General features: G+C 47.3%; 4 protein-coding genes across 7 annotated transcripts; all 4 read left to right on the forward strand.

Moving 5' to 3' along the window:
• Positions 1 to 516: 516 nt before the first annotated feature.
• LAG3 (lymphocyte activating 3) lies at positions 517 to 8,173 on the forward strand. The gene is made up of 8 exons (XM_013958091.2): positions 517 to 604; positions 783 to 954; positions 1,133 to 1,362; positions 1,637 to 1,894; positions 2,089 to 2,382; positions 2,728 to 3,018; positions 3,278 to 3,393; positions 8,063 to 8,173. The coding sequence occupies exons 1-8, from the start codon at positions 550 to 552 to the stop codon at positions 8,171 to 8,173; spliced, it is 1,527 nt and encodes a 508-aa protein (XP_013813545.1). The 5' UTR covers positions 517 to 549.
• Positions 8,174 to 17,123: 8,950 nt separating this feature from the next.
• Positions 17,124 to 30,902, forward strand: CD4 (CD4 molecule). Its single transcript, XM_067289832.1, has 10 exons — positions 17,124 to 17,178; positions 24,504 to 24,629; positions 26,915 to 27,070; positions 27,162 to 27,308; positions 27,559 to 27,834; positions 28,306 to 28,668; positions 28,780 to 29,022; positions 29,113 to 29,231; positions 29,473 to 29,540; positions 30,802 to 30,902. Exons 1-10 carry the CDS (start codon positions 17,169 to 17,171, stop codon positions 30,812 to 30,814), a joined length of 1,521 nt encoding a protein of 506 aa, XP_067145933.1. The 5' UTR covers positions 17,124 to 17,168; the 3' UTR covers positions 30,815 to 30,902.
• A 12,339-nt stretch (positions 30,903 to 43,241) lies between these two features.
• Positions 43,242 to 47,273, forward strand: GPR162 (G protein-coupled receptor 162). Its single transcript, XM_013958158.2, has 4 exons — positions 43,242 to 44,481; positions 45,309 to 45,498; positions 46,074 to 46,225; positions 46,394 to 47,273. Exons 1-4 carry the CDS (start codon positions 43,642 to 43,644, stop codon positions 46,919 to 46,921), a joined length of 1,710 nt encoding a protein of 569 aa, XP_013813612.1. The 5' UTR covers positions 43,242 to 43,641; the 3' UTR covers positions 46,922 to 47,273.
• Positions 47,274 to 48,881: 1,608 nt separating this feature from the next.
• Positions 48,882 to 60,682, forward strand: P3H3 (prolyl 3-hydroxylase 3). 4 transcript variants are annotated; one of them, XM_067303040.1, is made up of 15 exons: positions 48,882 to 49,335; positions 49,813 to 49,965; positions 50,334 to 50,538; positions 50,666 to 50,797; positions 51,786 to 51,919; positions 52,209 to 52,298; positions 52,644 to 52,696; positions 52,906 to 52,964; positions 54,129 to 54,253; positions 54,376 to 54,471; positions 55,434 to 55,584; positions 55,759 to 55,876; positions 59,063 to 59,138; positions 59,554 to 59,694; positions 60,469 to 60,682. In XM_067303040.1, the coding sequence occupies exons 1-15, from the start codon at positions 48,916 to 48,918 to the stop codon at positions 60,520 to 60,522; spliced, it is 2,007 nt and encodes a 668-aa protein (XP_067159141.1). In that variant the 5' UTR covers positions 48,882 to 48,915; the 3' UTR covers positions 60,523 to 60,682. The 4 variants fall into 4 exon arrangements, with proteins under 4 accessions (XP_067159141.1, XP_067159134.1, XP_013813606.1 ...); XM_013958152.2 differs by lacking the exon at positions 60,469 to 60,682 and adding an exon at positions 60,004 to 60,440 and having other exon boundaries at positions 48,885 to 49,335; XM_067303033.1 differs by lacking the exons at positions 59,554 to 59,694; positions 60,469 to 60,682 and adding an exon at positions 60,004 to 60,440 and having other exon boundaries at positions 48,883 to 49,335.
• Positions 60,683 to 60,948: the final 266 nt, after the last annotated feature.

Consider the following 60,948-nt stretch of genomic DNA (forward strand, 5'->3'; position numbering starts at 1 on the left):
AAGACATTCTGAAAAGCCCTGAAACAATTAATTGAGAGAAGCTGTGAGAGATGGAAAAATCAAACCAAAAAAGGTAAGAGATGAAAGAAAAACATGAAGGGCACTTGCTGGGAAGTGTCTTTTACAGTTTTTCCACTGTCTATGTAGAAGCGAAACTTGTAAGAAAAACAACAGCCACCCAAAGAGTTTCCACTAAAAGATGCTTAGAACAGTGTCTCTGGCCCCTCCCTCCTCTCTCTCTTGCTGGCTTCAGCTCTATCTTCACGTGCCTCAGACTTACATTGGTTTCTTGGTCGTGACGCATCTACTTAGTGATGTGAGGAAATTAGCTGCCCACCTGCAATATAAGGGCATCTAGGGAAATACTTTGATCAGAAAGAGAGAGAGCACAAGAGCAAGCAAGCCCAGCAAGCCCCACTCAGTTCATCCACCCACACTAACATCTTGTTTGTCCATGCCTCATTTTTGCTCATATCTTAAAGCTTTGGACTTGATTAAGCATTGAACTGAGTGTGAAGACACTGCCCCTCATCTCTCCTGGATGCCACCATGACGCCGGTGTCCATGTTGCTGTTTCTTGCCTTCACTCTGCTGGTTTTCAATGGTAAGAGGGGTTGAACATATCAGGGAGGGCAGGGTAGCTCAATAAGCTGTATCTGGATGTTACTTTGTCCCTGACACATCTGTGTGATTCATTACCTTCTGTCCCCATTGTAGGTGGCCAGATATGGCCTTCTACTTTGTTAGTCTCATCCTTTGCTCAGTCCTCTGTCTTATTATAGCTGGCAACATCCTACCAGGAGGAGCAGAGGAAGAAAAGAGGGAGCAGAAAGTGTGGGCCAGAGTGGGGAGTTCAGCTGTGCTGCCTTGCTACCTGAGCCCTAAAAAGCTGAAGAACATCTGGAAACATCTATCTGACAAGACATCTGTGCTGTGGAAGCGGCATGGGGGAAGGTACGTCATGGCAAAGATGGTCCTGTGTCTTTGTGGGAACTGCGAAGGGGGTGGGAGACTCTCTGAGTTTCTTTCCTCCTTTCCCACATTACCTCCTTTCTGATCCCTAAAGTTCTCTCCCCATCCTTAATATCTTATTTGCTTCTGGCACATACCCACTCAACTGTCTCACTCCCAGTGCCCACCAGGAGCCACACATGGTGTTGGAGGTGGAGTACACAGGCCTCCGGAAGATGGCCCTGCCCATGAGGCCCCGGGTGTCAGTCCAGGACACTGCCTTACGCAATGGCAATTTCTCCCTGCGAATCGACCCAGTCAGGAGTGAGGATGCTGGCTGGTATGAGGCACAGGTGGCTTACAACAACAAGGAGGTCCAGAACTGCCAGGTGGAGCTGGGTGTGGTAACAGGTAGGAGAAGATGGATCTCAGAAGAGACCACAGAGAACCTTGAGTTTGCTACCGGGGAGTTTGTAAGGGTGGGGTGGGGACGCTGTGTTTGCCACAGCTGGTTAGCATATGAGAAGCAGCCCCCTGAATGCACACAGCTTCCTTTTTTCTGCTGTCAGAGCTCCGGAGAGAGGGCTGTCTGATGGACAAAGCTAGGACAGTAGGGGCACAGAGGGATGGTTTGGTGGTCAACCTGTGATGTTAGCCCTCCCCCTCCATTTTCTTTTTGTTGCAGTAACCCTCAGTCCTCCTGGCTTTGTGGTAGAAAATGAGCCACTGTTATTGAGCTGTAACTCTAGTCACCGGGCCAGCCTTGTGGAGACGCGCTGGTTTCACAATGGGCAACTGGTCCCTGCCTCTGGGACTCTCTGCTCCTTCCATGGGGCTCTCTCCATCCTCCGGCCATCCATGAGTGACTCGGGTCCCTGGCACTGCCAGCTCAGATACTCTGATAATGAGATCATTTCTGCCATGCACAACTTGCAAATTCTAGGTGAGTTCAGCCTCTGCATTGCCACTCCAGCATCCCCCAGTAGCTCCCTTTGGTGTGGCCACTGACTAACCCCAGCAGCTCCAGCTTCCCAGCTCCCACCCTTTCCCTGCCTCCCTGGCTAGCATCCCTCCTGTCTCACCTCCCTGCAGGGCTCTTTCCATTCACCATCTCACATTGTGCTCTCTCTCACTCAGGTTTTGATGGCCCAATCAACCCTATAGTCTATGCTGCAGCTGGCTCTGCAGCTGACCTACCATGCACCCTGAGCTACCTGCCCAGTGCCTTTGGGATCAACAGAGTGAAAGCCCACTGGAGCCGCCTTGCAGGAGGACACTTGGAAGCCTGGGGCTTCTCTGAGAATCGGAGTAGCAGAAGCTTTCCCCTTCATCTTTCTGTGGTGGGTTCAGGTGATGCAGGGCAGTACCGCTGTGCTGTCTCTGTTGGCAGCAAGACAATCAGCAGGGACGTGACCTTGGCAGTGGTTACAGGTGAGGAGAGAGACATGAAGGTGTATGGTCCCTCTGGGGTCCCTTGCTACTTGCAGATAAACCTCCCTGCACATCAGCCCAGTGAGTGTAGGTTGCTCCTGTTCATAGGTTCCCACCATAGGGCAAGAAAATAGATCCCTACTCAGGGCATTGCATTGCACTGGACTGTGTTGAAGGGAGGGGTTTTCCTGGGTGACTTGATTATTTTTTTGAGGACTGAGGAAGAAAAAGAAAATAAATTAGAGGAGGTAATGAAGGAGGGATGCCATAGAAAAAGGAGGGAGGAGGAGGAGATGTGGGATGGACTGTTGTTTTTCCTGAAGTTAGTTTTTTCCTTTGCTGCAGTCACCCCAAGCATCCAAGGACCAGTTTCTGAGGGGTCTCGCTTGCTGCTCATTTGTAGCGTCACACACCCCCGGGGACATGAATGCTTCCAGTGGAAGCACCTCAACTCATCTCCCACTAACAACAAGCTGGCTGTGGCCACTTCCCATAACCCAGAGGGCCACAGATCCCCAACAGGCCCTACCTTGGAAATACCCCGAGTATCACAGAAGGATATGGGCACATGGGAATGCAGTGTACATGGCCCAGAAGGCAGACTGGGAGCAGTGGAATATGGACTGCAGATCATAGGTACTGTCTCCCCTGTACCCTTCTTCTCACCCTGTTCAATTACCTGGTGCCCTCTCTTCTCTTAGTCTCATCCCATCCTTCTCATTTTTGACCATATAGATCCCATCTTATCACTGTCCTGACTTAACAGTCATCAATTCCTCCTTTTGCTCCTCTCAATTCCTTGCACCCTTTTCTAGTTTGCCTCTGTGCAATCCCAGCCTTGTTCCAGTACAAAATCAACCTTCCCCTCCTTCCTAACTGTAGTTCCTCCTCACAGGTGCCCAGGTCTCCAGCTCTTCCTCCATCTTCAGTGGGCAGGTTACTTTTGGGCTCACACTCACCCTCTTCCTCCTGCTTACAGTCTGTGTTCTGGCTCTGGCCCTACAGAAAAGGGTAAGTATGCATCAACCCATTTCTATCAGCTTTCCTGTACATCATCCCTTATTTGACCCTCTTTTGGGTACTTCTAGAGTCAGCTGTGTAGTGTCTTGGGGACATGGCAGCAGGAGGATGAATTGGGACACCTAGGAGGAATGGGGCCCAGGCACCCTGCTGAGGGTGTCATGCATATGATGTGAAAGTTTTATCCTGGGCATTGGCAGGTCTGGCTAACCCCAGGGTTTGACTGGTGCTGGGGAGCACATCAGAGGTTTCAGAGGAGGAGTAAGAATCCTTAGGGGACAATCACAGCCCAACCCTGAAGAATTTCTCATTTACCCTTACAGAGATCAAGCCATGCTTAAAGAGGAGGGGTTATTTCCAAGCTTTTGTAGATGTCCTCTCTCTTCGTCTTTATCTGGCTACTTTGATATAACAGAGGTTCCATTAAAAGGCCCAGGACCCTTCAAAACACTGCTTGTGCCAGGACCTCTTGCTTCCAGACCTCTCCATCTGTCTTTGCACATAAAGTTTTCAAGATCTCTCCCATGCTAAGCAGAGATTTTCCACTAGCTTCCCCACTACTTGCCCTGAGGGACATTGTTCCATTAAAGCTTCAGCATTTCTACAAAGAGTTTGAACTGGTCCTTTCCAGGAGTGTTGTGTTGCATTTCCTAGAATTCATTCGTGTCAGCATCTCTGCCACCTAGCTTTTCTGGAACCTGACCTTCTCCATCTAACTCAAGTAATTTGATGTTACATGCTCAGTTTGCCACACTGGTGCCAATTCCCTTCTCCAGACTACAAGAAAAAAAAATCAAAAAAGACTTTTAGAAGCCTGTGCCTCTAAATCTAATTATCACAGAAGACAATAGGATTTCAAATCCTAAACATTCAAGACCATTCTGAAAAAGAGCTGAGGTCTCCAAAGCAGGAATGTTTAAAACCAGGAATTTTGACGGGATGAATTTCTTTGCAAAAAATTCTTCTTCTAAGAAAATCTTGAGCTTTGGTCAATCCCTTCCCCATGTAGAAAAATACCTCACCATCAATGAAGCAATAAAGTGTTGTTGTCCAACAGCAACAACAATAAACACCCGATTTCCTAAGCCCCATATTGGAATATGAACTGTTTCTTGAGGAAAGAATAGTTCAAATGCTTGATATCTTCATTCTTTCCATGGCCCAGGCTCTGTACCTTGCTTTCATCTCCTATAACATGTCCCTATTAAGAAACTGCCATTTTGAGCCAAGGTCACACAAGAAGAAGGAAAACCAGTACATCCTACAGTGTGGGGTTTGGTCAGTGTCTCTGGCCCAGAGAAGGGAATGTGAGAACAAGGGGGCAGCCACATTATCGCTTGTCTGAGTTCCCTGGAAGCTTTCCCCTTCCAAAAGCATCTTTTAGGGGTCTCTCAAGGAAGCTCAGTTTTGCACAGAAGAAAACTCATCCCACTGCCTTTCTCACTGTCTCTACTTGGATGCACCCTGGATTCTGAAATGAATACTAGCTGGGCAGTGGCAGGGAGGATACAAAGCAGGTCATCAAAGCAGACCAAGGCAGCAGCCTTTTGCTCAGGCGGTCCTAATAGATGGAGGGAGAGGAGACGTGAGTGTCCATTACCCCTCTCTCTTGGCATTTAGCTGCTCCAGCATCCTCACTCATCTTTGCCGTCACCTCTATAAAAGATTAGGAAAACTTCCTCCTTATTCCTCTGGGGTAAATTTCTGAGGGAAGCAGTAAGGGCATCTTTCCCCACACTTCAAAACATCTCTTGCAGCTCTGCCAGGACCAGTATCAGTTGTTACCCACCACTCCCTAGACACTGACCTTCATGAGTGTCTGTTGTTGCTGGCTCAGTCCTCACACTTTAGTTGCCTGCTTCTGGCATCTTACTGTCCTTCATTTACTCAGCTTGTTCCAGTATCTTGTCTTCTGCCTTGCCTTTACTGTCACAGAAGAGCAAGCTAGGACTGATCCCTCCCCAGCATGCCACTGAAAAAAATTATGAAAATAAGTCATGCTCTTTCTCTGCAGTTTTCATGCTCTTTCTCTGCAGTTTTCATGCTCTTTCTCTGCAAATGACTTGTATGGCATATTTTTCCTTCAGTGTTTTCCTTTGCCAGCAAGGGACACCCTTCCTGAGTAGCTGTGATGTAGATGTCTTTTACTTAGTTTCTTGCAAAGGGCCCAAACTGAAAATCCCTATTACGCTCAGAGTAATGCTGTCCAGGACAGAAGTGGGGGGGGGGTGGGGGGGTGGCAGGGTTCCAGCTGACCACTACAGTTACCGGGTTAGTGGATCCAGGATGATCAAAGGTCTAGAAAACTTGCCCTAGTGAGAGAGCTCCATCTGTTGAACCTGCCATGAGATGAAGAGGAGAGACATGACAGCAGTAACGCAAATTCTCAGCAAATTCTAGTGGGTGGAAGTTGAAGATAAGCAGCATCAGGATAGAAGCAAGATGGGCCTTTTAACATTGGGGTTAACAACAGTATGACTTGTGACGGGTTCTTTGTCATTCAGTCCTTAAACAGCATTGATGGTAAAGGATAAGCTGAAGCAGAAGTCTGGGGTCTCTGGAGATCCCTGGGTGATTCTCTAAACTGTACAAGGCTGGCAGTTGGACCAGATGATCAGAACTGCTCTTCATGGCCTAAGGACTTGGAGAGGAACCCTGATGTGAGTGTAACTGTGAGCCCTCAGTTAGCAGGAAAGGGAATTCCTGGGTGTCCAGCTCTGTTAGCTGAAACAGCTCTAAACCAGCCAGGGTATTTACCCCCTCAAAGCATTTGTATATGCCATCCCGGCTTTTCTTTGCCAAGTAAGCAAAGCTTTTCTGTTACAGCACTGGCCCTCCATCCCCTGATTGTTTCTTACACCCTTCTCTGTGCAGTTTCCCTGTTGGGCTCATTCTTTGCCAGCGTGCAGTTGAGGTGCCTTGTGTAAAGGCATTAGCACCTCTCTCTCTGCTGGAAACATTTGCCTGGCATTCTCTAAGGTTACTTCTGCTTTTCTTGCATTAGATTAACACTGGCAGCTCACAGATACCCTTTGATCAGGTATTACCCACACAATAGGAATTCCTGTTCTATCTCCTGAACAAACCACCTTGCAGTTGGTACTCTTGCGTTTCATTCACTGTCATTCATCTTACTATTCCATTCCCTAAAATATCTGGTTCTTAGGTGATATTTTCATTCTCTTTCTTCTGAATGATGCTCCTCAACTTTGTGTCATGTACAGAACTCAGCACCTTCACACTTTCTGTGCCATTAATGAGTGGTCCCACAACTGATCACAGAATCACAGAATGGTTGAGGTTGGAAGGGACCTCTGGAGATCATCTAGTCCAACCCCCCTGCTCCAGCAGGGTCACCTAGAGCACATTGCACAGGATTGCATCCAGGCGTGTTTGGAATATCTCCAGAGAAGGAGACTCCACAACCTCTCTGGGCAACCTGTTCCAGTGCTCTGTCACCCTCACAGTAAAGAAGTTTTTCCTCATATTCAGGTGGAACTTCCTGTGTTTCAGTTTGTGCCCGTTGCCTCATGTCCTGTTGCTGGACACCACTGAAAAGAGTCTGACCCCATCCTCTTGACATCCTCCCTTCAGATATTTGTAGACATTGATAAGATCCCCTCTCAGTCTTCTCTTCTCCAGGCTAAACAGGCCCAGCTCTCTCAGCCTTTCCTCATAGGAGGGATCCTATGATCCAGTCCCCTAATCACTTTCATAGCCCTCCGCTGGACTCTCTCCAGTAGTTCCATGTCTCTCTTGTACTGGGGAGCCCAGAACTGGACACAGTACTCCAGATGTGGCCTCACCAGGGCTGAGTAGAGGGGGGAGGATCCCCTCCCTTGACCTGCTGGCAACACTCTTCCTAATGCACCCCAGGATACCATTGGCCTTCTTGACCACAAGGGCACATTGCTGGCTCATGCTTAACTTGTTGTCCACCAGGACTCCCAGATCCTTCTCCGCAGAGCTGCTTTCCAGCAGGTCAACCCCCAACCTGTACTGGTGCATGGGGTTATTCCTCCCTGATCCTTGAAGACCTGTGCTTATCACTTCTTTACAGCATGCCAGAAACCTGTCAGCACTACTCCAGTCCCTTCCTCTTAGTCAAGACTAGAGCTACCACACAGTTCTTCTACTAATCTTATCTTTCCAGTTGTATCAATTGTTAAAGCTGCACCGTATGCTTTATTGTTACTAGGAGCCATCAGATCTACCTCTTTTCCCTTGTCTAGAAATCCTCTTGTTAAAACAAGGTAGCAAGGTAGATCTATCTTTAATTGGTTCTTATCTCATTTCCCATTTACCTTCATGCTTTTATTTATTCTCTCTCTGAAAATGTATTCCAAAATCTGGCATACCGTTGAACCCAACTAATGGCCTAACCATTGCCTAGATTCTTCTTTGCTCTCTCTTAAATGTGTCCTGTATTTACTACTCCTGATGCCCATTACACATCAGAGAGGGTAGCATCAAGTCAGCCTTCCCCAGAGGAAGCCATATGTGTCAGGGAGCAGGAATGGAGTCCTTCCCTGGCTCCAGGAGGAAATGGGAACCTTGTGGTTTTGAGTAGTGGGACTGTCTTCTGTGGCAGGGGGAAGCCCTGACTAGGGCCAGTCTACATCCCTCCCTTGGCTGATGTTGCCCCTTTCCTCCCTTTCAGGCACGATCCCCTGCCTTCCCAGCGCTGGAAGGGATAGTTGCAGTCAATGTGCTGAGGAAGAAGGAGATGGAGGAGAAGCGGGAAGAACAGATCTGGCAGACTGAATGTTGATGGGAGCAAGGGACGCCAGGCCCAGTCTGCATGGGAGGATGAGACTCTGTGTACCATGCTGCAGAGAGATGGGCACCATGCAGACCTTTCAGGAGGGTCTAGGGGTGGCATGAACACAGCAGGATGCCATGGGAGCTTTGTACCTGCTGAGAGGCTGGAAGTTGCACACCAGGGCAAGATGAGAGTTGCAGCTGCAATAAGATAGCAGGCAGCACAAAAGCTTTGGAGCTATTGGAACCAGCAGCTATTGCCTGCTTGTTTCACTTCTCTCTCCTGCCCTTTGCCTCTCCTTCCTGCCTTCTCTCATAGCCTTTCCTTGGTGGGGCTTTTAAATGGGCGAGATGGCTGGAAACCAGCTCTCCTGTAGCCAGCTGGTGTTTTCTTCCCTGCTGCCCACTGTCCTCTCCCTCTCCCCACACTGGCCTGCTCTTGTACTCATTCAGTGGCAGAGGGGACCCCACAGAGGACTGTACATGTTGCACATTTTGAGTGGTTTATTTTATTAGAAATTCATTTTAGAGCCTCCAATAAATCAGTCAGTCAAAAAACCCTTTGGCCTCGGTGTGTGCTTGTGGAGGATCGTGCCTACTGATAGTATTGGGGGTATCTCTGTGTCTGTGTGAAGTGGCTTCTAAGAAATTCGCTGCCTTCTCTTTCTACTTTACTGAAGTTGACTGATAATTTCTGACATTGGGCAAGGGGAGGAAGGTGAAATTAAATGCCACCAGAGAAGAAAGAATTACAAACTCGGTCTCTCCTTTTTGTTCTGCTGCTGTGTCATTTTTTCCCCTGTCTGACTCTCCCTGCTCATTCATTCATTCCTTCTTGGTCCTCACCTTGTTTTCATTACAGATCTCCCATTGATGCCAGGGATCTCCACCACTCTCATCAGATGCTAAGGCTTTAAATGTAAGAGTGAGCCTGTCAGATCCCATCTCCCACCACCCTCAATGTATTAAGGTTTCATCTAGTTAGAGAATTCTCTTCATTTCCTTGCTAAATAGTTACAGAGGGCTGCTGTATCACTCCTGAACAGTCATGGTGTGCCATCTGAGAAGAAATTCTCACTAGTAGTCTCATGCATAGCTTCTGTTGCCTGGCCATATGGCTCACACTGGGGCGTGGCTTCTCAAGCAAGGAGGCATTGGTCCAAAAATTAAACTCCTAATATTTAGGAAGGGAACTTCCACAGCTTTTCATTATTTCAGCAGGCAAGTAAGCAGGTCTTCTCGCTGTACAGCCCTCATCTCACTGCAGGTACTGGAGCAGCACCCAAAAAGTCCCAGCTAACCCCCTCTGAGTAGCACATCTGTACCCCACAGCTGTTTAGCTATTGAGTCAGCCATATATTTTACTGAAAACAATATCCATTTCTCCACTGAGTTCCGGAGAAATGTATCAGAGGACCAAACTGTTTGTTTCAATTGTCCCACACAATTTCAGGCAGACACTGAAAATTTAGGTGGGATTGGCAGGAGGACAGAGACCAGAGAGGAAGAGAGGTCCAGCCTGGTACTAGGCATCTTCCTATAAAATGATACAGGTTGCCACAGTTTTTTCAGGCTGGAGTGATCAATCTAGTCCAGCTGCCTCTCTCTGCTACTGTCCTGATCTAGACGCTTCAGAGACAGAGAGAAGGAATTTCCCACTGGGGTTAGACTCCCTCAGAGCCTGACAACAGTTTGCTCTTTCTTCTCGTATGTAATGGGATGCTCTCCCTTCCTGTAGCTAATACTTTTAGGATTACCTATTACAAGCCTGGATGTTCACATAACTCAAATGTGTTCCTGATCTCTATTTTAATTCTGTTTTCTTGTACTCTGGCTTCCTCTGGCAATGAGTTCAAGGGTATGCTTACACATCGTGTGAAAACTGTTCCTCTTCCAGTTTTGAATTCAAAGCTTTTCACTTTCATCAGCTGATTTCTTTTCTCCTGTCACACAGGCCAGAAGAAGAGGCTCCCAATCTACCTTCTTGTGGCTGGTCATTATTTTACAACCTTTTATCACATCCCTTCTTTCTTATTGCCTATCCCCTCCCGACTCATTGCTTTTCAAATAAAAATCCCAGATTTGAGGGACTTTCTGCCTAACAGTTTATCCAGAGCCATTTCTATGTATTGGCAACTCTCCTTCAATCCTCTGCTCTGGAATAGCCCACAGCAGCCTGATGGGGGAACGCTGCTGATTTACACAAAGGCATAATAACATTCCCTGCGTTCTCTACTTCCACTCTGTCCTTCACAACTCCTGATGCCTTATTTGCTCTTCTGATTGTAGTTTCCCACTGAACAGCACTGAGTCCTTACCGAGCTGTTCACTGTGTCCTCTATGAAGTATCTGTCAAGATGCCTAGGGCTCTTCCCTGACCTGGTTCAGTTACAGTAAAATGAAGCCTGGAAGCATTTACACAGTTTACATTTTCCTTCCAGCTACATGATGTTGCAAACAGTGATGCTGAATTTCATTGGCCTTCCTGTTACCAAGGAGTTTTCTCAGATGTCTCCAAAGCTCTTGTCATTCTCCCATCTCCTGAGAAATTTAAATAACTTCATGTCATGTATAGATTTGGCCTTCTTGCTGCTTACCTGCTTGAACACTAGTAACTCATGTCTTAATGCAGATACTTTTGGTCCCCACTGCTGCCTCTGATGACAATTGACAGTTTAATCCTACTCCTTGCTTTCTACCTCTGAGCCACTTTCAGGCCCACAGCAGAGCTTTCTCACTCACACCGCTACAGGATCAGTCCATGCCCTGGTGAGCCCTGCAGCTCCAAGGGGGCAAGGAGAAGGTGAGAACTGTTCAAAGGTGTAAACCTCAAGCTGATCACGGAGTTATTTACTGTAACACAATTCACTCTTGCTTCATGACTCTTCACCAAGAACTGACACCTGGAGCCAGTTTGACCAGAGAGAGGCATACATATGGTTAGCGATACACAGTTACATTATAAAACCTAAATGTATGGCAGGCATCTCTACATTCATTATAATTTCTGTAGCAAATCCTGCAGCTGTTTTCTTTGAGAAGAGGGATTGTCCCCTCTATGATAAAGAGGACAATGGTGCCTGAGTTGTCTAAACTACGCCGGTTAGGGTGAGACCTTCTACAAAGGCTACAAGGCCTCACATATGGTTGTATTTGTGTGAAATATAAATTCTGCAAGCTCTGGAGTGGCTGAGAATGACATCTGAAGATTCACAGATATTGCAATCTTGTTTTTGTAACCAGCAGAGCACTCCATGCAGATGAACATTACTGACAAAATACAGCATTAACGAAAGTGATGAGCATGGCCATTGAGCTGTTTTGTCTGACAGACCTCAAGGAAAAACTGCTCTAAAGCCAACTGCCGCCAATGCAGGAAAAACTCTCTATGGCCAAAAGCAGCTTTAACTCTGCCTCACAATTGCTGCAGTTTAAAGGATGAACCAATGCAACATCAGGAAGCAGGAAAATTTTTCTGAACACCAAAGGATTCAAGATGGCACAAGGCGAGCCAGTACAGCTGAAGTGGAAGGACCAAGAGTCTATACAGTAAAGCAGCTCATCTGGAAATTTGTCCCAAGTGTAATCAATAAGCAGTATCAGCAAATAAAGTAAATGTCATGCTAGAGAAAGAGCCATGATGGATTTCCATAAGGATGCAGCTAAAGGTGCAAAAATCAGACAAGAAATGTTTTCAGTGGACCAGAGGCAGAAAGCTTGGGGGGGGGGGCAGGGAGGAAATCCTGTGGTTTCCCTTCTGGCAGAAGGGAGCAGATAAGGAGGGCAAAGAAAGTACTAAGCATGCACATGGTTCATGGACTCTGCCAAAAGGGATGGGAAGAGGATCTTTAATTCCAAACTAATCTTTTCTGATAAGAAAGAACAACATTATCAGAAAAACAATGATAACTAGGCCCAGATGTGCTGCATCCAAGATTTCTGAATGATTTCAAGTGAGAGGCTAAGGAAGTGCTAGGAAATAGTGTCATCTAATAAAGAAACAACTGGAAACAACAAATCTATTGTGTACATACTGCACAGCCATTCAAAAGTAATAAAAAATTAGAACCAGATCTAGAATGATCTAGGAAATTAAAGTACACTGAGCTTAGCAAATTGGTGGGAATAATATCAGCACCAATTCTGCAAAGAAAACCATGCCTCACTACTCTATTTGAACTTCTTCGACTCTTTGATTCAGCAGTGAATAAAAGCAAAACATCCAGGGTCGTTCATTTTAGCTTCCAAGTTTCATTTGAACCAGATTACTTAAAGAAACTATCTTGTCATAAGTACTATGTCCATGCCAAGGACTGAGATCCAAGGCACCTGGGATAGTCGTTACACAGCTGTTAAAACTATCATGTTCAGGAATGTCTACTCCTAGGTTTCTCTCTTGCTCACCTCCTGGTTCAATGCAAGTCACTCTTCAGCTCTCAAAACCTATCAAACTGTATCTGTGAAATGGTGTCACTGCCACCTGAGGAAGGGATGGGTTTCAGTGGGTCTTATGGTAAGAGGACACAGGACACTCTGTGCCAATGAAAAAAGGCAGAACGTGATGCACAAGGGTAACTTTGGGAAGGGCTTCTTATTTTTCATTTTTATTGAGGCTTTTCATGTTTCTGTTATGGACACTCTGTCTCTTCCTCTCTTGTCACCAGAGCATCATCCATCTTTTTTTTCCCCATGGAAGGCAGCCCAGGTTTTTGGACTGAGGAGTAGGCACCTAACAGAGTCCCTAACAAGCTAATAAGCTTTGTTGAGGCTGAACCAGGTTGGGGTCTGCCAGGGGCCCAAGCCCAGTCCCTCCTGTCAGGCACTCTGCAGCCCTTCCAATCTCATCCCAAACTGGGCACAAGCACCAGCCCCAGCCTGTCTCGCACCTGCCCTTGCGCACCGGGGCTGCTGCTGTGGCTTTCTGTTCCCCGCCCAAAAAGAACCTTCTTGCCTTGGCCTGGGTTTATGCTGCCATCTAGTGTCAAAACACTCGGGGATTTTTTTTTTTTGTTCCCTACTGAATTTGCTTTATCATATGCATTCATCTCTTTTTTTCTTTCTGCCTACACTGGTGACTCAGCTATCCAGTGATCACATCATACACCCAGTTACTTATCTCCCTTTGCTTTCAGCTAAGGAAGTTAAAGCAAAAATTCTCATAACTACTGCTCAAAAGTACAACCTTACACTGTTTGCTGTTGAATTGCATCCCACTTTAATACTCCAAGCTCAAGGCTAGCCAGTGCTTTCAGTGCAATATTGCAGACCCTCTCCACATCGATGAAACACTTCCAGTTTTGCATCATAATACATATTTCACCAGCTTCTCCCCCCTTTCTTTTGCCAAGGTCATTAATGAAAGTAATAAGCAAGATCAGTCCCATACAGGTCCTTAAGAACTCCATTGGCAACCTCCATCTTGCCTGTTATATTTAACATCAGTTTGGTTTCATTTAGGATCACTTTAGTCCTTCTCACTTTTGACAATGTGCTTATTCAGTTAATGACTTTTCAATCCTCCTTCTCTTGGTACTACTGAGCAGTCCCTAAAATCCCAGCACGTCTGGCTATTCTTTCCCCATCAGATTTCACAATGCCCACTAAAGTACAGGGACCACCTCCCTCATGAAAAGCATCTCCGGAGATTTCCTGATTTTCCCACTTTAATTAGTAAATGAACCTTCTTAGAGATTCCTCTCTTCCTTTTATAAGCTTCCTCAGAGAGACTCCAAGTGCCTACAGAGATCCACCAAGTGTAATCAAGAAGCCTTCCTCCTTTCTGAGGTATTTAACCTTGTTGGGGCAATCACAAGACTTCATTATCAGAGGGCTGTTTTTTTCCTAGTTCTCCATGTCTAGCAGCAGAAAGGGCTACAAAGATGATTAGGGGACTGGAACATCTCTCTTATGAGGAAAGACTGAGAGAGCTGGACCTTTTTAGCTTGGAGAAGAGAAGGCTGAGAGGAGATCTTATCAATGTGTACAAGTATCTGAAGGGAGGATGTCAAGAGGATGGGGCCAGACTCTTTTCAGTGGTGCCCAGCAACAAGACACGAGGCAACGGGCACAAACTGAAATACAGACAATTCCATCTGAACATGAGGAAATACTTTTTCACTGTGAGGGTGACAGAGCACTGGAACAGGTTGCCCAGAGAGGTTGTGGAGTCTCCTTCTCTGGAGGTATTCAAAAACCGCCTGGATGCAATCCTGTGCAATGTGCTCTAGCAGGGGGGTTGGACTAGATGATCTCCAGAGGTCCCTTCCAACCTCAGCGATTCTGTGATTCTGTGATTCTATGAAAAGCCCCTCAAAGCTCAACAGGTATCAGCTATTCTGTTGCAAAGAGAAAGCTCGTGGTCTTTGAAGCTGCTGACATTCAGGTGTTTGAAGGTAACTTTCATGCTATGTTCAGCACGCATCCCTCCCTCTCTCCCATACCACTGAGCAGTCATTAAGTTCCCAATACATCTGCGTATCTTTCACCCATCAAAGTTCACAGACATACTCCTAGCCTCCACTAAAATACAGGGGACTTGCCTTTCATGAAGACCCTTCTCTGGAGGTTTCTTGACTTTCCACTGGAGTCAATAAATGGTTCTTCTCAACATCTGAGTTTTGAGACCACTCTTTTCCCATTTTCACACTTCCTTGGAGAGACTGCATGCACCTATAGCCTGGGATCTCCACCTAGCATAACCTAGAAGCCTTCTCTCTCCACTGAGGTATACAAGAATCTGCTACTCTGATCCCAGTTTGGAAGAATATTGCCAATGATGGGAATAGAGTAAGAGGAGCTGATGCAAGGCAGGCAGGGCATCCGTCTGCAGAGGAGAAAACAGGGAAAGACGATGGCCACAGATTTGGCTGGGGGGAGTGGCATGTGGCACCCAGGCTCTACTTCTCATTCTGCCATAGGGTCAGAGTATGATGCTGGATCAGTGCCAGTTTCCCCATAGGTGCAGTGCAGGAACTGTCCCAGTGAGGTGAGAATGAGACTTACACAGAATTTAGAAACCAGTTAAGTATTTATGAGAAATGTTATATTCATAAGACAGACTGGCTGACAAATATTATTCATCCCTCCCAGATTCTGATGTTTAATTAATGCTTGCAAAGTGCTTTGAGATGTGTGAATGAAAGCGATGCAAACACTTCACTGCATGCTGTGACCCCAGTCCCAGAGCTACCTGCAAGCCAGACAAGGGCCATTCACCACAGAGCTGTAACGGCTCTGGGAGATGAGGCTCCATCTTGAATCCCTCCCCTGGATTGAAAATGGGTCCATGTAGGGCCAGACCTGCACCTTCATCACCTCAGACCCACGGCTCTTCTTCTCCTTACAGCTCTGCAGCAAGTTCAAATGCATTTTGGAAGCTTCACCCCTGCAGGGAATGTTATTACTGGTTGGTATTTGCAGTGACATGAACCAACTGTTTAAAAACAAGCCAGTGTTTCTGCATTACAGCGTACTGGGGAAACAAAATGCAACTCAGTATCATGCGAACTGAAGCATCAGCTCAATGCCCTGGAGTGCCTCTTTCCAGGCTCCAAGATGCCCAGTCTTACCATCACAACCTGACTTTCTCAGCTCTGTTTTTCCCAGGATAGCCTGGGTCTGCCAGCTAGGGCCCAGAAGGGACATTTTCATCCACAGGCATTTGAAAGCTGTTTGGAGATACTGATGTGATGTGTCAAGCTCTTGCAGGAAAGAATTGGGCTTTCTCAGACTCTGAATGTGGGCAAAATGGGTGCCCATGCCATCCCAGCCAGTCGCATAGGTCGGATCCAGCCACTGTGTGGACAGCTCCTGTCTCACACAAGCAAGTCTTTTGCTTTAATGGCACAGCTTCATATTTCTTCAGAAAATAAAACAAATGGACTAGTTGTTGCACTTGAGGCTTGGTTAGTGCTGTTCCTTTCACATCTTGTGGTACACTGTGAACATCAGTGTTGTGTCTATCTGGTTCTGTTCCTCCAAAGCCTGGTTCTGTCACTCTCCCCCATCCTCCAGACAAAGGGGCAAGTGACTGCATGGAGGGGAAGAGAGGGTGGCACAGAGATGAAATCTCAGCCGTGTCTGGGGCTCAGTGGGTTTCCGCTGTCTTGGCTGAGGCTGGGATTCAGAGAGAGACACAAAATGTGGGTGGAAAACCACAAAAGCCCCCTCCTCCACCCTACAGAGGAGGGAAACAGCTGAGATTCAGTAGTGGTATAAGTTACCTGAGAGATCTGATACAAAGAAAATATTCTCTCAGCTCACCCTCCATTGCAGTTGTACTCCACAGACAGGTGTCCCTACCATACCCTCAGGGATCCCTTCTTCTTCCTCTTACCTATGCCCTAATTTTGGTCTTTTCTAAACCATTAGGCCTGGTGATCAAAACCCAGCTGGACTGGTGAAGCAGCTTTGTTGTTACCCCAATGCAATCCCTAGGAGACTGGTCCATGGGCCACTCTTCAAAGGTGACTTCACTTAGCAGTGACACAGAAGACAGGCTGGAAAATGGAGGCTGGCTTTCTCTTAGAGATTATCAGAGGCTTGGGCTACATCCTGAAGGCCCTGAGACTGGTTCAACTAACATGCTAATTTGTCATCTTTCTTTGTCAGTAGAACAGAACAGGTTTGCAACCATTCACTTTAAAGTCTCAACCCCGTCACGGCCTCCCATGAGTTGCCATATGGCCAATAGACTCTCTCTATTTTATACACTCATTCTCCCCAAGTGCTGTGCTACCTTCCATTACGGTCTCCATTTCAGTTCACACACAGGTTTAAGTTCACACACATTTGGAAAATCACCATCTACACAGAGAAGTACACGGATGTCAGCAGAGTCTGGACTGACAGCAAGATCTTACTGGCGCTTTTGTTGGAGAGGAGGAGACATAAAGGCTGACATCTGTTGAGCAACTTTCATTCTTCTATTGTTTCAGTCGTAGCTGCATTCTATCATTTACAGCAGGTGACAAACACAAGGGACAGAAACACAGAGACAGAGAAGAATGAAAAGAGGTAAGGAAACTTTCTTTCTTTCTTTCTTTCATTGAAAAAATAAGAGTTTTGGGTTTTGTTTTTTTTAAAGTTGTAACTAATTTTACTATTCTGCGTAAGCCGCTGTTTCGGCCAGGACTATGGATGGATTGGTTTTGCCCCGCTTAAAGTTCTGACGTAAATGCATCTTGAACCTTTGAAATGCTGATAATCTTCTGGCTCTGCAGTTCTCCAAAGTCTTTTTTTTTTAAATCCAGAAGTGTTTTTCTCCCTGGATCTTTCCCTGAGAGGGGCAAAAAAAGGAGCTACAAAAAGTTCAATCTGTAGCGGAACCTGGGGATCTCATATATCTTTTAAACCCACGTATATTGATAGTTCTAAAAAATTTCCCCTACGAGGGCCTGTCTCCGGTAACCCTTCATCCCCAAGGGTTGCCCAAGCTTTTCTCTGCATGGTTGATGAGAGGCATGAAATGCACCAGGGAGCACCCCTCCACAAACTGCCACTTGCTATCACCTTTTCTATATGACCTCCAGAGAAGGGAATTTTGTTCTAAAAAAACCCTGAAAAATAATAAGATGCCAATCTCTAGCTAAGTAGGGAAGTCTACTTAAATGTGTATGTCTTAAGACTCGAGGGTTCTGTTCAGATAATCTAGGCTGACTGATTCACTGCGCAACACAGGCTGAAGATGCTGCTTCTAATCCACTAGCTCAAGGCTGAGTGAACAGAATTTCTAGTAGAAAGATAAATTATTTCAATTTAAGACACCAAAAAAGGGAATTGCCTTACCCATCCATGAGCTGCTGTGCTGTTGAAAACAGGAGTTTTGTTTCTGGGTTGAATTTTTCAACTTTCAGATGGTGAATCCTATTCAGCCTTTGACATCTGTCTCAAATATTCCTCTGCTTGGTAAAGAAAGCTTGAGCTTAAGTTACTGCTTAATTTTCTCTACTATAAACTAAATAGTCCTCTTAAATCCTTTGAGCAAATTATCCTCAAATCAATTCAAAAACCTTTTCTTTATCCTCCCCGGTGTTTCTAAAACATGGCTGCCAGAACTGTCTACAATGTAGTAGGATTTGTCTCATCTAAATCAATCAAAATCACCTTCACATTCCTATTCACTGTTCCTGGGCAGTGCATCCAAGGACTGTGTGCACACATTCTGCCACAGCCTTGTACCAGGACTGCATATTCATCAGAGCTAAGCCCCAGGGAAAAATTAAGGAACAGTATCTTGTGAATTCCCCAGGTGTACCTGGTATATTTTTGTTCTGAATGGGCTAGTATACACTGTTTTGCTATGCTGATGTTGTCAATATGTATATAGGCACTTTTCCAACCTGGACTGCAAATCAAATAAATTGAACGGTAAGACCCTGATCTTCCAATTTCAACAGCTGCAGTAATGATACCTGAACATGCACGTACATGGCTGTGGAGGGAGATGGAGGGCCTGTCCTTGGAGGACATCTCAGTACTGTTTGCTTGGCCCAGCCTCCAGCATATTCAGAAGGATACCTCCATGCTGTAATTGCAAACCGCAGGATGAAAGACTGTTTGGGGAGCCAAAAAGAGGAGGGTTAGGAGGAAAGACAAGGGACATGCAGAGGGGGAAAAAGCTCGGAAACTAAGTGCTGAAGGGCCTGTGAGGCAAACACAGGCCTTGGCCTCTTCTTAAGCAGCAAGAAGAGTTTAGAAGCTGTAGGGAATGGCCTGGGCTGCAGAGGTGGAATAGTTTTTCTTGGCCTTTGGGTGGGTAGAGACACACGACTGGAGACTTCCACGCAGATCACAAGGATTTGTGACTGGAAAGAGCCTGCTTTGCGTTCACGTGGCAACCTCACTACCATGCTTTGTCCCAGCAGTGGGGCACTCTCACTGTGATTGGGAACTTCCATTCGCACGACCCAACTGACCCTGGTCAAGCAAGGTCCTCTCCGAGCAGCTCTCAGAAGCTTGTTAATGGCCTGAGGCACTTGAGGGGAAATCAAGGTAGGGTCAGCAAGCTTGGTCGGCGTCTGTGTGGCAGCTGGGCTGTTTTATGCCCTGGGGTTCAGGGGAACAGTGGGGTCCATGAAGTGACCTTCAGCTCTGTCTGGCTTGTTGCTCTGTGCTGGCTATTTTTGTTGCATTTGGTTTCTTACCCTGTCCTGTGTTCACATATGTTTGCTTTAATGCTGATGAGTAATTTCAAAGAAACCACTACTTGGTAAAAGAGCCGATAAGCTTTGCTTTAGATGTTTGAATTGAGAGAAAGAAATGATCCTTGCTGAGTAACTGTATCTCAGAGCCCCAAAGTCAAGTCAAACTGATATGCAGGGACAGGAGATGCTGGGTTCCTCAGCTCTTGGCTGGCAGCAACCACGATGGGAAATTGGGTGCAGAAGTAGAGGCCGAGGTGTGAGAGCTCATGTGCAGATGGCTGGGAGGCCCTCCTCACCCTGTCAGAAGCAAGCTGCTGCTAGATCAAAAACACAGCCACAAGCAAGAGCGAGAGAAGAAAACACGGAAACCGCACCGCATGAAAGAGGCACATGAGCGCACCCGGAGAGGGAGATGGCCTGCTCTGTACTAGGAGCAGTTTCTGGGTTTTTTGTTTTTTAATTTCATTTTCCTACAGTGTCATGTCAGCGTCAGCCAGGAGGAGATCTCTGCAGCCAGCACCCTTTAGGACTCTGTGCTGTTTTACGGCTAGAGGAAACGAGGGGCTGATGGCTCCTCGCTGACACAGATGTTCTCCAGGCCAGATTTGGTCCTGTAGACATCATTCCCCTGAACCAAAAGACCAGTCACTACCTCAGCTCTCACTTCCCTATCCCTCAGAGAGGTAGGGATCATTAAAATAAGTCAAGAAGAAAATTAAACCAGTTTAGTAAAAGAGGGGAATTAAAATGAAATGGAAATCAATGTTCCCTTGGGAGGGAGTCCTGCTCCTCCTTCACTAGAAATACTAATAAATCAAATATGCCTGGACTGTTTCTGGCACTGAGGCCAACTGGCCTGATATGGTTCGGGCTATTAAGCTCACTTAACCTCCAAAATGAACTGGCTGCATGCCAGCTGCTTAATGGGAGTGATCTCTGGCCCATGCTCACACCTAAGTGGAGCCCTGGAATTACTTAGGAGAGCGTAGTTTGTCTTGGGCCAAAAATGTGTCAGGAAATGTTCTAACAATTTAACAGGACTGATGAGTGTGTTCCAGTGCCTCAGGACAATCCTGGCACCGTTTAATTTATGAGTACCATCATAAGATACAGCTGGACTACCTATAAGGAGACTGCAGGTCCACTACAGGCACCAGCTAATGATCCTGGCTTGTTAATTTAACACAGTAGAGAGACTTATTCACCGAGATCTGCAGACTCCTGACTTAGTTGCCGTTGCTGGTAATCTGACTGGGTGGAATACAAAAGGAGATGGAAAGACAGAGGAAAATATGGAAAGAAGAGTGAATGAGAGATCAAAAGAAACAAACAGGGAGAGAAAAAGTGTATGAAAGAATTTCTAGCTGAAGGCAACCCATTTTGCCTGCTGACTTGTAACATGTAGGTGATCATCATCATATTGTAGACAACTGCCACAAGAATATGAAGATTAGTGTGAATGAAGCATGAATGGGGATATTTGTGTGGAAAGATGAGAAGAAACAGCAGAACAAGGTTTAAAAGATGCATCAATCTGTATCAGCCACACTGTGTAAGGTCAGCAGTTCACCAATACTACAGTGCTTTGGTTGCATGATTTCATTCAGTAACCAGATAGCAAGAAGGTGAAGAACAAACTGAAGCCATAAGATAACAGGAAGATAGAGATTCCCAAATAAAACAGAATGATGCTGCGTGATTCAGCAATTTTGTTAATTTTTACCTGTTCCATTACCTTCAGTATTTATATCAAGTTAAATGACTTAAAATATTTGCAACCCAGCACTGGCTCTGTTAATTTGCAGATTTCACTGCAGATTGGGGGTTGACCTTTCCTGCTGGTCTCAGTGGGATAGGTGATGCGAGTGTTCACAGCAGAGACTAAGTTTCTTCAATCCTTTTAGGAATATATCTTATTTAGGGCCCTATGCCAGTTCTCAGTTACAGATGTTTCTTCTAAGTGTATTGTGATACATACAGGTGCCTTGTTGCAGCTGCTTTCTTTATTCTGTAGCATAGCCCTGCCAACTGCTTGACCACTGCCTTCATATCTTGTTGGAAGTGATCTCCAATTGTTTGCACTGGCTCCTTCATTTTACTGTTTGCACAGAAAATGGCTGATGTAAATAATCCCTGGAACAGGGTTTCTTTTGTTTTGCATAAGACAATCCACAAATCTTCTCTGACTGTGTCTTTGCCATCTATTTCTCCTTTGAGGGTGCACATGACTGCTGTTGTGCTCTTGTACCTGTATTTCTTTCATGTGTGTATGACAGTGTGTCTGTCTAGCTGTCAGGTAGATGGTTATCCTGACCTGATCTCCATATAAATGTAGTGCTGGTGTTTTCATCTACTCTTTGATTGCTTCATGTGTTCTGGTCATTAAAGTTAATTTCAATATTAAATTATCCTCTACTATAATATATTATATTTAATATTGTACATAGTACATATAAATATAGTACAAAATAATTCTTGTATTTCTTTTGAGTTCAATCCCATTATGATTCCAGCCTTCAGTCTATCATGCCATCTGTGAAAGGAGGTTTCTATTATGCACTGTAGCTGAGTGACCCTCTCACCAGTTATTCTACTGACCTCTCTGAAAACAGGTTAAAATTAGTTTTTTTGTTAGGGATCCTGATCTTCTTGGACTTGGATATCTTCTCCCCCAGCCCCTCCCCTACATATCAGTCCTGCTTCTAAAATGTGATTTTCTTCATTGACAGCATCCATAGTGTTTTTCCATACCCTATGAAAACAGGATTTGGCTTGTTCACATCACTCCCCACTGCTTACCCTCTGAGTTTTGTCAGCTTCTGTCTGACCCTTCATTTGAGGACAGGGAGATGTTATGTTTCAGATGCTTCAGCCCACAGAATACGCTATTCTCTATCTGTTGGCTTTCCCACAGTCTTTGTTTAAAAAAAGTTTTACTTTAAGTGTCAGCAGTCAGGTTCTATTTTAGTTTAGATGAAACCTCTCTTTCTATAGACGAAGCCCAAGCTTTCTGCACAGGTGATCTGTGTTCCTCAGTTCCTGATGACCACATACCTCTCTTCTTTATACTGCTCTCTGTCATGCTCTGCAGCTCTAGCACTCCAATTCATCCTACATATGTTTCTAGAAGCATTTCCAGCTTTTAACTTCCTATCTTACAAGCTAGATTTTGCCTGTAAAATTTTTTCTGAGCTGTGTCTATGCTGTCAATATTCACACAGTACCCTTTAGCTCCCCTTCACAAACCTGATGTCCTCCTGCCTTGCCTCTTCCTGATCAGTACTGACCTTAAAGGTGGGACTCTTCTGTGCTACTCCTGCTGCCCCATCAGCAGTCTCCCTCACCCCTTACATTTTTTCCTCAGCTCAGTCATCCCAGCCTCAAAAGGCCGCATGGAGGTCTCTGTCTGATGGACCATGGATGCCTGTACCATGTGCATAATTGTACTGCCTGCCAGCAACAGGTCCATGTAGAGCTGACACTTAATACAGGAAACAGGGAAGGCCCACTCCAAGGCTGACTTCCACCTACCTCTTGAAATGGGGACAGGTTCTCTTTTAGCCTGGTTTTGGGGGAAGGAAGTTGCTTCTCTTTTTTTGTTTGCTTTCCAGACCAGCTAACCTGCTTGGCTTCCATTTTGTGATTTCTCTCTTGATTTACAGATGGAGAGCTTAGCAATCTCTTCCCACCAGCAGCCATAGTCCCCTTCACCTTGTCTGCCCACCCAGTTCCAGTTTATACCAGCACTTGGTCTCTGCCAGCCAGATCCTCCACCTAATTTGATGACTCATCTTAACAGGATAGTTAGCTCCCAATTCCCATCTAAGGTTTTGTGACCATCGATGCAATTTCTCCTTTCTGACCTCACTCTTCCCTTTGTTGCACAGTCCTAAGAATTCAAGCAAGTCTTTCAAAGAACATCAGACTTGGTTATCAAGATTTTTAAGGCAAGAAATAAGCAGACAAAAAAACAAACTAAAGAAAAATATTAACAAGAGCCTAAAGATGGCCTTACTCAGAGAATCACAGAATCACTCAAAAAGATTTAGATGGGAAAGATCCTCTGGAGTTCTTTAGACCACTCCCCTGCTCACAGCTGGGCTGACTCTGAAACTAGATCATGTTGCTCAGGTTACCAGGGGACCTCTGAACCTCTCCGAGGGTGGAGATTCCCCAGCCTCTCTAGGTATCTATTCCAATGCCGCACCACCCTCAGTGCAAAGAAATTTTTCCTTATATCTGGTCAAAATTTCCTTGCTGTAACCTGTGGCCACTGCCTCTTATTCTTCTACTGTGCACCTGTTAGAAGAGTATGGCTCCTTCTTCTCTGTAATGCCCTTTAGGTAATGGGAGGCTGAAATTAGATCCCCCCTTTGGCCTTCTCTTCTCCCTGTCAAACCCAGCTTTCTCAGTCTTTCCCTGTATATCCTGTGCTCCAGATCCCTCACCATCCTAATAGCTCTCTGTTAGACTCCCTCCAGTTTGTTGGCACCTGTCTTGTACTGGGGGCCCAAAACTGGATCTTGTATTTCAGATGAGGCCTCAAATGTGCCGTGCAGAGGGAAATAATTGCTTCCTTTTACTGGCTGGCTGTGTTCTCGCTAATGCAGCCCAGTATATGTTTAGTCTTAATTGCTGCAGGAGTGCATTGGTGATAATCCATCATAGTGAAGTAAAAAAGGACAGACACCTGTTTTTTTTTCCCCTCTTGCTCTGTAAGTCACATAGCTTTTTTTGCTGCTCTTTCAAAAAAAAGCTATTATTTCTGCCATTCTCAGAGAGAAATGTAGAGAAAATATTCATTCTCTGTCTACTGTCAAAGCTGCACATGCCTGCCATGGAATCACAGCTCCAGAGTGTCTTTTCTATGTCTTTCCAAGTGTAATGGCTCCCCTTATTCAAAAACTTACATGGCAGCAAGGTCTTGGCAAAATAAAAACCTGCAGTACCATGAAATCCAGATATCTAAGGCTGAGTAAAATAAATTGTTTAATACCAAACTCTGGGGAACATTGTGGCTGGATTCTTTGCTGACACACAGAACTCAGGTGACTCTACCATTGACTTTCTACTTCACTGCATGGGAGCACTGAAGGATGCTGGGTACTGACTGAGAACATGGCCTCACTCACCGTGGATTATACAAGGCCTGAGAATCAATCATTATTAACACCATGTCTGGGTTTTCCATGTTAGCATCCCTTCGTACCGACAACATTTCCGCCCTCCAGTGCACAGCAAGGAAGAACATTCCCATGAAGATGGAGTCACGCAGCATGATGGTGAACAGAATTCTTGCTGTCTTCTTGGTTATGCAGTTGGGTGAGTCTTTGGCTGTGCAGGGAAAATTGTCTCAGCCGAACTCTGGCAATTCTTATAGCATTTCTACAAGTCTCATAATATTTGGTGTGTTTTTAGGCTCCTTGTGATTTTCCATCAAAAATATTCTTTTTGTATTTTTTAATAATGATTGTCATCTATTGATAGGAGTGAATTCATAAACTGTCTTATGACAAAAGGGGTCAGTTCACCTTCCCTGAGACTACCGACAATTCTCCAAGGGGTCTGCCTGCTCAGAGAACAGTCTCATGTGGCTTCATGCAGATTCACTCAGGCAATTCTCTCCATAGTGATGCAGATATAAGAGCTACCCTCTTACCTGTTTTTCTGACCCACACCTGCACTCTGTGGTGGTGGAACTCTCTGTGGGGCAGAGCTGACCAAAGAACAAGCCAGAGATTGATAACAATCGGTTCTCAACCCTCAGGATTAGCAGGGAGAGAGGAGAATCCTGCTTCGAGAGGCCATATGGCTGCCTACATCTGTGTCCCCTTATTTCAGAGGTAGCATGGGCAGGTCAGATTGTGGGACTCAGGTTGTTCCCAACCCATCTGCTGTGCCTGCCGGCAGAAACCAAGATCTGCAATCTCACTCTCAAATCAAATATGGACAACTTCACTGCAGTGATGCAAGACTGGAGTTTCTGTGGGAACCAAAGCATCTATCATTACATTTTAAATCTCACGCTGGAGGGGATGGGAAGAGGAGATAGGGATCATAAGTGGTGAGTGCATAGGAGTGGTAGTACACTAGCATATGACTTTGAAAATGTTGCCATAAAAGAGCATGACTGCCAGATGGGGAAGATATACCCTTCAGAATCAAGGTTCAAAAAACTTGTGTGAATGTGTATAAATGTTTTATGAGGAACTTGTCCTTTGTGCAGAGCCATTTCCTGAGTCAAATACAACCCGGATCCCACATACTCAGCACAGAGTGCAAAATACTGCCCTCCACACCACCTCCAGTTTCCTGGGTAAAAACTTGACATCATTGTGAATTTCTAATCACAGATTTGCCATTACAAATTTGATGTTACTCACTTGTTCAGATTGACTGCTAATATTATAATATTTGGTGGTATTTTTCATGTTCTTTTTCCAAGAATGGAAGGAGACTGAACATGACTAAATCTGCATTTCTCAGATACTCAGCTTTAGTTCCTCTGGTTGCAGAAGAAAGCTTGGATCTCTTTTATACACCCTAGAAACAAAACCAAAGCAAAAGATACCATCTCTTCTTAACAATATTCTTAATTTCACATTTTAAAACAAATTCATCATTTTCTGTGACCCTACGCGTGATTACTGAATGCCTGGATTGGCGATGTTGCTGATTACCCATGCTGTTGGAGAAATTTGTAACTTGTGGAATTCCAGCTTGGGGAAAAACCTCCATTAAACTCATGTAAGCTTTTTATTCTGCACTTCTGTGGCTCTCCAGTACTAGGGTCACCTGAGGGATTCACAGACCCATGCAGGTTAGGCAGTCTGAGAGCTTACCAGCAGTGGGGCAGGGAACTACAACCCCCTTATTCCCAAGCATATCTCTGGCAACACAATCTCCTTTTGGTGCTCTTCTTCAGAAATTCCCTTTAGAATGAAAAAAAGGAATTGGTTCTCCCAAGAATCCACTCCCGAAGTTTCTTCAACTTTATACATCCTACTTCTTTTACTACCACATATCTCTCATCCCCAGAACAGGAGCCTGACATTAGACCACCCATCTTTCTTACTTTTTTACCCTTTCCCCTCATTTCCTTGGGCTTCCCATCTTGCTCCACGTAAAAGTTGGAAGAAGGGACAGGCAAATTTGCCAGTGTTGCCTTGACTGGCTGTCTTGACTGGGAAGTGAAGGAGGGATGGGTGGTCCATATGCAATCCTGCTTTTGATACCAGTAGGACAACTAAATCTGGTCTGGTGGGAAAAAGGTTTCTTTAGTAAAACAGTTTACACCTTAAAATTGTGAACGATGGTGAATCCGCCACAATCATTGGCATTTTTCCTATTTCTGAATGTATGTAAAACAGAATTGCCATTAGTTGGATAAAGAGCAGTAAGGGAGAGGGGGGGGAAGCTACGGAGCTGGAAAGGAAAGAGGTGGATTGATGACACAAAGGAGTGAAAAATTGAGAACCTGAGGATTATCTTCCCATCATCTGGGAAAAGGAGGAGAGAAATCTGCATCTTCCTGAAAGGAGGGGAGATATCATTGAGCTACCCTACAGAAAGTGATTGTATGCTTATTTTGGGCGATTGACTTTTAGGTCTGATCCCCATTATGGCTCAGAAAGAGGAACTACAGACTGGGATTGCAGGACAGAAGGTGATCCTGAACTGTAAAGGCATAACTCATGAAGCACCAGTGACCTGGAAGTACAATGCAATTGTTGTTAGGTGGTTTAGAAGTAGCCATATGAAAGGTAAAACTTCCAATTCATCACCCTCTCTTCCCAGTATATGGCTGAGAAATTGCTTCCCTCCTAAATGTGCTTATTGTTTCAAAAGGCAAAGGCAAAGCTCCAATGACTGATCGATCTGAAATGGACCAGAATAATAAATCTCTGATGGTGTCAGATTTGAGGCTCTCCGACGCTGGCAGCTACAGCTGTGAATGTGAATCTCGCCCAGTGGTCACTATCTCATTGCATGTCTTTGAATGTGAGTGATCAGAGGCATTTATCCATGAAAAAGAGAGGAGGGAGGAGACCATAAGGTTTTGAGAAACCTCTTTGCTGAGATTTTTTTTCCAGTTGCCATTTCCTGTGGTGTGGGCTATCATAATTCATTTCTCCTCCCTTTCCAAGGCATAAGGTATCTCAAAGTCTCTATTCTCCTGTTTGCTGAGACACTGTTCCCTTGCTTTCAGGAAGAGGAGTGGACTTACTGGCTGGGCTTTTTCTCTTTACAGTGACAATCTCTTTAAATGGGCACTTTCTGCCAAATGAAGCTCCTGAGCTGAGCATAACGCAAAATTCATCCGATTCCCAACCTGATCTCAGCATCAGATTGTTCAACAATCACAATAACACAGAAACACCAGAAATCTTACGAAAGGAGGCCCCTCGCAAATACATACTGAAGCTAAAGAAACTGCAGCCTAAGGACAGTGGGACCTGGAGATGCCACATCCATTCAGACTCTCCATTGATTAATCAGAACATTGTCTTTGATTTGAAGGTATTAGGTATGTGACAACAAAAATCTTGATGCAGAAGCTCCAGCTCACATGCAGTGCTCTCTCCAGCTCATGAGCTGAGCTTTTACTTTCCAGCATCCCAAGCAATGGTGTTGCAGGGCCAATTTCTCAGGGCCTCCAACACCACAGCTAGTGGATTGCCCTGCTACCTGAGCTCTGTCCCTTACTTCCTCCTGTTTTCCTTTGCAGGCTTGCCCTAAAAGATCCCTCTCTCCTTGCAGTTTGCTCTTCTCAGCTTTGGTGGGCTTGGGAATTTTGGCTCTTTAAAAAAGTTAGCTCAGACGCTAACTGTTTGTCCTCCCTGGGATATTTTGTGTCTTTTCTCTGAGTCCTCTCTCAGCTGAGCACCGCGTGCATCTCTGTAAGTGACTAGAGAGTTCCAGATCAAGGGTGCACACAGTGAAGTATAGTCACTGCTTTCCCTGCCTCTGTTTGTATTTCTGTCTGTTCTGAATTCAGGTTTTCAAAATCCAGCCTTGGAAAGAAAGTACTCAACTGTTGACAGCACTGTCAACTTGTCATGGCATCTGAACTTCCAGGAGATAAAATGGAAAGAAGGTTTCACAGGACAACTGAATTGGAAACCACAGGGAAATACAACCTCTTATATGCTATTTGACTTCAATGTCACAGCCTGGGGAAAGCAGCATGTGACCAAAAAGAGTAGCCCCTTTCTGTTTGAGGAAAATACAACGGGATCTTCAGGTGTCCTGGAAGTGAAACTCAAAAAAGTCCAGTTCAAGCACTCTGGACAGTACCAGATCCAGCTGGTGTACAACAGAAGATACGTACAGAGCAAGATAGAGCTCTTGGTTATGAAAGGTGAGAAGCAGGTTGGGAGCTGAGGAGCTGCTGAAACCCAGAAGCCACAAGGGTATGGATGGACCTATCCTCCCATCCTCCCCTTCATGTGTCTCTTTCTTATCTTCACAGTCTTGGCTAACCCTGTTGGGCCACTTGCCAGAGGGGCTGAGATGACCCTGCTCTGCCAGGTCTCTAGTCCCCTCCCACCCAATGCCCATCTATGCTGGGAACGTGTGAATGGGACTCAGATGGACTTTAAGAAGTCAAAACAGAATGAAGCAAAGGTGGAGGTGACCGTCAGTACTGCAGGACTGTGGAACTGTCACCTCATAGAAGACAACAACAGGAAGATCAGTCTTAATTACACTGTGGGTATGGAAATTACCGTCATGTTTCTGCCTCCACTCAAAGGGCTTAAACTACTGTCTGTGTCTGCCTCTGAATACTTTTCTTCTTCCACAGAGGAAGCTCCTGTTTGGATTAGCTATGTGGTAATTGGAGCAAGTACTGGAGCCAGTGTGTTGGTGTTTGGCATTGCATGCTTGTGTATAATCGCTGGTATGAGCTGGCAGCGGAGAAGGGTGAGTGCCCTGGTCCCAGGGAAAGGTGAAGAGATGGCTGTCTCCCCAAAGTATAGGAGGAGTTTGAGCTGTCTGGGAACAAGGCAGAACAGATAAAGGGTCAATCTTTTCACTTATACCAAATGGTGAGAGATGGTCTGCAGATAGTGGGGATGTCAGAAAGCGGTTTACTACCACTTCAGAGGAAAGCATTTTAAGCATAAAAACATCCAATTGTGATTTATCCCTTCTATCTTGGCAGCAACGGGCAAAAAGGATGGCACTAGCTAGACAACATTGGCTGGAAAACAGGACGTGTCAGTGTCAACAGTAAGTGGTAATGAGGGCGCCTGGAATGGGCAAAGACTCTGGCTTCAAGAAAGGGGAGCTGGATGGTTGAGCAGGGAGGACTGGAGCATGGCCCTGCTTGGTGTCTACACTACAGCTGCATCTTACTTATGTTGATAATCTGAATGATATTCCTGTATGTTTAATGAATTTCTTGTTATACCCCAAACCTGTGGTAGCACTGTGCTGACAAATTTTGGAGTGGAGAAGTTTCACCTGAATTGCCTTTATATTGAGAAACGTTTGCCAAACCCAGGCAGGAGTTTCAGATTCCTCTGGTTGGATTCAGAGTGGATCTGTGAACTAGATATTGAGGTTGTAAATACTGAGGTGGGAGGCACCCAACCAAACTCAAGGATGAAAACCAACTTTGTAAAACTTATAAGATCCATAATGTCACTCCAGCTGTGCTAGCACAGTGCTGAACAGCAGTCTGTGAAAATTGCCAATAACCTCTTGGGAGCAAGGAGAGAGAAGAGAAAATCACAAAATAAGGTGAACTCTGCCCTCTCTCAAAGGCCTTGGGCAATATTAAATATACCATCACATCCTGGCCTTTCTCATGGGAACAAGGATTTCTCATCAGAAAAGCTGCTATTTTAAGGACTTTAGGCTTATATGGCATTAGAAACAGCTGTGGAGAAATACTGGCAACTAGTCTGTCATTGGAAGTGGAGAGCTAGGGACAGTATAAATGATTGCACATACCAGTTCAATAAATAGGTAGGTATAGAACTGTACTTCTTGATTTTCACACTGAATACAGTGGCAAACTGTGATAGTTTGATTTGCACTCTTTTCACCGTCAGTAAGAATTCAGTGAGAATGACTATTGGTAAATATGACTTCATAGCTGGGATATGCGATGAAGAGTTGGTTAGCATTAGATGTGTCATAGAAGTCATCTCATTTTCACCTACTTTTCATCAAGGTCAAAAATGATCCCTGTTAGGAGGGGACAAAAACCATGCAACTACATAAAAATTAGCTAAACCTGTGCAATACAGTTGTTCTTTAACCCTCTCTGCCAAGTAAGCAACTCAGTACAACTACAACACAAACCACAGGCCCGTGTATGCACAAATAACTGTCTGCCTCCTGAACTGCAGGAGGGAGGCAGTCATTCTACAGTCTTGGCCCTCTAGACTGGACAAAGATCTGGGGGGCTGGCTGGTTCGCAGTATCAAAATAAGGCCTTTCACCTCTCCAGGACTGCTGCTCACATAATTCCTTTCTCTTGCAGCCGGCTGAATTAGTAGTATTGCAGCACTTGAGCCAGAAGAATTGCTGAAGTCTTGGCCTGTAACAAAACACCTGCCAACCCACAGTGCTTCCTGTGAATCCATCTCCCCTTCTCCTCTTTTGATGTAATTCTTATTCCTTCATCTTCCTCCCAATCTAATGCCATGGAGGGATGTTGTCTGGCTAGGAGCCAAAGGGCAAGACAAGAAACCCTGTAGGATTATGGTTGAGCCCCAGTTCTATAATGAGAGACAGTGAATAGAAGGGTATACATACTTGTATTTTGCTTATGCACTTAATTTGACCTTCTTGTGGAATTTATTGTATACACTTATTTTATCTGCCTGAGCTACAATAAATTACTTCAGGGGTTTCTTTGCAAGCTGGACTAATTTTTTTCTGATGCATTCTCATCTGATTCAAATATAACGTGCGTTTCTCCCTTTCGTGCTAGGATGTGGAATCCTCATTCCCATTATCTCCTACTTCCCAGGCTGCCAGAAACCTTCCCTAACTTACCTGTCTTCAGCTGTCCATGAAACCTACCTATCTTCATTGGCCTTTCCATAGCAGTGTGAACCCTACTGCACTCTCTTCCCCAGCCCTGTTCTCCAGCCGGTGGTCCTCACTCCTCCCAACACCTCCAGCTGTCATCTCTTCCATGCCCCCTAGTCACAGATTTCCACAGAACAAACCAATGCACAGGTAAAAACAGCACAAGCAATAGGAATATCCAGGACTCATTTTGCTGGGAAAACAGTTCAGGAAACCGATGACTTCAGGAAAGGCAGAATTAAATCAGAGCCCGAAGAAGTTGTGAATGTTTATCTAGAGAGTAAGTTTGGGAAAAGTGTGACAAAGAAGTTTCCTAGCAGAACAAGACAGCTTTGGTCTATGTAAGTCAGCAAATTGCACAGAACAGATGCTTTTGAGAACTCCATTGAGAATGGCAGCTCTTTGTTGGCTGAGAGAAATGGAAGAGAGAGTGAAAAGTCCAGGGAATTTAGGAGAGAAGTAAAAGTATTTTGCAAAGATGTCAGAACGTCCTGAAAGAAAAATACTGTTAAAATATGTACACAGAAGTCTTGTGCTTACGTAAATTATTCTTCTACTTTCTGCTAGAGATGGGTTATAAAGGCTTTAAGGTCCTACGCAACTTTAGCTGTCACTTACTGTAGTTTAGGTTTGCTCATTTACTCCGGGTTTGCTGAGGAGAGGCAAAAAGAGACACTGCACTGTGGAAATAGCTTTTGATGGCAATGACCCCCTTGAAGGATGTGTGGTGTGGAAGGAGGGGTTTTTTCTCTGTAACGGTCATGTCAGCATTGCATAGTTATTGACAGTAAATATACCAGGTGGCAACAAGGGTAGAGATAACACCTGCAAACTGGAGGAAACCTTTCACCCTCACTTGTTGAAACATGCCACAAACACTGCTCACTCCTGGACTGCAGATGCAGCCCTGCACAGCTGTGGCAGCACGTGTGGGCCAGCCTTTGTGTAGCCACCACCAGTGGGATGCCTGTTCCTTTGTGATCATCTGCACTCAAAAAGGAGTGATGATGTCATTTTCCTTCCCAATGTCATTCCTAATAATATTTTCATTCCCATAGTTTGTGCCTGTGAATACAAAACTACATTAATTTTGGAAAAACCTTAGTCCAAATCCATGTGTATACAGTCACTCTTTCTGCTCATGTCCTGTCCCTGAATTCCTAGCATAGCTTGGGAGTTAATCAAGACCCATCAGTCTGCCAAAGGGGACAGCATCAGGATTTAAGAAGTCAACTGAAGCTTATGCTTGGGAGCTGTACGGAGGAAATAAGCATAGTGTTAGTGGTGTTCAATATAATGATTATGCCAAAGCGCTTGGAATATTTCCCTGTATCAAAACCAACCCCTATGCCTGCTGTCCAGACCCTTTTCCTTATATAACTGCTAGAGTACACAAGGCCATTTATGAGTCTGCTCTTGCTTTCCACTCATACAGATGTCCAGAGCAGAGGGATTATTCCACTGGGTGAGCAAACATTATAAACTCCTCCAGCACTGCAGCCATCTTCAGCAACTCGAATGCTCACCTGAGACTCTGGCAGCTGAACCAAAGACCTCTGTACCTAAAAAACAAGCCTTGACTTTTTTGACAAAGAAACACTAAGCTAATAGGACCTACCTGGCCTCCAGCAGAGGTCTTAAATGCCTGTGGACACCTCAAGCCTGGCCTGTGTGGGATTAAATGCATGAATAGCAAAGAAAACCTGCACTTGGGACAGCTCAGTAGATACAAGAGCATGGAAGTGTCTATACTGTATGACAGAGCTGACTGCACCTGCACTAAAACAGCAAGCAGCACATCTGTCTCAGCACAACCCTGATCTCACACTAACAGGCAGCAGTGCTGTCTCCCAGACTGGTTGTCCCATGCAGTGAGGAGTGGCACTGTGTGCATATGCTGTCCTGAGCTCAGCAATCTCAGTGCCAAGTTCTGCACTCATGTACCAAAATGCTGGAAGAGGCACACAAAGTCCCTGCAAGTGGCCAAAGGCTGGGTCTCTAATCATAGTTAGAACTGATCTTCAAAACACTGCAAAGTCGCCACTCACACTACCAGCACAGAATCCTCCCTTATGAGTTTCCATGTGGATTGGTGGGCTTTACCATGGATTTGGTGGTGCCACTGGAGTGTCTGCACATGCACAGCTGGGCTGGTACATGCACAGCTTCCAGTTCTCCAATGTGGATGGGTTTTTTGGTCTCTCAAAAGTGAAAAGCCTTCCTCAATGCTGCAAACTGCTCAGTAGGGCTCAGGACGTCAGCAGTCATGACTCCAGCCCTATTCTGTCCCCATTTGAAACTCACTTGCAAGCACAGCCCACTCCCAGCTCCAGTCTTATAAAATCTTTTTCTGGCTTCTGTCCTTTCTGTATCTTTTCACAAGACAATCTGCTTTGTTCCCTAGATTTACAAACTGCCCTGACAGAGAGAAGAAACATCCACATACTGAGTCCTAGATGGGTTTTGCAGAGAGCTGTATCCAAGTGCAATATTAACAGCTTCAGTGTGGGCTGCAAGGCAGTGGGGAGGTGGAAGAAAGACAGTTCAAACCAGATGAGAGCAAACTTGCAAGGAAAATCATGAGTGTCAATGCAGAGGTGCCTGATGAGTCCCCAGCTGGGATGGCTTGCAATACCATCTTCAGCAGTCCTGGGTTATTGTATGCAACAAAATGTTCCCCTTCTGACACAACAGTCTCTCTTCGCAGCCTATGCCGTATCATTGTGGCAGCAGCGCTGCTACAAGGCATTTAAAATACGTTTTTAGAGATGAGATGCCAAGTGGCCCTATCAGACCACTTTTGTGTGGTCCCTTCCTTGTGGTATTCAAGGGCTTTACAGGCTGTCTTGCATGTATCCTGATCCTTCTCAGAAGGCGTAGGGGAGTGCTCCCTTTCCTAGGTGTGAAAAGAGTATATCTACACGAGGCAATAGGATGGTGCCTCTGCCCAATACAAACTCCAGTCAGATACAACCCTACAACGCAACAAAACAATGATAGACATATTTTATCAAGTGAGGACAGCTCAACAGAGCTGATGACCTGAGATTATGGCAGGACCCAGAAGGGCATACCTGGTAGCATTTACAAAATGACAACAGCAGCCAGAGCACTGTGCAGTGTTGTGGGAACAGCCATGAAAACCCATAGTTTAGAAAAAGCTGAGAAATGTTAGTTTTCCCTAATGTGTTTTTGTCCAGTTCTGGGCTCCCCAGTACAAGAGAGACATGGAACTACTGGAGAGAGTCCAGCGGAGGGCTATGAAAGTGATTAGGGGACTGGATCATAGGATCCCTCCTATGAGGAAAGGCTGAGAGAGCTGGGCCTGTTTAGCCTGGAGAAGAGAAGACTGAGAGGGGATCTTATCAATGTCTACAAATATCTGAAGGGAGGATGTCAAGAGGATGGGGTCAGACTCTTTTCAGTGGTGCCCAGCAACAGGACATGAGGCAACGGGTACAAACTGAAACACAGACAGTTCCATCTGAACATGAGGAAATACTTTTTCACTGTGAGGGTGACAGAGCACTGGAACAGGTTGCCCAGAGAGGTTGTGGAGTCTCCTTCTCTGGAGATATTCCAAACACGCCTGGATGCAGTCCTGTGCAATGTGCTCTAGGTGACCCTGCTTGAGCAGGGGGGTTGGACTAGATGATCTCCAGAGGTCCCTTCCAACCTCAACCATTCTGTGATTCTGTGATTCTGTGTTGATCTTTCTGATACTGCTGTTCCCCACATTTCTGGGCTGCAGAAGGGAAAAAGCATGACCATCCACACACTTCAATCCTTTGGATCTGTCTCCAATCTATGATCCCCTGTCAGGACACACAGACTAGCTTGCTCCAGCAGAGAAAGGAGCTTTGACACAGCTATGAATATACTGCCCTATGCAGTTCTGCTGAACTAGAAACATATGGACTGAAATAACCCCAGTCCCTAGCCTTGCCTTCTCAAGTTTCCTTCTTCCTAGTGTATTGCTGCCCTTTGACTGCAATGTGAAGCTGTGATTTGGTGGAGTCTGTCAGCCCTGATCTGCTGAGGCAGCTCACATGACTTGTGCTCCCTGCAGGCTCTGCAGCAAAGCATTCGCATCCCTCAGCGTTCAGAGCCAAATGACCCTGTGTGTTTCCTTCCACATTCCCAAAGTCTAGAAGGGAAGAAGATGGATGCCTGAGCCTCTTTACATTTCTCTTTATCTCAGGGAAAAAATGAACAGTTTTCAGTGTCACTGTTCATTTTAGTGGCTCCTCAGCCAAATTCAGCTGCAGAGAGTGAGTAGCCTCGAGCTGCCCTTCTCAAAGGTGAGGGTGTAGTAGGAGCATGAGATCCTTGCAGCTGCTCAGCTCTGGACTGGTTCTTTTCTTAGTGTATTCTCAAGTGTATTCTTGCTAGGAGAGCCATTGGGATTTGTTAGTGCACTCACATCTGAGTAGTACCTCCAAATCACAGCGGGCTGCCTTTGCCACTGCAGCTTCCTCACGCATGTCAGCATCCTTCCCCAGAATCCCCTCTAAAACACTCTTTGGCTCTCCTCCTGCTTGTTTTGTAGCCAGCTTGGCTGAACCTTAGAGGTGCCAAAGTCTTCCAGATTTGGAGAATTAGAAAATAGCAGAATAAGGCATGGTGGCAGAGACTGCCTACTGGGAATCAAAAGGAAAGGGAGGAGAAACACCAGCTCCTCAGTTCTTCAGCACTAACTGGCTGATGTCAAATTGTCCACTTCAGATGCTGGGGTTGGGAAGTTCCTTCTTGGAGCTTGCAACTACACTCTGAAGTGGCTGGGAGGAGGTGAAGTCCTTCAGATGAACAGCAATCACAGTGATGCTGGCTCTGTGAGGGCCACAGCTCTGAAGGGGTGACCACACCAACTGGAACCACAGGGGACGCTTGAGAGAGCTCCCCTGGCAGAAGCCTGCTGTATCCAGCATGTCAGAGGTAGCACTCCTGAAGGCTGGCCCTCCTGAAATCACAGCCCATTTCTGAACAAAAAAGGTCGATCTGATCTTGAGAAATCTCAAACATACCTAGACAAGCTAGGGGAACAGGTAGTCATATGAATGATGTAATTCTGTGTTAACAGATGCAAAGTAAAGAAATCATTTCAGCTCCCTTCAGATATTGCAGGTTCCTAAATTAATGATTCAAGAGCTCTTATTTATACTTTCTGTGGATGAGAACAAACAAGTGTTCAACAATTTTGAAAAGTAGCACAATTAAATTCTGAAAGGACATTTTTACATCCTGTACAGTCTGGGACTCACTGTCCCCAGAATATCACTGAGACCAGAAGTGCAGAAGGAATGGAAAAGGGATCAGTAATATACAGAAGAGAAGAACACACAAATCATTACATCAGGCATGTAGAAGGGTTGGAAGAGCAAAAGAATATACACATCTGCCAAATGTCATGCAGCTTGATAACAACCACACATTTGATAATCCTATCTTGGTACTTCCTTTTCTCAAGAAATATATCATATAAAAATGATTATGTATGTGAGAGGAAAAAGTCTTTTAGAAAGTGCCCAGCTTCCTAAGGAAAAACATAGTGGGCTGTAAACAAGCATCTGCAAGTCTGAATCCTAGTTTTTACATTGCAAGCCATTAATATTTCTATGCAGCTCATGACCAGTATTAGCCAAGGTCTTCTGTGCCCTGAGATGAACTATTATCACTTGCCCATTTTGCAGATAAATTACCTGAGAAATCTCACTAAATCTTTTCATACAGTGCTAGAAATAGAACCTAAGGCTTCGGTACGATAAATCTACATTGCAGTCACTCTGTCTTTTCTGAACGAATACGCTAATGTAACTGCTTGGCTGGATTATTGTTATCCATTAACCAAACCCTGCTCAAAGAGCCAGAAAGGATGCCAGGAGACCTAGCAAGCATACCAGTGTAGCATCACAAGAAATTATGTAAGACACACACAGAGTACATGGTGGGGCTCTAAGAGCACAGATTTCATTGCATCCATGATCTGTGAAAAACACATGTGAAACGTTCCATTGTCACTGTCTGGGCCCTGAGTTAGGAGCTGCAAACATACCAGGGCCCTATATTTAGAAGTGAGTTTGGATATTCTGTTAATGCTTTTGCTTTTATGATTTTGGTGTTTGTTTTTCAGTTAATGAGATCTTTAAGAATATGGGGCACCTGCTTTTGAAGCATTTGCCCAAATCTGCAGTACTGCTGTCCAGAAAGAGCACATTTTAAGCAATGAACTTTTCCAGAAAACAGTTTTTACCCTGACATTGTAACACTGGTGTTATTTGGGGCCTGGATGCCTTAGGACACTCTCGTGAGCTACTGAGCCTTTGGAAGACAGAAAACTGGTCAGTCTGGCCTGGCTCTTTAGGGGTTAAAAATCACTCCCAGCTGGTATGTATCTGTGGGTACTTCTAGGAAATGAGTCTGAGGGTCTCGCTTCTAGCTCCTGTATCACAAATTCAGAGCTGGTCAAAGCCTACACTGGTAAAACTTATTTTCATTACAACATACACATTTGCCGAAATGAACCATGGAGATGATATGATTTTGACAAAGCTGAATTTGAGAGTTGCTTGATTTCCTGCTTGGTGCTTTGACAGCTCACCTCGAGGAGCTAGGGAGTCTGTGCTTCCAGAGTTACTATGGGCCTCTGACACCTGTCAGATTGCCTTGGAGCAGAAGACACCAGGATGTGCAGGATCTTCAAGTCTGGGGCATCCTTACTTAGCTCTGAAAAGGCCCAGACATTTACAGTGAGCATGCACTGTATGGTGTGTGCTCAGGAAAACTGGTGCTTTCCAGGAGTCCTGGACTTCCTGGACACACAGGGAACCCTGCACCATGATGCTTTAGGATTTCCAGAGATCTAAGTCAGCCCTTGGTGAAAGCATTGGAGCTCCTTTGTATGTGCACTTTCAACATACAGCACATATGCAGTTGTGTCCCACTGCTTACCAAAACTGGTGAAACCAGGAGTATGGAAATCTCAGATAAATAAAGAAAGTCTTCAAAATCCATACAGGTAAGATGGATGGATAGAATAGCATCTGCATGGGAGTTTGACAGCCCTAGGCTAAATGCTCTTCTCCTTACCACAGGGTCCATCCCTCTTCATGGTAAATTTGCAGTTTTGCAATTTCATTCAAACTAAGAACCCAGTCACATTCTAAAATACAAGAAGCCCCCTTGAGATAGAAAGACATGTCCTCATCCAGCTCTACTCACCATTTGCTGTCGGGTGTAGCCCAAACCGTGAAGGGATACTGAGAGACAGGATGTCACTACCTGAGTGGAGCTGAGGCAGACAGGCAGGGCAGAAAGTACCGGAAGCTTGGTTTGCTGCTTCCCAGAGATAACAAAAGGATTTATTCACCCACGCAGGCAGGCTAACAACTCACACAAAGGAGACTCAACTTCTGAATCACAAGCAGATGGTAATGTGCAAGTTATCACATTAAGTAATTCATATAAATGACACAATTGGAGCTGCACAAATGTTTACATTTATGGATATAGACCTTCTCACTTCAAGACATAAACCTCCCACAAATGACAAGAGTTGAAAAGAAATGATTGTGGGGAGCAGGTTACTCTATAATTGTTCCTTGTTCTCAAGTCTCTCCCATTCCTGCCACTGCTAGGCTGGACACTGAGATGGATAACCATGGGGCTGTCCCATCTTGGCAATTCCTGCATGCCAAAGAATAACCAGAGCACAGCAGCATGTAGCCACTCACCTTCCTCAAAAATAGGCCTTCATGTCTATCTGACACAAAACTTTTTTTATTTGAATGGTTCTTGATTCTACTTCCTGTCTCTAAAACAGGCCCCAATCACAACTGCTAATACAATGCAAACAGGTCTTATCTCAGAGCATATCCCTTTCCATCTGTGAAACTGCCTCCTCTGCTGCCCCTGGGTCTGAGAGGCAGAAATGCCTCCAGCAGAGCAGAAAGTCAGCTTTCTCACACAGCATCCCTTGCTGCTGGCCACACAAACTTGGATGAAATTCCTTGGCACCTGTGGCACTTGGGATCACCTCAGATGTTATTTATAGTGATGTGGGAATTATGCCCTGTCAAAGGGGGTGACAAAACTGAGGAAAACCTGGATCCCTAGCATTATGTCTACATTAGCAGCCAGGGTGGTGCAGTAGGAGCGGATCTGTATAGCAAAACAGCTGATGCTGAGGACTCAGTGGCTGCACGGAAGATGTTTTGGCAGCTTACTTCAGACAGTCTGTAGCCCAAAGCAAAGATGAACTCCCATTAATTCTTGGAGCACATTAAGTGCATATCTTGCAGGTTCCTTTTGCCTGAACTGTTCATGTGGTCCTGATTCAAACTAAAGTGCTAATGCAGCTGCACTGTAAGTGTCCAGAAACATGGACTCCCATCCCACCCCACTTCTGGCAGAGAAAAAGGGTGTAGAGATTTCAGGAGAGGTCAGTTCCTGAATAAAACAAGGGTGAGACAGGTGTTGGTGCCTGCACCTTGGTAACAAAACAGTGACTAAGGAAATGGAGATGTCCATTGTCTTGTGAAAACTTTCTAGCCTGGATTGTCCCCACTGAGGTCACACAACTGAAGGGGGAGCTTTACCCTTCTGACACGACTGAGATTTTCCTCTGAGCACTACTCTCACTCTCTCCTTCTTTCCCTTCTCCTTCCCTTGGTTGGGGACCATGCTGCTAGCTGGCGATGGAAGAAGACATCACAACAGCTGAGCCAACTGAGTCAGCTCTACAAGCACTGGCTCAGCCAGGGCAGCAGATGTACATGTTCAGGCCCATGCTCTCCAGGCTCACCTTCTGGTCCCCTCTGTTGGCACTAGCCCCTCTGCTTTCCCGTTAGGTCAGCATCCATCCTCCCAACATCCTCTTATACCCTCACAACCCTCTTGCTTTGGGAATGGTGGCCGGGCAGCTTCTGCCTGCTCAGACCCAACGTTTTGTCCTTTGGGGTCTCCAAACTGGTCTCGCGATATGGGGAGAAAGGACAAATCCAGTCTATATGAGGGAAAGCCTATGGGCGCTGGTGGCAGCTGGGCTTCAGCTGCCCTGGGAGCCGAGCTGCAGCCCAGGGAGGTCAGAGAGCGGCACATAAAGCATGCACACAGCCAAAGCCACAGGCCCCCCCCCCCCCACGCCTTCCCCCGGCCTTCCCCCGGCCTTGCCGCCCGGCCCCGACACACACACACACACACACACGCACGCACGCACGCCTTCCCCGGCCTTGCCGCCCGCCCCCGGCGCACACACACACACGCGCACACACACACGCCTTCCCCGGCCTTGCCGCCCGCCCCCGACACACACACACACGACTTCCCCCCTGCCCCCGCAGGGACCCGCCGCCGGGGCCGGGAGGCAGGAGGGGCCGGGACGGCGGCGCCCGGCCCGCCCCCTGGCTGCTCGGCCCGGCGCTGCCCGCCGCCGTCCCCCGCCGGCGCTGCCCGCCCCTCGGCCCCTCGCCGTCGCCCCGCCTGGCGGTGGCCGGAGCGCGGGGCCGCGGCCGCTGCCTGTGGCGTCCCCGCGGCCGGGCCGGGCCGGGGGGGCGCAGCCGGGCAGAGGCGCGCACAGGCGCCGCGATGCTCCCGTCGCCATGGCAGCGCGGGCTCCAGCGAGAGGTAAGATGGGTCCCTGCGGCTCCCGGCGCCGCTATGGCCGCCCGGCCAGGCGCGGCCAGGCGCGGCGCGCTGCCCCTGGCCGGCGCCCCCCGCCCCGGGCGCTGCCCCTCGGCCCTGCTCCGCTGCCTCTGCCCCCCGGGCCGGGCTCCCGCCGCCGCTCCGCAGCAGCCGCGGCGGCGCCTCCCGGCCGTGCCCTCCCGGCTGCCGGGCGGGGGACAAAGCGGGAGGCTGCCGGCAACAGCCCTGCGCGACTGCCTCGCCCCGGGCGGCCCCTTAGCCCCACCTCGGCCGCTCCGATTCCCTCCAGCTCTTCCTTCCAATTTTTCTGGGCCATCCTCCCCTCAGACCCCCAGCCTTTGCCTTTCCCTGAGTCACCAGTCCCAGGAGTTTTTCATCTCCCTGCAGTTCAGGTCACACTTCCCAGCCAGGGGGAGGAGTGGTGGGGGTCTCGGTGAGGGAGTGGGGCGAGGTGAGGAGAGATTTCTCAGACCTGGCTGTCCTGCACCAGACTCACAGCTCTGCTGTGCCTGGGAGCTGGGGGACCGCAGCAGGGAGCAAAGTCGGGCCCCAAGGCTAGCAGGCACGGCAGGGCTCCTGCCTCCTCTAGGGAACAGTGTGGGCCGCCGGAACAAGCTGGGTGGGAAAGGCGGCAGCAGGAGAGGCTGCAAGAAAATTCGGTCCCCCTGGATTATCAGGGCTTGCTAGCTTCCTGACTGTCTCCAGAGGCCACAGGTCTAACTGCAAGTGTGATGGTATTGGGGGAAAATAAAGCTTAACCAGGGCAGACCAGGGGCCTTTTCAATCCAATCATGACAAACTGCTCCAAGAAGAGAGAAACAGGAGGAAAAGCCTCAGGTGGTTACAGAGAGGGTGAGAAAATACAGAGAACTAGAAAGCAGGGAGGAGTGGGAATGGAGAGCCATTAGCTCAGACTGGGGGGACACCATTTCTTTCACAGAAAGATTAAGTTTGCGTTTGTTCAGATCAAGAGGTTTGTACCTTCCTGGAATATACTATTCGGATATACCCTATAGATGAAGGCAGGAGAGGGGGACTGGGTTGATAGGACTGATGGTCGCTGGCAAAGATGAGTAGACTAATCCCAAATAGTCCCAGGACTAGATTAGCAGTCTTGTTGAGTTTCTAACTGTGGTGCGTCTGGAGATCAGAGATGCCTAGCAGAAATGCACTAGATGAGTTAGGTACAGAGCCATAAGGCTTGTGCTTAAAGGCTATGGGTGCATCTGGATTTAAATGTATTGCCAGAGTGGTGGAGCATGCCCAAAGATGGGACAAGGCAAAAAAGGCAGGTTAAAATCCAGAGCACCAGCACAGAAATCCTGAGATGCAAAGACTGGCGTAGCTGAGGATGCGGTACAGCAGGAGCGAGGAATGTCAGTACAGGTATGCAGCAAGCACAGGACCATAATGGCAGGGAACGATGCAGATGAGGCCTCAATTAAGAAAATGGCATTATTAAAGCTTTAGGTGGGGAGCTTGAGGCTGGAACAGCAGGGAGCCCAGGGTGGCTTAGGAATGCTAGAAGGAGTGCTGTGTACCAGCATCCAAACAGAGTTGTGTAGGGTCTGGCACAAATCTGGCTCTTCTTTTCTCTGAAAGACACAGGGAGAGCTCTGCACAGCCTAAATCATGACAATGTGTTTGTGTGGGCAAGAAGAGAGAAAGATCTGGGGAGATAGAATGATCTTAAATTACTTTTTCTCTCTTCTGTCTTCTACAGTGAACCTCATGCTCTGAATCTCCAAGGGAACCTTTGAAAAGGATCTTCCCCTCCTCCCCATCACGTTTTTGTTTGCCAGCTCTGCCCTGTGCTGTGCGGGGAAGCTGGAAGGAGCAGACTGGGCCCTGGAGGACAGCAAAAAGGACAATGTAGTGAGGGTGCCATGGGCTCTTGGATAGGGAACTCTCTGCATCTTCTCCCCACCCAACACTCTCTGCTGACAGTTCTCTGACAGTCTTGGCAGGAATCTCTGCCTGGCCAAGAGCATGGCACTTGGTGAGTGAGGGATTACACACTGTGTATGTGCCACCCTCACCATTTCCCCAGGACCTTTCTCCTGCCTCCCATCTTCTCTAAATCTCTTTGCCAGCTCCTCATTCACTAGGACGCTGGGCACCAGGCAGCTGCTACTACCAAACTGTCTGGAGTCCTGGCAGTCCCTGTTTGCCTCTGGCCTTCACAAGTCCCAGGAGAAGGTGGTCCCAGAGACAGAAAGTGCCTGGGAGGCACATGAAGTAAGGAGAGCTTTTTCTTTGGGGGGAGAGTGGAGGAGGGGGATAAAATAGATGGGGAGGAAAAAAAAAGAGTGCAAGAGAGTGAGGGAAGAAGCGCTGACAAGTGTTCATGAAAAAGAGTGGAAGAAAGGAAAAGAAAGAGAACAAGGTGGAAGGGATAGAACAAGTGAAAAAAATACAAGCAAACAAGAGGGAAAGGGTGGCCTGAAAGACAGAGTGGCAGGCTGTTCTTGCCTCCCTGCCTAGCACCTGATGACAATGCCTTGAGGACCCCCTCCAGTGTATATAAACCTTGCATCATAGCAGCAGCAGATGAGGAGAGACGTGGTTACCCCCATGTGGAGTCCCTTTTACCCTCTTACAAAATCCCAGCAACGGGGACAGGGTGCGGCCTAGTGGGAGTGGCAGCATGGGGGACTCATCAGAGTCCACCTTGCATAACAATTCGCTGTGGTGGCTAGCATGTGGGATGTTAGCCCTTTTGGCCAACTCCTGGATTATTCTCAGCATCACAGCCAAGCAACAGAAACACAAGCCCCTGGAGCTGCTACTATGCTTCCTTGCTGGGACCCACATCCTTATGGCAGCAGTGCCCCTCACCACCTACGCTGTGGTGCAGCTGCGGCGTGAGTCCTCTGACTATGACTGGAACGAGAGCATCTGCAAGGTCTTTGTCTCCACGTACTACACCCTGGCTCTGGCCACCTGCTTCACAGTGGCCTCACTCTCCTACCACCGGATGTGGATGGTGAGATGGCCAGTCAACTATCGGCTGAGCAATGCCAAGAAGCAGGCTCTGCATGCAGTCATGGGTATCTGGATGGTATCATTCATCCTCTCAACCCTGCCCTCCATTGGCTGGCACAACAATGGTGAGCGCTACTATGCCCGTGGCTGCCAGTTCATTGTCAGCAAGATAGGGCTGGGCTTTGGTGTCTGCTTCAGCCTCCTGCTCCTTGGAGGAATCGTCATGGGCTTGGTGTGTGTGGGTATCACTTTCTACCAGACCCTGTGGGCACACAGAAGACGCCGGCAGTGCCGCCATCAGCGGGCAGAGGAAGCGTCATCCTCCTGTTCTTCCTCAGCACACAACCCTTTCAATGTGCCGGCCATTGTAGTGGAGGATGTGCGAGGCAAAAGGAGGTCTTCACTGGATGGCTCTGAGTCAGCCAAGACCTCCTTGCAGATGACCAACCTCATCAGCGCTATTGTCTTCCTGTATGACATACTCACTGGGGTGCCTATCTTGGTAAGCAGTGAGCTTTCCCTTTCCCTTCACAGAGTCACAGTTAAACTAGATTTCTGTCTGTTTTGAGTTTAGAGAAGAAACTCTGTCTTCTGTCTGCCGACAACAGAGTTGCCTCATCTGAACCTCTGTAGTTCTGAAGGCCAGTTTAAAAAGATTGCAGTAATTCTCTTATTCTCTGCAGGAACCTTTTCTTAAGACAAGTCTAAACCTGGGGAATACACACCACACAGCTAAAAACACTGTGAAAGTTAAAAGTGGCTAAGAGGAGACTGGAGAGGAAATTATTCTGCATACTTACAGGGTGATCTACATATCTAAAAATGATGAGAATTTGATTTCTCTGATTTGCTTCTAGAGAACTGATACACCAGCTTTAAAAGCTGTTGCTGTCAGTTTTCTTTTTCCTTCTGCTTGTATGTTCATAGTCAGCATTCATGTTTTGGCTGACTGGTTGATTTTCTGAACACTGAAGAGCTGAGGAAGTTCGCAAAGGGAACCATTAAGGGAACAGAGGCTTAGTCACCATTTTTCAATCACTGTGTCTTTTGTTAGCACCTATTTAGCTCCAGCTCATAATGAGCACCGGGAAGAGGGGATGCTAACACCAGGTCTCATGTTAGAGATGACAGCTCAGAATACACTCCAGCAAACCTGGGACAACACTGTAGGAACAATTTTTAAAAAGGGGCATGGGGTAATTACTTAAAGAATCCTTTACTAATAGATTACATGCTACTACAGAATTGGCTTATGGTCTCTTTCTCCCTTGATCCCCACTTCTGTCTTTTTCCTCTTTCATGGCCTTGATTTTCTCTCCCATCTCAAAGGTTGTGAGCTTTTTTAGCCTGCGCTATGATACAGCCCCCACCTGGATGGTTCTGGCTGTGCTCTGGTGCTCCATGGTGCAGACCCTGCTGCTCCCCTCCTTCATCTGGTCCTGCGAGCGCTACCGAGCTGACCTCCGCACTGTGTGGGAGCAGTGTGTGGCTATCATGTCTGAGGAAGACGGAGATGATGGTAAGCCCCTCACCACCCCACAGCCATGTTTCTTCACAAATGCTGTCCCTTAAAAACCACAGAGGAGAGAGTGCCTTGAGAAAAGGACCTAGTGGCATTGGGAGAGATGTTGTGGGGGTCTAGATGGTATTCATATTAAAGCTTGGAGTTGGCAACCATAAGAAAATTTATTCTGGAGAAAGCTTTGCCACTCATATGCCGCCTTAAGGACTGACTAGCATCCAGGAAAAATTAGTGCAACAGCTTCACAGTAGGTGTGAGAACAGAGGTGGTGTATAGCCATCAAACCACAATGAAAATGACACACCAGCCCTTAGCCTGACCCGCTGATCCAAAGGCCCACCCAAATTGTGGTGGTGAGAGATTTAAAAGTGAGACAGGAGAAACAGGGAATCTCCTGTGTCTTTTAGCCCTGCTGGAAGCAGAAAGAAGAGGTCCTTAGTCAAAGGCAAGTCCAGAGGGCTGCGAGTAGGGCGGCAAAAATCAGACAAGAATTACGATGGTGTCTAGGTGCCCTGATAATGCTCATCTTCTAGCGGAGAAATGTTTCCTGCTGTTCTCCCCTTTGCCAACAGATGGTGTGTGTGAGGATTATGGTGATGGCAGGATCTGCAAAGTGAGATTTGATGCAAATGGTGCTGCAGCTGTGAAGCGGAACTCCCGGGACATCAAGCTGCTACCCATGCATCACATGTTGTTGCCCCAGGACAAGGTGCATTATCTCCAGGTGAGCTGAAGGGTAGCAGGGGCAGCCCCACAACCCACTTCCTTCTCTCTTGGTTTCCCATATCTTTGTGTCCTATTGACTCTCTTCTCTCAGAAGGCCTCAGCTACGCCTCCTCTGTTCTTTCTCTTCTCAAGCCTTCCATCACCTGCCTCCTTCTCCTGTTTCCAGGTCCCCATCTCCCGGAGAATGTCACATGATGAGACTAACATCTTCTCCTCCCACCGGACCACTCCATCCTTCCTACACAAGTGGTCTTCATCTGATGATATCCGCATCTCCACCCCCCGCAAGCCCGGAGGCCCTGGCTTCTTGCCTCCTCAGTTGCATGGCTACCAGCACCACCGGCGGCCCCCAGAAGATGAGCTGACAACCCTCCGGCAGTTTTTGGAAGGGGGGCTGGCGCCCCGGGGATCCAGCTCCAGTGCCTGCTTCTTCCGAGATGAGATCACCACATTCATTGATGAGACGCCACAACCCACCCCAGCCTGCAGCCCACGGCACTCCTGTCTCCTGCTCACATCACACCGCGATCGCCGCCTCTCACTCGGCAGCAGAGAGGAGGAGAACACTGGCTGGCCACGGCGCTGCTCGCTGGCTGGCAACGAAGCCTGGCATCTGCAGGATGGAGAGCAGGCGCCACATGAACGGACCCTTGAGGCCTCTGAGGCTCAAACCTTCCAGGATCCCAAACTATGAGAGACAGCATCAAAAACATTCAGTGCCATCAAGATTTTTAAATAAAAATTCAAATGTTCCCTTGTCCTGGGACCCAATTACTAATTTACATTCTTGTCTTTCTCACCAGCAGGCAGGAAACAAGGCACCTCACAGTCGTGGGGGGAAAAGCATGACAGAGCTGCAGAACAGAGTGCTACGGATGTGGACAGTCTGCGCCTGCTCTCAGGTTATAAACACAACCGCCACTGCGACAGCCATTTGACACCCTTGCCAGTCCCATCCCTTTGTGAACTCCACCCTCACATTAGCTCTGCCCTAAGAGACAAGGCAGGCACAGGATGGTATTAAAATTCTATATTTGGAGTGTCAATTGTGTGTCTTTTTAAAATAATATATTAGTAATAATTTTGTTTCCATAGAAACTAAGTGATTGCCTTAATGTTTAATGAAACTTCTCAAGCTTCTGGAAGGGAAATACAGTGTGCAAGGCTCCTTCCCTGCCTCTCTCTCTCCCTTTCCTTGTCAGTGCATCTGGGAGGCAGCAGATACTTAACAGCCCAGGGACAGGAGCAGAGCCTATATTGAGGAGTCATCATGGGAGACTGGGTGAAAAGTTTTCCTCTCCATCTCAGGAGAGGCTCAGGCTACCTACAGCTAAACGGGAGTGGCCTCTGTGATTTCTACTATCACTCAACAAAAAGCATTGCTTTGAGGCAACCCTATGCTTGAAACAATTAAGTTCTCTCAAGCAAGATCCTGACCCAAAAAAGTCTTCTTTCACCGGTGTGATCTGTTGATTCCAGTGCAAACTCTTCATGAAACAGAATGGTCCGAGCATCTCACCCAGATATAAGGCCAGCTTGGAAGACCTGATAGAAGTTTGTGCATGCAAGGCCCCAAATCTGCCAATTTCATCAAAGCTGGGAACTATGATATCTGAAGCAGTTTTTCACTTTGTGCAGAGATCTCAGAAGGGACGTACCATGCTGGTTTATGGAAGATGATCATTTTCCTTCCAGACACTGGTTGTAGTTTCAACCATGAGTTAAGGGAGTAGCTGCATCAGAGGAACTGTGGAAAAGATATAGTTCTTCACCTCCAAGGAGCTTTTCCACGTGATGGAACTTAGTCTATAAACTTTGAAAGTATAGATCATATCCTGTATGCATTTGGATAAATTAATCATAACCCCTTAAATGGCTTCTTTGTTGGAAGGGTCTAGTTCACATGTACTAAAGGAAGGTTTAGCTTTGGCTGGTACTTGGTGGCTACCTGGACAATGAATCGCATCAGACAAAGAGGTCAGCCTCAGCTGGCTTACAAAGGACCTGCATTGGGTTGATCTAGGTACCCCTACAGTCATGGCAGGTCCCAGTTGATGCAGTAGGATCTGCTCGTGAGGAGAGACATGGGGGCAGAGACTTAGCCAAGCCTTATCCCTGTGTGTGTTTTTTCCAAAGAAAAGTGATATAACTGCCACCTCACAGGCAGTTCCTTGGGGGTACATGGACACAGGGTGGTGGGTTAGAGCTGACCCCTGCAGCTATGATCAACAAGCAGCCCAAGATCATGAGGTCATGATTATTCTAACACATTACATGCAGCTGCTCAGCGCTGCCACTCGAGATGCCAGGGCTCAACCTCAGGTCGAGGAAGGTCAGGAATTTGCTCCACCTCTTTGTGTCCCCGATCCAAGAGCTGAGCTTGTCCTCATTGCTGGGAGGCTGGGGCGGGAGGATCCAAGAGCTGAGCTTGTCCTCGTTGCTGGGAGGCTGGGGCAGGAGGGTGGCACAGCCGGGGCAGGCTGCAGATGAGCTGCCCAGACCCCTCCAGGCTGCCTGGCCATGGTGCTCACCACTGCCAGGACTGGGGCGAGCGGGCAGGGGGCTCTGCCCACCCGGCCCAGCACGGCCCGGCCTCCGGGGTGTGTCTAGCTCGGGGCCTGCCAGCATCTCCACCCGCCCCCTGGCTGCGCAGTGCTTTCCCGTCCCCTCCTCCTCCGCAGCTCAGCCATGGCCTCCCTGCTCCTCCCGCTGCTTCTTGCCCTTGCCGCTGCTGCCACGTCTGCGGCTGCAGGCCGCGTGGTCCCCTACGACCTGCTCTACGCAGACGGCGTGCGTGCCTACTTGGCGCGGGAGTGGACGCGGGCGGCCGAGCTGCTGCAGCGCTCACTGCACAGCTACGCAGGGCTGCGGGAGGCCCGCAGCGCCTGCCACCGCGCCTGCCATGATGAAGTGGCCTTTGTGCGGGGACCGGCAGCACCCTGGGACTCTGCCTTCTTTGACCGGGTGCTGCAGCGTGCCAACTGCCTGCAGCACTGCCTGGGCCGCCAGCTTGGTGGACCACCCTCAGCACACCGCATCAGCCACGCCATCCAGCGGGACTTTGAGCAGCGGGAGCCCTACAACTACCTCCAGGTGGCCTTCTTCCAGGTGGGCTTGCCTAGACAAGGTCCTGAGCAACCTGATCGAGCTCTGGAGTTAGCCCCCCTGTGAGCAGGGCACTGGGCTGGAGACCTCCAGTGGCCCCATCCCACTTGAATCTTTCTCTGCTTCTCAGCAAAAATAGCATGCAGGTTAGGTAGCTGCTGGAGGTTTGAAGGAGTTCAGAAGGCAGTGAGGTGCAGGGCACTGCGAGGCCTTGCAGATTGCCACCCCTTTGTGCCTAGTGAGGTTGGCCTGACATGTGGGCTGTCAGGGACATGGGACACGGGGCACAGGCATGCTGTGGATGAATCTAGGTCACAGCATGGGCCGAGCAAAGTGCTGTTTACAGGTGGGCCCTACCCAAATACTCAGTGTCATGGTGCTGAAGTTGGTGGGAGCAGCTGGGGTGAAAGGTAGGTCTGAAGGGAAGTGGGTCTGCCTAGTGCACACGGGAATGTTACATGTGCTGCCTTTTCTCCGCAGCTGAAGAAGCTGGATCAAGCGGTATCCGCAGCTCACACGTTCTTCATTGCAAATCCCCAGCACTTCCAGATGCGTGAGGACATAGAGAAATACCGCCGTATGTCAGGGGTGAAATCAGACAGCTTCCGGGATCTGGAGGCCACACCACTCTGGGTGAGGATCTGATGCAAAACTGTGTGTATTTACAGGCATCAGCATGGCTTGTCACACATGCCCAGGGACCAGTCTAGGACCCTGCTCTATTTCCACATAGGGGTCATGGCCTGAGACAAGGTGTCCATACACCAGTGAAGGCAAACTAATGACACAGAAAGAGATTTGGTGGTGGCAATTACAGCAGGCTGCAGTGCCTTGGAGAAGTCTATTCGGCACACGTCCAGATTTGCTGTAACACTGCATGGTGGGCTGTGCATGATCCAAGCAGGCCCCTAGATGTCAGCACTATCCTGAGTGACTTGAAGTCTCAGGGAGTCCTTTGGTGTCACCCACACTAACAACGGGCCTGGTCCTGTCCTTTGCAGGAGGCGTATGAGGCTGGGGTGCAGCACTACAATGCAGATGAGTACCTGCAGGCTGTGGCCAGGCTGGAGGAGTCACTCAGAGAGGCGCTGTCAGCACTAGAAGAGTGTCGTGCCCTCTGTGAAGGACCTTGGGAGGAGGACAAGGACGAGGACGAGGATGAGGAGAAGGAGGACATGCAGCCTGGCCTGTATGAAACAATTGCAGGTAGTGTTGGAGGCACAGAGGGGTGGGTAGGAAGGCCATGCTTCCCAGTCTGGATAGGCCCCATCTCCCAGCACTCCTGTCTGGCAGACAGGGGAGCTGCTGGCTTTCACGCTGCTCTCTCTTGCAGCCCATTATGTTCAAGTCTTGAAGTGCAGACAGCAATGTGTGCTTGAAATTGCCACAAAGCCAGGGTGGATTTCAGCCACGGAAGACTTCATACCCTCCCATCTTGATTTACTGCAGTTTGCCTATGATCAAGGTGAGCAGAGCCACGATCCAGTGGGTGCTGCCGTAGCACCCCTAAGCTTGCACCTCTCCTCCGGACCTAGAGAGCAGCGTATCATGGGGAAAAGTGTAACACTGACCTGAGCTCTACCTGTCTCCCTCCTCTCCTACCCCCTCTGTCCACCTCTCTGGCCAGAACTTCTCTTGCTCAGGCCCAAGCCTGAGGCCACCTTTGGAGAGGTTTCTCATGATCCACCTCTGACTCTGTGTGCAATTTCTCTAATTTGTCGTGTTCCCACTGTGTGTATGGACAAATCTTTCCTCCAGAGCTCTCCATTTGAAGTCCTAGCTCTAACCATCTGCTCTGTCCAAGCTGTATATCTCATACCCTCCTTTTCAGTATGTCACTGTTTCAAGTGCTGCCTTCTCAGGCTCCCACTTCTTATATAGAGCATGCACTTGCATCTCATCTTAACAGTGATGTCCCTTTTGAGTCAGCCCTGCCTGCCCTAACTTAGCTGATAGCCTGTCATGACATGGGGCATCCTGTCACCCCTGTTACTTTCATATGTACCTCAGTTTGTCCCTTGAACACCTCTACTCCATCCCCCATGCAGCCTGTCTGACCCAAATGGCTGTCACCTCCTCTGTGACAGCCTTGATAAAATTTTTCTCTCAAAGAGGCCTCCAGAGCCCAACTGCCTCATCATCACTATCAGGCGAGGGAGGTGGGACTGTCCTTCCTCATATTTCCTTTTCTTCTCCCTCAGTCTCCTCTGAACTAGCCCCCAATAAATACTGAAAATGGGCCCATTCTTCACCAGGCTCATTCCCTGTATCTCTGCCCACTGTCCTCTGCTTTGTAGAGGCCCAGCTAGGCAGGGAGGATGTGTATTCAGTGCCAGGCCTCCCACTGCCAGATTGTGACTGGGACTTTGGGCACTGCTGGCCTATACACATTTACTGCTAACATCAAGGCTTTTGATGACCTGTCTGTTTGTTCTGTTCTGTCCCTGCTCAAGTTGGAAACCAGACACTGGCTGCTGAATGTGCTGCTTCCTACTTGCTCTTCTATCCCATGGATGAGCCTATGTTGGAGAAAATGAATCAGTATCGCACAGAACTGGGGGAGGACACAGCTGTCACAGCCAGAGAGGTAGTTCCAACCCTGGGTCTGTATTTGCTGGCCCTCCCCTGTCTCCTACAACTGGACCACCGGTCCAGGAGACAAAAAGGGGAGTGTGTATGTTTCACTGCAGATGTGTGCCAAGCCCAGGGCTAAAGAAACCTGAGCCTGAGTTTGCTCATAGTCTACACCAGACAGAGTCCCTCCAGGACAGAAATGGGCTCCTTTAGTGCACAGCAGTGCATTGGGGCAGGTTTCTGCCCTGGACAGGTATGGGATTATCTTTTGTGGTTATCTGACAGCCTCTTTGTCTCCTTAGAATATTCAGCATTATGTGCAGAGATCTCTGATGGAGAAGAAGTTGATTTACTATGCAGTGGAGCATCTAGGAGGAACTTTTAACGATCCTGTAAGTAATGATATTATCTTAATCTTCCTGCCCTAATTTCATTAAGAAAGTTACTAGTCCTCAATTCAATAGCACATGATCCAGAGAGGATCAGATGCTGATGAGAAGGACCCCAAAATCCTTCTGATGTGGACTTTTAAGGGCTTTTCTCTGCACTAGGACCAAAGCTAGTTGAAAATGTTGCTGTAACTCTATGCATTAGCCCAATCTGACTGGTCTCAGAAACATGCTAGAGCCATTAGTCTGGTCTCCCCTGGAGAAGGGGGACAAGGGACTGGCTGGTTAACCTGATCCAGTGTGGGAGAAGTTTGCTGGGTGCTGAACCTTCCGCATTTGTTCCTGTAGGATCTTTGGACTCCAGATGAGCTGATTCCTGAAAATCTAAAGGAACAACACAGGTAAGATTGGCTGAGTTGAGTAGGAAATGGAAGTGCTGGAGGCAGGGGATGGGGTAGAACTGGCAGGGTTCATATAGCTAACAGTAATACCTACTGAGGAATGGGCAAAACAGGAACATGAAGAGCGTGAACAGACAACCACAGAGGAGGGTTAGGTGTAGCTCTGTATACTGACAGCCCTGGTCTGTGTTTTCTCCCTTGCTCCCGAGAGAGGATCAGGAGAAGCAAAAGCAGGAGACTCTGGATGTGGAAGAGAGGGAGAAGAGGGGTGAGTAACAGAACTCGAAGAAGGACTTGGGTGCAGTCAGCCAGGCTAAGTGCTATCTCTTCTTCCATCCTCAGGCATTTGAATGCTAGCATAGACGCTGACTGACTTGAATGGCTCAGCAAGTCTTCTCACCGTTTCTTTTCTCCCTCTTTGATGCATGAATAATCTTGCAAAATCTCGCTGCATACATCTGTGGGATGGGAACCCAAAGAGCACTGTGGCTGGAGAAGGTGAGACCAATGCTGCCTGGATATATGACAAGCCTATGGACATGCAGATCCTTGTTCAGTGCAGCTGTCATGAACAGGCAGGAGGGTCTACACCAAACCTGGTTCAGCTCCACCAGCCCGACACCAAACAGCATTTTTCTGAAGGGGTCAAGGAGAAAGGGGGGAAAACTGGAAACAGACTACTCAGCTTGAGCAAGTCTTTCTCTAAAAGAAACAAGTCCAGATGGATCATGGCTGAATGCTACAGGCTGCAGTGCAGAGTCCTTTGTTCTTGCTGGTCCTATACTCTCATGTGTGGACGCAGAGCCTCTTGCAGGCCTCTGTCCTGGCGTCTTTGCTCGAACTGACCCCCAGTGGTTCTCTGCTGTAGGAGCAGATCATTCTGATGGTCTGAGTGTGTTGGCATTCCTGACCATTCAGAGGTCAGAGAGGGGAAGAAAAAAGACCTATTGCATCAAGTCATCAACTGATAGCCGTTGCTTCTCTTTGGGGCTGAAGAGAGTAGAAAGATGCACTGGAGATACTTCTAGGATAAGGTGCGTGATTGAAAGGAGTGTTGATGGAGGTGTTTACCTGCTTCTTTTCTCCAGAGCCTCACCCCAGGAGGCTGGGCATGTTCTGCTGCTGTGATCCACAGTGCACTCAACTCTCTCCATTTCTCTGCTGCTCTCCCAGCACACCCCAAATTTCTGCTGGCTCCTGAAGCACTCGCAGTAGGCCAGCTCCTCCAGCTGATGCTCTGGTTCCCCTGATGCATGTGAGGGGTGCAAGTGGCCCAGATCTGTGAGGGATGGGCACTTCTGGGGAATGCTTCTGTCTTCCCCCAGAACATATAGTGTCTCTCCTCCACTTCCTCATCCAGACTGGGCGTTGGTAACTGAGGGTTTCTTGTCCAAAACTTGCTCATCCCTATCTGTACATACTTCTCCCACAGGTCCTTTGCCTTTTGAAGGTGTCAGTGTCACCATGGATTCCCGCCAGATGAATGGAACCCAGAGGGTTGTGTTTGACCAAGTCCTGACAGAGTCCGAGTGTAGGGACCTTCTCCAGCTGACAAAGGTGAGGCCTGAGTCTTGTAGGAGCCCCCATATGCCCTCTCCTCCTCAGCAGACAGAGCTGCAATGTTGCAGTGGAGGAGAGATGGCAGCCTCATCTGTGTCATCTCTATCCATCTATTCCAGGCAGCTGGAGGAACCGGAGATGGCTACAGGGGAAGACGGTCCCCTCATACCCCACATGAGAGATTTGAAGGGTTAACCATTCTGAAGGCCATGCAGGTAAGTGGCTCTGTGAGCCTCCCATCTTGGTTGTCCATAAAGAGTGTTTATCACCTGAGCATTTTTCTCTGTGTTATCTTTCCCACAAGCACACGTGCAGTTTCCCCTGACTATCTTCCTCCACATTCATGTTTAGGCACATTGTACATGGAGCACTTGACATGTGCCTTCTCTCCTACAAGGAAGGGTTTTAGGGTCACTACTTGTCCCAGTGGGATAGTCTTACAGACATGTCTTCCTTAGAATCACAGAATGATTTAAGACAGAAGGGGCCTCTGGAGATCTCTAGTCCAACCCCCTGACCACAGCATGGCTAAATCCAAAGCTAGGTGAGGTTTCTCAAGGCCTTCTGCAGGCAAGTCCTGAACATCTCTAAGGGTGGAGATTCCCCAGCCTGTCTGGGCACCTGTTCCAGTACTGAACCACTCTTGGGGAAGGAAGTTTTTCCTTATATCTAGCCAAAATTTCCCATGCTGCAACTTATGCCCGTTACCTCTTGTCTTTTCACTGTGTTTCTCTGAGAAGAATCTGGCTCCTTCTTCTCTATAACACCCCTTTAGGTGTTGAGAGACTGAGGTTAAATCTTCTCTCAGCCTTCTCTTGACTGAAGAAATGCAGCTCCTTCAGCTGCTTTTTATAAGTAAGTCATGTGCTGCAGCCCCCCAGACATCTTAGGGCCCTGCACTGAAGACTCACTCCAGTTTACTACTGTCCCTCTTGTAATGGGGGGCCCAAAACTGGACACTGCATTCCAGATATGGCCTTGTGCACTGAGTAGAGGGAAAGAATCACTGTACTGTACGGGTGCACTCCTGACTTATGTTTACAAGAGAAAGCATTCTTTTCTTGCATGTGTGTGGCCACAGGACTTAATGCAGGTGTGTTCCTCTGTAGTGTGTACGTGTGTCATTTCTTAGACGGTCCTTGTGTGTCTTTCTGACAGGCTTGTTTTTCTCTTGTAGCTGGCCCAGAATGGCGATGTGGACTGGAAAGATGCCAAATTGCTTCTGCAGGCCAGTGAGAAATCCCGGAAAATCATAGAGTCCTATTTTACCCCTGGGAAGAAGCTCTATTTCTCGTTCACACACCTTGTGTGCCGCACAGCTGTGGAGGGTAAAGAATACTTCACCATGTTTGTCCCCTTCCCCTGAGGACTCTCCTTCCCAGTCCCAGCCATGTCCTCCCAGGAGACTCTTTTCCCTTTACTCTCAATGTGCCCCTCTCTCTGCCTTATTATTTCTTATTATTTCTGAAACACTTAGTCTTTCCTGCAACTTCCCTCTTCAGGGGAACAGGAAGGTCGCATGGATCTCAGTCACCCAGTCCATGCTGACAACTGTCTCTTGGATCCCGAAGGGAATGAGTGCTGGAGAGAACCACCTGCTTATGTGTACAGAGACTACAGGTAAGATAAGAAGGGAACCTGCATTGGAGCATGTGGAGATCAGAACTTCTCCCCAGCCCCCTCAGAGGATGAGCTCAGCTGGCTGATGAACTCCAGCCATCGTATACAAACCAGGTGATGGGGGCCTTGACTCAAAGCCAGACAGGCCTATAGCATAAGACAGAGGGCTGCATGAGCAGCTTCAGCACAAAGTGTGAAACACCTCCCCTGTGTTGGCAGGAGGGTCTGCCTTTCTCCCTCCTCCCTCACTGCAGCGAGCATTAACAGTTAGAGAGCATTACTGGGCTGGGAGACTGCCTGGATCTAGAACCATGATATTAAATTTTCTTCTTGTGGGTCTATCACAGTACTACAGTCCACTCCCAGCCCTTACGATAAGCTGTTTCTTTTAATCATGTTCTACCTTTCCCTGTTCCTTTCTGCTGCATTGTCCATGCATTACAGGACACGGAGAACTGAGGTCCTTGACTTCCTTCACTTGAGCAGCAGTCAGTGTACTTCCATGACTATCCTCTCATTCATATCTCTGAGGATTCACTACCAATACTTTGTTTTGGGTTTTTCCTTTCCATGTGAGAGGTTTTCCCAGCCTGTGGTAGGTTTTTGTTACTCTTCTGTGAAAAAACTTGAAATATGTTTTTAAGACAGTGACAAGTGCTGCAGATCAAGCATGTTATCCTTGCCTGGGAAATAACTGTTCTGTCGAAGACAGTGTGATTGACCCAGTCTGCTTTTAATAAACCCATGTTATGTTTTAAGACCATTTTCCATTTACCTCTTGTCCTTCAGTTATCCTTCTTCTCAGAAATAGATTCTGAAGCCCTGAGGTCAGACTACCAGGCCTGTTTATGCTTCAGCCATTCTCCCCACCTTCCTATCCCTTCTTACATGTAAGAGCTATCTTTGCTTTTCTCCAGTCATATGTTACCACCCTGACTTCACAGTCTTATTAAACACTATGCTAAAAGAACTGTAACTTCCTGGGCTTCTGGGTTTGTAATCCTCTCATTGTCCGTATGTCCTTAACATTTTGCTTCAGCCCCCAGAGTGATGATTTTTATTTAATATTCCCAGTCCCATTAATGAGCATCTCTTGTTGCTCTGACATTCTCCGTCAGCTTAATTGAATACTGAGAGGAGCTCATGAAGTTTGTGGTTCTTACTTTTATCCTAGTTGACTGTGGTCTCACCTATACTGCTTCTCCTTTTGTCTAATATGAGTAAAGAAATTTCTTGTCTTTATTTCCTTTTCGGCGTGTGCCAAGCGTGTTTTTGACCATTCTTATGTTATCCTGCACTCCTTGATTCTTAAGACATGTCTTTCCCTGGTGATCAGTCTCTTCTTTCAGGCTTCAGATTATTCCCAATATTAAAACACAAACAAGGTCATGCCAGATCGGAACTGAGGTGCGCCTAGCACAGGGTGCTGTCACAACAGTGCCTCGGATGCATGCTGAAGAGTATTAAAAAAACAGGACAAATGTGTAGAGCTGCCTCCCTGGAGTACTATCCCAACCTGCTGTGGTGTGTGGCTCGGGGACTTCCCCGAGCTAGGCACCACTGTATTTAACAGCCCCAAATGGATTCTCCTAGTAATTGGTTTAGTTACTTTTTGAACCTGTGGAATCATTCAGGCTCCACAGCCTCCTGTGACAAGGAGAGTGAGGAAGCATCTGAAGTTTTTTTGGTCTGAGTCAGCCACCTCTGATGTTCTTAATTCTCCTGTAAGAAAAGCTGGCAAAGAGTTGGTCCTTATTCTCTTTCTCCGCAATACCCATTGACTTACAGACCTTTGTTCTGTTGTCCTTTTGTGGCCTCTAATGAGGCCTGTGCTTTCCAGGCATTCCTTGTAAGGAAGCCAATCCGTAACTTTTGATCATCTGTGTCGCCCTTTTCTGTACTTTTTCCAGTTCTGCTGTTTCGTATCTGAGATCGGAAAGGCAGGCTTGAACCCACCATGCCGGGTGTAGACAGCTCATTGTGGATTTATACAGTGGCATAGTGATGGTTTGTTCTCTGTTCCCTTCCTAGTCATTCCCAATGTTGTTTATTTTTCCACCATGACTGAGTTGATGTTTTCATAAAAACTGTCCACTGTAACCTCCAATCTTATTTATAAGCACTGAAAGTCAGCTCAGGGTCTGTTATTGTTAAGAGTATTTTCTTTTCCCTGACACATTGCTTTAAGTTTATTTATTTAATAAATGAATGCAACAAACATTTATTTATAATCAAATTAACATTTATATAAATATATTAGTATTTATAATAAAAATAAAATTATATATTTATGTTACTTTGAATCTACTTGAGTGGATTATCATCCACTTGGGTGTGCAACTTTTTCCTAGACATTTGCTTTCTCTAGCATGGAATACAACTCTCAGGTTGTTCACATGCCTCTGACTTAAAGAAATACTGTATTCAGATCTCTGAGCTGAATCAAATCATGATCACTCGTTCTGAAGTTAATATGCTCTTCTGGATGGTGGGGAAAATGAATGTGTTAACCTGGAAGAGTGATGAGTAATTTCATTTTTCCTTCCAATGACAACTGTTTTGTACTTATATGCTTTGAATTTCATTTGTATTCCTTTTCTCTTCTCACCCAACTTCTTCATAGTGCCTCATGAACTTTTCTGTCCTTGCCAAATCCAAGTAATGCTACATCATGTCCAGATTTTTCCCACTCCCCTTGCTATTCATGTCTTTTCCAGATGATTCATTCAGATATCAAACACAGGATCTGGGACAGCGCCATGAGGTTCCTGCTAGTAACCTGTGGCAAGGATGAAAACTGAACACTTAATTCCACATCCATTTCTGATCCACGCCAGCACCTTGCTCTCACACCCATGACAACTTGTTTTATTAGCAGTATCCCATGATAGCTGTTGTCAAGACATTTTAAATATCTAAACAAACAAAAGAGAATTCAGAGAACTGGGGTTAGCAGTGGGTCAGGCAGGTTTTCTGATCTGGGTAAACCGTATTGTATCTCACAGATGTTTTGTTCCTGTCTTAAATTACTGTTCCATCAGATTTGCTAAAGACGGCTGTTTAGCTTGCTGGGACTTGCAGTGACTGTTTGCAGAGCTGTTTTTGAGAGCCTGCAGTTTGACCCTACCAGGGCTTAGGGATGAATAAGCTTCACCATCCATATGTCCTCTTTCTTTTTGTCTGCAGTGGCATTCTCTACCTCAATGATGACTTCCAAGGCGGGGGCCTTTTCTTCACTGAACTGGACACTGTGACTGTCACAGTAAGTCTGGGACTTGGCAAAGGAAGGAGAGCGGACTGAGGGTGAAATTTAGTCTGTTTGGGCGAAACTAGTTGATTAGTGGATCACACCACTCCAAAAGCAGTCCAATGCAGGTAATGTGGCAGATTCAAATTGGAGCAACTAAAGGCAAACTGAGGCAAATCTCAGATAGAGGAGAGGTTAACTCATTTCTAGCTGAGATGTCCCAGGCTCTTACACCCTGTGGGTGTCTGTGACCTCTATTGTCCTTTTGGTTCTCTCTGTCCCTCCCCAGGGCCCACCTTTCCCATAGATTATAATGCCTAGCAGCCCTTTGCCGTTCCACACCGCCAGAGTCAGCGTGACCTCTGTAGAAGGACAGCGCTCCCCAGGGCAGAGAGCTGCCAGCTTCATTGTCCCTTCTCTGCCCCGACAGGCCAAGGTGTATCCTAAGTGTGGGAGGCTGGTAGCCTTCAGCTCTGGCAAGGACAACCCACACGGCGTGTGGGCTGTGAGCCATGGGAGGCGCTGCGCCGTGGCTCTCTGGTACACGCACTCCCAGGAGTATGCTGAGAAGGTAAGGGACCATGCTGGAGAGTGGATACAAGGGCCTCCAAGCTGGAGCAAGTCTCTCTGGGGAACGGCTTGTGGGCTTTCTCAAGGATCGGGGCCTCGTGCAGGAGCTGATAGTTGATTTCTGACAGGGGTTGGGGCCCAGCTGGGTACCCTGTGGAGAGGCAGCCTGTGGTGGGTCCTGCAAGAGAGAATGGGCTCTAGGGTGTTGAATGGTTGTGGCAAAGGCAAGATGAGTCTTGCAGGCCCACACGGACAGGGTGGAGACTCCAGCAGGGAGAGGTTCCCATCATTTCTGTCTCCGTGGTTGCAGGAGAGGGTGAAGGCAGAGGAGCTGATGGAGCAGAGGGCTGCGGAGCAGGACAAGCCAGACGGACAGCTACTTCAGGGAGCCAATCATGGCAGCAGGTCCTCACCAGAGTCCCCTGTGCCTAGTGACAGAGCCAGGCCCACAAGCCGGAGGCACAAGCCTGGCTCTGACGGGACACAGCACCCCAAGGAACTGCAACCCAGAGACGAGTTCTGAGTATGCGAGACCCTGGGGCAGGACTGGCACGCACAGTGGCCTGGCACGTCTCAATAGTGCTGGCACCACCAATGCCTGGAGCAGTTTATTACCATGCTAGAGCCATAGTGGTAGGGAGGGATGCAGCTTGCTTCTCTGTGACTTCCTAGAAGCTGAAAAATGGAAGCAGGGACAGCGTATTAAAGTCAGTGACACCAGGATCTTTCTTCACTGCCTCGCCAACATGTTTGTGTCATTTGTCACTTCTTTCAGTGCAAGCTTCTTGGTCATATGGGACCAAACCAAAGTGGAGAAGGAAGGGCCTAGGGGCTTTTGGGAGCAAGAGCTATTCTACACTCAGGAATTCAACACAGAAGCATCTGAATGCGCTAGGCACCTGCAAACTCCAGAGCCTTGAGGTTGAAATGAGAGAGGGAAGATGAGTGGCTGAGAATATATGAAATAAAAGCAAAATGCTTAACAGAAATGTTGGCAGGAGTTTGAGTCTGTGCTCCAGGAGGGAGACATACACACTGGTTGCCAATGGAAATTTAATTAACAAATGATGGAAGGAGATTGAGCTCTCAGCGAAGGAAAACAAACAAAGTGTTTGCCCAGATGCCAGCTACATCCAGTAAGGGAGGGCAAAAGCAAAAGTCAGTTCTGCCAAGAGTAACCCGTGGAAAGGGTAGGAAGTGCCTTCAAGAAAAAGCACTGTACGCTCTTGTTTCCCTGAAGCAAGACCTTTTTTTT

This window comes from Apteryx mantelli, chromosome 1, assembly GCF_036417845.1.
Source record: "Apteryx mantelli isolate bAptMan1 chromosome 1, bAptMan1.hap1, whole genome shotgun sequence".
Taxonomy (NCBI): Eukaryota; Metazoa; Chordata; class Aves; order Apterygiformes; family Apterygidae; genus Apteryx; species Apteryx mantelli.

Bases quoted from the DNA above. Each gene is read 5' to 3' on its own strand.
- LAG3 (XM_013958091.2), top strand. From the start codon at position 550: ATGACGCCGGTGTCCATGTTGCTGTTTCTTGCCTTCACTCTGCTGGTT. The intron at 605-782 runs GTAAGAGGGGTT...GTCTTATTATAG, and splicing joins CACTCTGCTGGTTTTCAATG to CTGGCAACATCCTACCAGGA. The intron at 3,019-3,277 runs GTACTGTCTCCC...TCCTCCTCACAG, and splicing joins ATATGGACTGCAGATCATAG to GTGCCCAGGTCTCCAGCTCT.
- CD4 (XM_067289832.1), top strand. The intron at 24,630-26,914 runs GTGAGTCTTTGG...ATTGACTTTTAG, and splicing joins CTTCTTGGTTATGCAGTTGG to GTCTGATCCCCATTATGGCT. The intron at 27,071-27,161 runs GTAAAACTTCCA...CAAAAGGCAAAG, and splicing joins TAGAAGTAGCCATATGAAAG to GCAAAGCTCCAATGACTGAT.
- GPR162 (XM_013958158.2), top strand. From the start codon at position 43,642: ATGGGGGACTCATCAGAGTCCACCTTGCATAACAATTCGCTGTGGTGG. The intron at 44,482-45,308 runs GTAAGCAGTGAG...CCCATCTCAAAG, and splicing joins TCACTGGGGTGCCTATCTTG to GTTGTGAGCTTTTTTAGCCT. The intron at 46,226-46,393 runs GTGAGCTGAAGG...TCCTGTTTCCAG, and splicing joins ACAAGGTGCATTATCTCCAG to GTCCCCATCTCCCGGAGAAT.
- P3H3 (XM_013958152.2), top strand. From the start codon at position 48,916: ATGGCCTCCCTGCTCCTCCCGCTGCTTCTTGCCCTTGCCGCTGCTGCC. The intron at 51,920-52,208 runs GTAGTTCCAACC...TTGTCTCCTTAG, and splicing joins CAGCTGTCACAGCCAGAGAG to AATATTCAGCATTATGTGCA. The intron at 55,585-55,758 runs GTAAAGAATACT...TTCCCTCTTCAG, and splicing joins GTGCCGCACAGCTGTGGAGG to GGGAACAGGAAGGTCGCATG.